The 72,089-nt window shown below is 44.2% G+C and overlaps 1 protein-coding gene across 1 annotated transcript; it reads left to right on the top strand.

The window, feature by feature from the left end:
• The first annotated feature begins 19,275 nt into the window (after positions 1–19,275).
• LOC123171203 (protein transport protein sec31) lies at positions 19,276–38,885 on the top strand. The gene is made up of 5 exons (XM_044588811.1): positions 19,276–19,623; positions 36,456–36,916; positions 37,625–37,794; positions 38,034–38,225; positions 38,564–38,885. The coding sequence occupies exons 1-5, from the start codon at positions 19,276–19,278 to the stop codon at positions 38,731–38,733; spliced, it is 1,341 nt and encodes a 446-aa protein (XP_044444746.1). The 3' UTR covers positions 38,734–38,885.
• Positions 38,886–72,089: the final 33,204 nt, after the last annotated feature.

The raw sequence follows: 72,089 nt of genomic DNA, 5'->3' as shown, positions 1-72,089 counted from the left end.
TTGGTGTACCAGCAGGCAAGCTCTTAGGTTTTTTAGTTTCTGAAAGAGGCATTGAAGCTAACCCGGAGAAAATCAAGGCTATCACTTCTTTGGCTAATCCGGCATGTATTAATGACGTCCAGTGTTTGGCGGGTCGTATTGCGGCTTTAAGCCAGTTTATAAGCCGTTTGGGCGAAAAGGCTATCCCTCTGTATAAGATGATGGAGAAGACAGACCCCTTTGTCTGGAGTGATGCTACCGATCAGGCGTTTGAGGCATTGAAAAAGCAGTTGGCTGAGCCACCAATCCTTACAACTCCTATTGATAAGGAGTCCTTACTGTTATATGTGGTTGCTAATAGCCGAGCCGTTAGTGTGGCAATTGTTGTGGAAAGGAAGGAATCAGGCAAGGAATATCCGGTTCAGCGGTCGGTTTACTATGTCAGTGAGGTACTCATTGATTCTAAGCAGAGGTACCCACATTGGCAGAAGCTGGTTTATGGGGTGTGCATCTAGTCATAAATTGAAGCAGCATTTCTTCGGTCATCCCATCAATGTGGTCAGTTCTGCTCCTTTAGGGGATATTATTCAAAACAAATAAGCCACAGGTCGGGTAGCCAAGTGGGCCATTGAGCTTGGACCCCGTGGTTTGAAGTATCTGTCTCGGACAGCTATCAAGTCCCAAGCACTTGTGGATTTCATCAATGATTGGACAGAGTTGCAGATGCCTGAGGAGAAGCCGTATAGCACATATTGGACTATTCACTTTGATGGATCCAGGCAGTTGGAAGGCTCGGGGGCTGGAGTTATTTTGACTTCCCCACGAGGTGATAAATTTTGTTATGTCTTAAGGCCGATGTTCCCTTGTACTAATAATGCAGCTGAGTATGAAGCCTTGCTCCATGGTCTTCGGATGGCTAAAGAGATGAATCTAAGCCAGGTAAGGTGTTTTGGCGACTCAGATTTGGTGGCTCAGCAAGTTTCAAGAACTTGAGATTCCAAAGATCCACTCATGGCGGCTTATCGCCGAGAAGTTGATGCTATTGCTGGTCATTTCAAAGGTTATCAAGTGGAACATGTTGATCGCAGGAAAAATGAGGCGACTGATGCTTTAAGCCGGCTAGGTTCCCAGCGTAAGCTGGTACCACCTAATGTTTTGCTTGATATTTTGCATAATCCTTCAGTTAAATTGCCTACGGAGGAAGATCTTGCTGTTCCTGACCCGGAGGCACAGTTGGTGGCAGCTCTTCATGCTATTCCTGATTGGACAGTCCCATATTTGGCTTATATGACCCGGGGTGAGTTACCTGAAGATGAAATTTTAGCTAGGCAGATAACCCGGCGGTCTATGTCAATGACTATTGTCAATGGAAAGATGCACCGATGCAGTGTCACAGGGGCCTTTCAACGTTGTGTTTCTCCTGAAGAGGGCCGTGACATTCTACGAGAGATTCATGAAGGTGATTGTGGCCATCATGTCGTCTCTAAGTCTCTCGTAGCTAAGGCTTTTCGTCATGGGTTTTATTAGCTAATGACTCATGCTGATGTAGAAGATTTGGTTAGCAAGTGAAATGGTTGTCAGAAATTCTCAAGACGAGCTCATGTGCCGGATCAAGAATTGAGGATGATTCCAATTACTTGGCCGTTTGCAGTTTGGGGGCTGGATATGGTTGGACCTTTTAAAAGATCCAAGGACAAAAAGACTCACCTCTTGGTGGCAGTTGACAAGTTTACAAAGTGGGTTGAGGCAGAGCCGGTCAGCAAATGTGACGCGGCGACAACGGTTCAATTCATCAAAAAGGTGATTTCCGTTTTGGCTACCCTCATAGCATTATAACTGATAATGGCACTAATCTGTCTAAAGGTGCTATGAAACAATTCTGTCAACGAGAGCATATTCGTCTTGATGTTTCATCAGTGGCTCACCCCCAGTCCAATGGTCAAGCTGAAAGAGCCAATCAAGAAATCCTGAGAGGCATAAAACCCCGGCTTATGGTCCCTTTGCAGAGGACGCTGGGTTGTTGGGTTGAGGAGTTACCTTCAGTGCTTTGGAGTATCAATACTACCCCCAACAGATCTACGAGTTACACGCCTTTCTTCATGGTTTACGGAGCAGAGGCGGTTCTCCCAAGTGACATCCGTCACGACTCGCCCCATGTGGCGGCTTATGTTGAAGATGATAATGAAAAAGCACGTCAGGATGCTCTTGACCTTCTGGATGAGGAGCGTGACCTTGCGGCGGCTCGTTCGGCGATTTACCAGTAAGATTTGCGTCATTATCATAGCCGCCGGGTTAAAACTCAGACCTTTCAAGAAGGTGACTTGGTGCTCCGGCTCATCCAGGATCAAGCAGACATGCACAAGTTGTCCCCACCTTGGGAAGGGACCTTTGTGGTCAGCAAAAATCTGAACAACGGGTCATACTACCTCATTGGTATTCGAGAGCACAAAGACTCATGCAAGTCTAAGGAGGGGACCCGCCGGCCGTGGAATATTGCTCATCTTCAGCCTTATTACACTTGAACTACTGGTTCTCGTGTTGTACATATTTTAATCCTTGTATATATTATGATCAAGTATAATAAAGTCGGCATCCCTGATAATTCAGGGCCTCTGTCGTTTCATTCCTGAGTATTTGAGTCTTCATTGTCAGTTCATAAGATCACTTGGGGGCTTCCTTCTCATTGAGCATGGCTGTGACTACCCTACTGATCCGGCTTATATTCCTTGATTGAAATATTAATTGGGGGCTTCCTGCTCATTGAGCATAGCTATGACTATCCTACTGATCTGGCTTATACGCCTTGGTTGAAATATTATTTGGGGGCTTCCTGTTAATGAACAGAGCTTTGTTTACCCTTTTAATAGGCTTGGACGCCAGGTGTATTCACCAAAAATCCGGGTTATCCTGCCTTTGTATGCCTGCCACTCCGATCAGGTAATCCTGGAATGACTCGCTGAACACTTCACAGTCAATCTTATCAAGACCCTGAACTTGTCAAAGTTAAAACGACAATTGGTCATGTGAGGCCCGGCTTACAGGTTTGAATAAAGGTTTAACTCCGTGGATGTGCGGCCCTTGAATAGCACTTGATATTGAGGTTTCACTACTGCAGGATGCTGCTAACGCGACACTACGATCAGAGACCCTTTCACGAAACTGTGTGCGATGCATTAATCACAAACGGGGATGTAAAAAACCCGTCAAAAAAGGTGCAAAATGTTTGCGATGGAGGACGCATCAAACACGGTTCAGATTTTAGTTGCGTGTGTGATGTAGGGCACACGGTTAACCCGTTTAAACTGTTTGCGATGAGGCAGAACAATAGAAACGGGCAGCCATATCAATATGTGTGCGATATACGGCATACAGTTTGCTCCGATGAACCGTTTGCTATTAGGAGTGCAACATAAACGGTTATCTAGATCAAGGTGTGTGTGATATAGGGCATACGGTTCACTCGGACGAACTGTTTTTGATTAGCGAACGCAACAGAAACGGTTCAACTTAACAAGATGTGTGTGATACGTGGCAAACAGCCGACTCAGATGAACTGTTTGCGATGAGAAATTACAACACAGATGGTTAATACAGTTAGTTCGTGTGCGATTCTGTGTGTACAAAAAACTTTGAAAAATGCAAACTAGTTGCTTGCGGTGGCTAGGAGTATCGCACACGATGCGTCTGCGAGTACTCGTGTGCGATGATTAGTAAGTTACACATACGTTTCCTTATGTTAACACTTGTGTCATAAATGACACGTGGCACCGGATACGGTATTCGGGTTGTGTGTGTGCTCCACTTAGTCTTCTGCGCTCCAGCGAATGCTTCCCTCGCTCCACATGGGTGAATTGTAAAATCCACGCCTATTCCCTCACAGGCTTCCCACCACCAGCTAACGGCTTGCTGCATATAACCCAGGCGGCAACGCACCGCCGCGACACTCTGCGAAGATCTAGTCCTCACCCATCTACCATTAGTTATTCCAAGCATGCCAGGCAACGACCAAAGCTTCAACGTCGACGCCTACCAGTGTTACATCTTCGGCGAGGAGAACGAGCCGGAGCAGGTCGGGGAGCAAGAGCTTCATCGGCCGATGCAGGCACCATGGCCCATCAGCAGTGATATCGGTGTCACAGTCCTTGGGAGCACAATCGACATATTGCAGAGGAGGTGTGATGAGCAGTTTGCCATCCACCGTGCAAAAGATCCAGAGCTGCTCGGTGGCATGATCGACGACCCACCCGAAGAATCGCCGTCACTAGTGCTCATCGAGAGCCTGATGCCCCGCAAGGAATGGGCAGAGGACCTCTGCGATTCAGTCAAGACAAAGGCAGCATGCGGCTTCATCATTGCCCACGGTGGCCATGTCAACCTCGATCCCGATGATGTGGTGGCCAGGCTCGAGTGCATCCTTAGCGGAGTTGACGTCCTCGATGAAGTAGAACATCGCCAACGTGATATCTTGAGGACGCAGGTGATCGACGGAATTTGCTACCAGGCAGAGACATGGAAATGGAGCGGTTTTGCGGAGTTGTCATGCACGCGATTGCACGCTGTCAAGCTCTTCTGGAAGAGGCCCAACAGCCCCAAGAGCCTCCGAACGCCAGCAGCTCCGTAGGCAGAGGCGGGTCGGGACACTCGGAGTGAACGGCCGCAAGGGTGCTATGTTGATCATGGAATACGAGAAGACCATCGTCGAAAGGCCGCCAGCTCAGCCTTTTAGCTTATATTTTATTATAATTGTGTGCATATGTAGGTCGTGAGTGTTCTGGGCCTTGCCGCATTTGGCATTTTAAATTATCCTGAATATGTAAGACAATTATTAAGAATTATTAACCATTTCCATTGTAACTTTGCCTCAACGGCAAGCAGAGCGCGCGCAGGGACGCCAGAGCGGAGCGTGCCGCGGCCGCCTCAACGACGAGCAACCACGTGGTCAACCTTCTGCCATCAATAAATTTTTACCTTGTTTCTAGTCACATTGCTGATTACAACGCAATAAGTAATTGCAAATCTGTTCACACCTATCAAACTAATATGTGTTCACACTTAGCACCGGGCTATAAAAACTACCCACTCGAAAATTACTTCACAGTTCCTCTCCTCATCACCCACAAAACTGGTTTTTTCTGTCAAGTCATTCCGCCATGACCGGTAGGAGGAGCTTAGGGTGGACATATAACCAAGAAGCAAAGACCAAGGCTGCGGAAGCACTAGAGAGGTCCCGCCGTGTAGCCGCAGCCGCAGCAGAGATGTCCCGGCGCGCCGCGGAGGCCTCGAACGAGCTCTCACGGGAACGCGAGGGTTCTCACAAGCGCATTCGCGGCGTCGGCCATCGCGACGAGCCGGCGTTCCTGAAGTCCTTCGCCAGCGACGACGACATTCTCGCTGGCGTCATTACGCAGCAGGAGCAAGTCGACGACTTGATGAAGCTGCTCAAGATCAGCGATGCCTTGGTTGACAAGGCGACCGGCCTCGTCGATCAACTCATGGATGACAATGCGAAGCTCCTCAAGTTGGTTGCCGAGAAGGAGGAGGAGGTCGCCGGCTGGAAGATGCTGCATGAGCAGAGCAGTGCCTCGAAGATGACGCTGAAAGCGGTTGTTGAGGAACTAATGGGTGGCTTGAGGAAGCTCTAGATCGAGCGCGAGCAGGAGGTGGAGGAATCCGTGGCTGCTTTCAAGCAAAGTTGTGAGGAATTGAAGAAGGCGCTGGAGGATTTCGCCGCCCGACGGTCCATCGACGAGTAGAGACAGTAGCGACCCAGATCGTTGTCTACAATTTCCTTCTTCTCTTGCCCCCGTGTCTTTCGGGCTTTGCCGCATGTGGCATTTTAAATTATCCGGAATATGTAAGACAATTATTATCTGCACCATTGTAAATTTGTCGTCGTATTATCCGTTGCCATTTTATTTATGGTCATATTATCCGTTGCCCTATGTGGCAATTTAAATTAGGGATAATTAGATTTATGCCCCTAGTTGTGTCCCACTCGTATGTTTTACCCCTAATTCCCAACAGTCATCGGTTCTGTCCAAGTCACTTTGCTCTTCTTATGCTTTTGCCCTTTGACCGTTTGACCGTCAGTTTGAAAAATTCATAACTAATTCATACTAAATCAGAAAAATGCAAATAAGATACCAAAATGTTCGAAAAAACATCACCTATATGCCAGTGTCATTTGCATTCTTGAAAAAAGTGTTGGAAAATGCACATCCAAGTTTTAGCTCTTTTGATACCACCATGAATAGTAAAATCTAAAAAATTTCAAAAAAATCAAAAAAAAATAGGAGGGTAAAGAACGACAAATGTTCTAAGTGCCTGCCAAGTTTCATCAGGGAATAACATTCGTGGGTGCCGCAGCAAAAAAAACAACCAGCACTCCAAAATAGATTATTTTTTTTGCCACGACTTCCATGAATGTCATTCCCTGATGGAACTTGGCAAGCACTTAGAACATTTGTCGTTCTTTGCCCTCCTTTTTTTTGAATTTTTTTGAATTTTTTTAGATTTTACTATTCATGGTGGTATCAAAAGAGCTAAAACTCGGATGTGCATTTTCCAACACTTTTTTCATGAATGCAAATGACACTGGCATATAGGTGATGTTTTTCTGAACATTTTGGTATCTTATTTGCATTTTTCTGATTTAGTATGAATTAGTTATGGAGTTTTCAAACTGAAGGTCAAACGGTCAAAGGGCAAAAGCATAAGAGGAGCAAAGTGACTTGGACAGAACCGGTGACTTTTGGAAATTAGGGGTAAAACAGACGAGTGGGACACAACTAGGGGCATAAATCTAATTATCCCTTTAAATTAGGGCGGAATACGAGTTGAAAACACGAACAAAGCAAATGCTGCCATGGGATCACAAGCAAACACCCTTCGTCCATGTGCTTTAATTAACCCATTAATGGAGAAGTTGTGAGCGAGGCGGGCGGCGGCTGGTGCATGGAGGTCAAAGAGCTCGCTTCCCGGTGAGCATGGGCGGCCTTGCTGCTTGCACGTGTCCCGTCGAGCCTGCGTGGCGGACTGCTCGCACGCGTCCCGTCAAACCTGCACGGCGGACTTCTCGTGCTCGTCCCGTCTAATCAAACAGCTGCACGCACACCACCGAGTATGGTTAAATTTCGACACGGTAAATATAATACAACCGTTTGCGATATTAACATGTCAGCTTTTTGTTTCAAAAAGGACTTCGTTGGCTACTAATGTGTGCGCCTCTTCTCAAACTGGATGATTTTTTACCATGACATATATGTGCCATGTCATGAAACCATGCCAAGTTTCATGTTTTTGGGTGACTTTTTTATTTACTGGGATTTAAAAACCGAGATTCTCATTGTTTCAGGACGACGACAAGTTTGTAATTTATTCTCATTCCTTAAACGAGACCTAAACATGCACCCAATGACACATGTATGATTTCCCACCCATTTTGCTTCACTGGAGCATGTGGTTGTAGTTCAAATTTGAATTGTGGACTACATTAAATGCATAGAAAACTTAGTAATTAGTAATATATATACAATGGCCAAACGAACCCTGAACAGTTTCAAATTTCAGCCCGACACTCCTGTTATTCTATGTTGCCTGTAGAAAACAAAGTTCAAGGCGAGAAGAGGCATCGATTATCGTTTTGCCCACAAGAGGGGCATGTTTCCCTACCGGAACCACGAGGGTTGCGACAGACTCCTGTTTGTAAAAGATTTGTAATATAGCTTCACCCAAATTGGACAATTATATATACCATGTAGTGACACCATGCCAAGTTTCATGATTTCCTCGTGAGTTTTGGATTTACTGACATTTAAAAACCGAGATTCACAATGTTTGTGGCCAGGCCAGGACGGCGAGACGGTTGAATTCGTTCCCATTCGTTCCATGGGACCTAAACATGCACCCCAAGGAAACATGTACGCTTTTTTCTAGCCATTTTGGTGCACTTGAGCATGTATTTGTAGTTCGGATTTGAATGATGGACATTAAATGCCTAGAAAACTCAATTAATGAATAAAAAAGGTCAAACGAACCCTGAATAATTTCAAAGTTTAGCGCGAATCTCCAGTTGTTCCATGTCGCGTGTAGAAGAAAATACGAGGCTAGAAGAGGGAGTGATTATCGTTTGTCCCACAAGGGGACACGTTTCCCTATCGGAACCATGAGGGTTCTTGCGACAGGCTCCGGTTTGTAAGAGGTTTGTAATAAAGCTTGGCCCAAATTGGCAATGTTTTTACCACGACAGATATGTGCCATGATGTGACACCATGCCACCTTTGATGACTTTCTGGTGAGTTTAGGATTTATGGGGACTTAAAAACCGAGATTCGAAATGTTTGCGGACGAGCCAGGACACCGGTACGGTTGTAATTCGTTCCCATTCCTGGCATGAGACCTAAACATGCACCCAAGGACACATGTATAATTTTTCTAGCCATTTTGGTGAAGTGGAATATGTATTTGTAGTTCAGATTTGAATTATGGACATTAAATGCCTAGGAAACTCAATTAGTGTATAGAAAGGCCAAACGAACCCATAAGTTTAAATTTCAGCACGGATATCCTGTCGTTCCATGTTGCCCGTGGAAGAAAATACAAGGCGAAAAGAGGCAGTGATTACGTTTTACCCACAAGGGGAACACGTTTCCCTATCAGAACCATGAGGCTTCTTTGAGAGAAGCTCCAATTTTTGTAAGATGTTTGTAATAAAGCTTGGCCCAAATTGGACAATGTTTTTACCATGACATATATGTGCCATGACGTGACACCATGCCACCTTTGATGACTTTCTGGTGAGTTTAGGATTTATGGGGACTTAAAAACCAAGATTCGAAATGTTTGAGTACGAGCCATGACACCAGTACGGTTGTAATTCGTTCCCATTCCTGGCACGGGACCTAAACATGCACCCAAGGACACATGTATAATTTTTCTAGCCATTTTGGTGAACTGGAGCATGTATTTGTAGTTCAGATTTGAATTATGGACATTAAATGCCTATGAAACTCAATTAGTGTATAAAAAGGCCAAACGAACCCTGAATAAGTTTAAATTTCAGCACAGATATCCTGTCGTTCCATGTTGCTCGTAGAAGAAAATACAAGGTGAAAAGAGGCAGTGATTACGTTTCGCCAACAAGGGGGACACGTTTCCCTATCAGAACCACGAGGCTTCTTTGAGAGAAGCTCCGGTTTGTAAGAGGCTTGTAATAAAACTTGCGCCACAATGGACAAAAAAAACTCCTCGACATATAAGTGTGATGTCGTGACACCATGGCAGGTTTCACGATTTTCAGCTTAGTTTTGGATTTACGGGGATTTAAAAACCGAGATTCTTCTCAGGAAATGTTTTCAAACAGCACACGGTTCACTCACGAAAGCCGATATTCAATGAAAACTTCGTGGAAACCATATTTTAAAGTTTCATAAAAATCTGAAAAAAATGTGGGATGTTAAGAAGGTGATGTTTTATTGGGACACAAAATTTCAAGTTGAAAAACATTACGAGATGTGAGCTATGAAAAAGAGAAACTCCGCCCTGAATAGTGACATTACTATTCGGCACTATTCAACACTGATTTTGTCTTTTTCATAGCTCACATCTCTTAATGTGTTTCAACTTGAAATTTTGTGTGCCAATAAAACATCATCCTCTTAGCATCCCGCATTTTTTTGAAAATTTTTTGAAACTTCAAAACATCTTTTTCTCGTGGTTTTCACCGGTTTCCACCGAATGTTGGTTTCCGTATGATATTCCCCCCCGCTTCGCGCGCGATCTGAGTCCTGCGTTCTGACTGGCCAGGACCCAAACCCCACGGATCGTATGTGTGCACCGTTGGATGCTCCCAGATCGAACGGCAACCCTGAGCCCTTTCGACAGCACATGCAGTACATGGGTAAGCACTGTGCGCATGCGTCGTGTAGCTCACGCTTCCTTCTCTGCTAGGTTTTCATTCAAAATAGGCTACCGTTTGTCGCCACTCCTCTCATCGGTTTCCCGCCTCTTCTCCCAGATATGCATGATGTAGATGTTCGTTTAATTCTTATAGTTCATCTCAACCAAAATCAATTAGTTTTATAAAAAAACTATTTTAAGATTCATGGAATTGTGCATTGTAAAGGTAATAACAAAAATTGACAATTCATTTAGAAAAAAAGGTTTGGGCAATTAAGATATGGAAGATTCTAGAGAACAAAGGAGAAGTGCTTGTGTTTTGAGGTTTGTGCATTATGCTTAAGTTCAACCATGGAGTCTTCTAGATTGTACATGTGGCAGAATCTGGTGGAATGAAGATGATATCCAACGGCCAGTAGTGCTCAGATTTGCCATCTCTGTACCGTCGGATTGGCTTCATCCAACGAGCAACTTTCATAGTTATTCGCACACTATATAGGTGTATATATGTGTATAGATATATATAGATGTGTCCCATGCTAGACAAAGTTTGAGCGCATGTGTGGGATGCCCCCCCCCCCCCCCCCGCTGCCGCCTCGAAGTTGGGAAACTGACATCATAGGTATTGAACCAGGCTTGGAATCGGGTACGGTGTTCGGTGTTTAATGTACTTGGCATGGCCCATCGAAGTTGTGTCTTTGGGATTTAAACACATCATACACCATCGTACCCATACATATTTTCGGGCCGCATGCAGTGTATATGGGGTCTTCTGATCGACCACGTCTCCCTTGTGCGGTTTTTTGTGATGACACAAATATCTGTGGGCTCCCCGAGTGTATATATCATCCCTTTGACCGATAATGAGGGGTATGTGTTGGCCATGAATGGATTCCTCCTAGTTCATGTTAGGTCCGGTCATCGTCAAATGTCGGTCAACCAAAGCTCGAGCTCATGTGTTGTCAGGATTCCCTCCCAGATGCTCGGATTGCTGGGTTCGACCTACATCAAACCCTGCGTACGTATCTCGTCCTTAACTACCTTGCCTTCATGGTTGTTGTCTGTATCGAGAGCCAGGCACCACATCTAAATTGTACATTATTCTATATTGAAAACACACATCACCCCTTCCCAACGTACATCATTTTGGGCCGCATGCAAGAGGTGCTAGTTTTGTGGTCCCTCTTGTGCGATGTTTATGATGGTTCAATCTATTGGCCCGGGCGGTTTATCGACAACAACAACTATCATTTGACCAAACGAAAGATTCATTGGTCCGTCTTATGGTAGGTCATGGCGACATGCCTGTATGACCAAAGTATCGATCATTACGTGCATCCGCCCCACTGACACGAAGTGGGAGGTGGTGGGCCAAGCATCCTAGCTAGATACGACATTATGTCATTATATATATCCTAGCTAGGTGGTTGTTAGGGTGCTTTCGGGTTTGCGAGGCAGGTGCCACCAAAGTTATGCATTGTGTATTTAAAGTTTTAAACATCCCCAATATTCGTACATATATTTGGCCACTTCCAGGTGGTTCTTGACTTCTGGCCCCTCTCATCGTTCTTCAATGACGCGCCCAACCGCGGGCCCACGGGATCAAAGTTGTGCATTGGAATTTTGAACATCACATACCACCCTTTTCACTCACATATATTTGGGCCACATGCTGGTGTGGCTGTCTTTTGACCCTCCCTAACGTTATTTTTGCTGCAAAGACTATGATGACCCTCAATGGACACGGGGTATAATATCTTAACCGTGTACGATACAAGTGCGATGTGAATCACCACGACGGCGCAAGCGCGAGCAAATTAAGGTGGATGTACTGGCTCAACTGTGTGCGATGCAAGTGCACTGAAATCACCACGACCGCGCAAGCGCGAGCAAAGGGTGGAGGTACTGGCTCAACTGTGTGCGATGCAAGTGAGCTGAAATCACCACGACCGCGCAAGCGTGAGCAAAGGGTGGAGGTACTAGCTTAACCGTGTGCGATGCAAGTGCGCTGTAAAACCACCACCTGTGGAAGCTAAAGGCGGGTAAGTTTATTTGGAAATTAGGATGAACCGTGTGCGATAGACCAGCTAGCTAGAAATATAAAAAACAAACTACCCGCCTTGAGCGTTGCAAAAATCGGCGGATCCGCGCCACTTTTCCTTATTATCATACATGCATGTCGTTATTGGATCGTGTGCAATCTTGGGCACTCCCGCCCCGCATCAATTCCTTTACCCAAATTTTAGTAGCCATCGTACTTCAACCGTCGCCCACACTCCTCCAGCACCGACCTTATAGTAAAATTGCAGTAGCCGAGGCATTTGAACCGTCGCCCTCCCTCGCCCACCACCATCTCCACCCACCATTACTAAAATTTTCAGTAGCCGCGGCGTATCCTCAAACACCACCCCCCTCCACAGTCCCCCACCCGTCCCCTCCCCCCTTCGAACACTAGCTCGCGATCGCCGCCAGCGCCGCCGCCAACCCTGCCGGTCTGCCCATTCCTCCTAGCTTAGATAATAAAGTGCAGGTTATCCAGCGATTCCCATACCGTCGCCCCACTCCCTGAGTTTTTAGATGAGGCCTGCGGTGTCCCTCCCCGCCAGATCCACCTCCCCTGCTCCAGAATGTCATAGCCTAAGCTCGACCACGTATCCCGGGGAGCCTGACGAGCGTTCGGCCAAGAAGAGGTTTATCATGGCCTCTCCGGCGGACGTTGGCGAGGTGGCCGCCATTCGCCCCGACCTGTCGATCCCGGAGCAACACGTCGCCGCGGAAGCCGGCGAAGACGTTGACTATGTTGCCATGCCGAAGGCTTCATGTTAGCGGGCTAGCATATTACTGTATCTCGGGAAAGATGGCTACGACTTCAAGCTCGTCCACACCAACGGCTTCACGCGTGCCATGTCACAGGTTAAGTGGTCCATCCCCAACCCCTCTGGTTCAACCGCCATCGATCTCTTTGATGACCCTGTCGCTGATCTCCTCCGCCAAGCGGTCAAGGATTTGTGAGCTTTATACGCCATCGAGCCCATTTTGTCACTTCTGAAGGACACGTTCTACGGCGGCAGTTTGGGATCCTCAATTGCCAAGTATGATCTCATCAACCACGACCACGACCACGAGGAGGGCACCCACGAAGGTTCTTCCAAGGTGAAACAGCCCATCTGTGACATCAGAGAGCGTACAATGGGTCTGTGCTCTTCCTACTGGAAGGATCCCGTCCATGAAATGTGAGGCAACATTCTATCAGCAAATCTTACCTTTTCTAGCTTGCCAACCCGTACCCTTTGTTGTAGTAGCATTTGCCGTGCGGTGCTTTAATTGTGCCATATTTAATTATTTCAGTTATGCAAAAATGTATTGTTCAATAGGTCTATGTGATGTTTAAGTATGAATTGTCCACTTTAGTTTCACGAATGGCTATATTTGGTTGTTTATAGTGAGTAGATGCCTTGTTTATCTGTATTTAGTTGTTAGGTTGGTTGGAGTGAGCATTTTTTCAGTTATCGAGCAGATGCCTTGTTTATCTGTATTTGGTTCTTAGTGTGGTTGCAGTGAGTATTTGTCCAGTTATCAAGCAGATGCCTTGTTTATCTGTATTTGGTTGTTAGGTTGCTTTTTTAGCATTTGTCCAGTTATCAAGCAGATGCCTTGTTTATCTGTATTTGGTTGTTAGGTTGCTTTTTTAGCATTTCTCTAGTTATCAAGTAGATGCCTTGTTTATCTTTATCTGCTTGTTAGGTTGGTTGCAGTGAGCATTTGTCCAGTTTTCAAGCATATTCCCTGTTTATCTGTATTTGCTTGTTAGGTTGGTTGTAGTGAGACTCTGCCCAGTTTTCAATGGCTATATTTGGTTGTTATACTGGTCATTTATGCCTTGTTTATTTCAGTCATTCACAATGTGTGGTTCATTATGTGCAAGTCGGAACTGTGCCGCTCGACTACATCAATACCAGTTTGAACGGCTATATTTGGTTCCAGTTATTCCTGGTGTAGTTAACACATGCCCTTTATTTCAGTTTTACACATTTATCCAGTGTGATGTTTAAGCATTACCTACGTTCTATTCATTTTCAACAATACCAGTTTGAATTGCAATATTTGATGGCTGTTAAGCCTGCTGTCGGTAACATTGCCTTCCATTTTATATCTGCTTTAACAGCATGCTGAAACCAACACATTCAAGCTATCATTTGGAGATGATGTTGTTTACCTTTGCTATATTTGTTTGATGTTAAGATTGTTGTACTTATCATGCCTTTCCACTACTTATGCAGGACAACAACGGGAGTGGCCACCATTTTCCGCCGAGGTTAGCTTCATCCCTCGGCTTGTACTCCCCCCGTCGTTCCATAATGTAGTGCATATAGATCCAGGCCTGGACACTAGTTAGCTTCTAATATTGACTTGTTGCTTGTAGGTACATATGCCCTTGGCAAGGATCCACGCATCGACCCTTTTTGCGTATGGGGCAATGAGATATTGATGAACAAGCATCAAGTGAGGAAACTGATAAGGATTATTAGCAAAAAGATACGAATGGTGGCAAGCAAATTATTTGTTTATGCTCTATCCAACACAACAGTGAGCTGTAGGATGGTAACTACAAACTCTGCAGCCTTCTCTTTTTACTGCCCATAATGAGTTGTTAGACAACAATGTCTGAATCTTTTTCGTTCCCAGTGGTTCCCGAAGCAGTTCACTCAAGATTACCTCGCAAAGTACATGATTGGTGGACACGCAATGAAGGTTAAAGTATTTCATCCAGACTACAATGAGCATCGAGAAGTCCTAATGAAGACAGTGAAGGATGGACGGGCAGCCATCACAAGGGGTTGGCCCAAAGTCATGCGCGCCTTACGCATGGAGGAAGGCACAATATGGACATTCCGCTTCACCTTCTCCAGCAACCAGAATGTCTTTCGCCTCTCTCTTTACAGTCTTTAGTACAACTGTGGTTCATCATTCTTTACTTGGTGCTTCTGTAGTTCTTCAGTATATGTACCTGTGCATTGAGTTATGGCTTCGTGGTGGAACCTATATTTGTGATAAACATGGTTGGATATGAAATAAGTGATTGCCTACTTTCAAATTCAAAACATTTGAATTTTAAATTAGGGATTAATTGGATTAATTATGGATTAATTAGGGATTACACTGCACACGGTTTGCGAAAGCGAAATGTCTGCGATATACGTGGAGATTAGAAACGTTTCTAGGATCCACTACGTGTGCGATCAATCTCCACCGCACACACGACTTTCTCTTGAAAACTGTTTGCGTTAGGCCACCTTGCGCAAACATTTATCACATAAAAAGTGTGTGTGATGGACAACCTTTGCCACACAGTTTCTTCTACGCACCGTGTGCGATGCATTCAATAACACAAACGATAAAATTATTAATATCGTGTGCAATGGCAACGCTATCACAAACGATTTAACGGGGAAAATTGTGTGTGATGTACCTGTGAACGGAAACGTTTTCCTTTGAGCGACTATCTGGGATGTACATACGAATGGAAACGTTTAGCGGGGACTGACTGTGTGGGATGTACTTGCGACCGGAAATTATTTCACCGTATAATTGTATTTTTTTTAGCTCTATTGTACGTATTTCCGTATTTGAGCGCTCGCCGGTCACACACGACCTCATTTTGCCGAACGTGTGTGCCAGGAGGGCATATCTCCGACGGTTTCTGGGTCGTGTGGGAAGGACCCACCTATCGCCCACACTCACTTGGCGACAGTTCCAAATGGCGTCGCGGAAAGGGGTTAAAAACCGTTTGTTTAGGACCGACGCGCACCAGTGTTTGGCAGGCTATGACAGCCTTGTTTTTCTGATTTATATTTGCTTTGAACATTTTTTGGGTTCATCTTTTGTACCGTATTGATATATGGTTTAAAATTGGTTTGGGCCATGTCGCCTTGATCCTTATGATTCATATTTCAACCTATCCGGAGTTTTGATAACCCAGCCTGGCTTTGGACCATAAGTCGCCAGTGTGTTTTGATTATGCGCTTAGAGTTCTGCGCTCTAAGTCTTTGGGATGTTACCCTTGCTGCATATGGCGTTGTAAGCCGACAGTATGAATAAATTGTACAGGGCGTTGTGCTCTAAGTCTTTGGGTTGTTACCCTTCCTGCATTTGGCATGATAAGCCGGCAGTATGAACAAATTGCATAGGTATGTTGTTTACTTGTTGTATGAATATGTGAGGTTTTGATAAACCTGCCCTGGTTATGGACTATACAGTCTCCAGCGGCTTTTATATGGGACATCATGACCTGCCCTGGTGTGAACCGCCAGGGCACATGTTGTTTACTTGTGTACAGGGCTTATGATAACATGATCCGCATGATTGGCAAAAATTATGAGCATAAACAGCGGATCTTCGGAGTCAGATCAGGCGGCTCATAATGTTATACGCATAAACATGCACGATGGCATGACAGATCATGGTTTCTCATCTAGCCCAAATGATTAAGTGTTTTTTAAAAGCACGGTACGGTGATGCAGATTAAAAAACCGCCCCATGGATCAAGTCTCCTGGTCTTTGTGGGTTGAGGCTTCTGGGTCATCCTGCACCAGTTCTTCTTCTTCCTCCATCGTCTGAAAGTTAGGCGATGACCAATCGATGCCAGTCAAGGCTTGAAACTCAGCTTCATCATCGATAAGTTCGGACGGGTCCATTTCAGGAGCAAAAGTATGCGTACGGATTGGAGGGATAAGATCCACAACATCGTAAGCCGGAGTCTTCATCTTTGATTTGTCTACTATGTAAGTCGCCTGATATCTTAAAAGGTTAATTTCTTCAGCGAGTTTACTTGCCAGTGGACGCATCTCTTTTACGCAAGCAGCAAAGTCTTTCTGGTCAAAAGGAGACCCGTCCTCTTTGAAACTGGGGCAGCCAGTGGCCAGCTCGGCCGGGTCTAATTCTGCCTGCCATGCCTTCGCCCGGCTCAAGGTCGTAATGGCACCAGCTCTAGCAGCTGCCCGCTTGATTTCTTCAATTCTTGCGGGCAGGAAAGAAAGCTTGTTTATCACGTCCCTGATAAGAGACGGTGCTTGCTTGGTGTGCGAGATGGTGACTATTGTACGTTGAGCACCTGTATATAATTGTTCCACCAGCGTATAAACCGCCTTGAGTTTGATCACCATATATTGGCCAAGATTGGTACTCCCAGAGCCTGTTCAACAAAATACACAGTTAACTCATTAGGTGGCTTACAAAGTTGAGCATTGGAATTGTTCACAATATTTAAGTATTACTTACCAAAAATAGCGGCAGTCATCTGTGTGATATGATGTTTTAAGCCGGTAAGTTCTGTGGTGACCTCTTGCAAAGAGGCTTCAGCGTTTTCTGCTCTCTGCACCAAAGCAGTCTTTTCTTCAGCCTAGGCGGCTCTCTCTCCATCATACCCGATTTTATGCTTTTCTGTCTCATCCAAGCTAAATTTGAACTTGGAGTCAGCTTTCCGGGGCTTAGCCTCTTGCAGTTCGAGTCGGGTATTCAAATCAGCCAATTGAGATTGAAATTGAGATGAGGCTTCCTGTAAGCAAGAGGTTGAACAATTATCAGCAGCTATGTCACAGTATAGTACAGAAAAAGTCCCAAGCCCTTTTGCAAGCAATAGTACTTGGCACTTGGGGGCTAATGGGTGTAGAAGTTCTTTTATAAAGCAGTAACAGACAAAACCGGTTCATCTTTTTTCCAAGATAACTCGGCTTGTGAAGGCTATGAGGTGAGAATTTATTCGGAAGATATAAAAATGATTTGGCTCATCTTTTTTGAAGACAAACCGGTTCATGGGGGCTATGGCTCGAAGCTATTTCTATGATATAAAGGTTGAAGTCTTTGCCATATTCACTACAATTTTTCCCATAAGACTTGTGGGCTATGACTTGAAGTTATTGCTATGATATAATGATTGAAGTCTTTGCCATAGTTACTAGAATCTTTCCTATGACTAAGACTTGGGGGCTATGGGAATATATCTTAAACACACAAAGCAGAAGTTTGTACCTCATATTTTTGGTGCATTTGTTTGACCATGTCAATCTCAAGGTCTCGAATAGTATGAACTTGGCTGAGGTAGCCGGGGAGTACTTCAGTGATGCTTAGATGAGAGTACTTGGCCATATCAAATTTGACCTTGCGCTTCTCAATCAATTCTGTTTTGGCAGAGTGTTTAGCCAGGACAGTGAGAAAACCTAACTTTCCGGGTTACTCGTCGAATTTTCTGTCTTGGCAAAGGCTCTGAGTCGGAGGAAATAATAGTTAACTCTTCATCACCCGCCTGGCTGGTCTCCACGTCGTCCTGATAGCAATCAGTGTCAATAAGATAATTGAAAAAAGACCCAAGCGAATCAAGGTCTACCTCCGACTCATCATCATCATCTAAGTTAAACAGTTCCGAGGTGGTTGATTTCTTCTTGTTCTTCTTAAGGGCTTTAGTCTTAGCCCTGGCCTTCTTGGCTGCATTCTCATCATACTTCTTGTTCCAAAAAGGCAGATCCAGCCTGTATGAGTCACAGGAAGATAAGGGACATGCAGATTATATAAACAGTGAGTAAAATGAATGGATTGGAGAACTTACATGTGGTGGCGGGTTAAGTTTGCAAAAGGGGTTCAACCCCACTTTGCTGCAGCTCTCCAAACTTTCCCCAAGAAGGGTCTTGGTCATGCCATTGATTGCTTTATCAGACAAATGTATTTGGCAATGGCGTCTTTGACATCACCGGCGTATGTGCACATTAAACCGGGCCGGCGGCTTAAAGGTATTGTAATGCCCGAAGTCTGATGCGCCAGGTGTCTTTCAGTTATTCGCCATCGTTGCCATGACATTCGCTTGCGTGTTGCACTTTGCCATGTCATCATGTGCATCTCTTTTGCATTCATGTCCGTCTCTTGCATCCGGTCTCTTTCTCCGTTGTCCGTTTCGGAATCCGACTCTCTCACATGCACCAGCCACACCTCTTAGATCTTGTTTCGTGAGCAGGAGAAAAACATTCTCGGAATGGGTCGAGATTTGTCGAGTGGCCTTGGTACATCACCGGTAGGCCGCCTGTCAAATTTCATTCCATTTAGAGGTCGTTTGATGCCCCAACGGTTAATCGGGTAACCGCAAAAGCCCCTCTCTTGTTGCAGCCCAACACCCCTCCAAAACAGCCCACTAACCCATCTAAACCCCCTCCATGCTCTCCGTTGTTGGATCAAGATCGTGTGGGTGAAAACCGTACCTCTTTTGGACACTCCTAACTCCCCTACCTATAAATATGCCTCCCCTCCTCATTTTCCAGATCAACCCTAGCTCCCCCTCTCCCCGTGCCGCCGGACACGTCCGGGCGACGCCGGACACGTCCGTCGTCGCGTCCTGGTGAATCTGAGGCTGGCATGTGTGACCCCGCTCCCATCGCTGCCGCCGGCCCGCAGCAGGCCCGCGCGGCCCGGACCGCCCGCGCCGCCACCTCCGCGCACCACCGCGTGCGCCGTCGCCTAGCGCCGTCGACGACCACCGCCCGCGCCGCTTCGCTGCCTTGCACCGCCGCCACCGCGAACTTCCACCACCGCGCCGCGCTTCGCCGCCGCCCGCTCCACCGCCACCGGCCGCAGCACCGCCGCCCGAAGCCGCCCTTCGCCGGCGCCCTGCTCCTTCCGCCACCGGAGCTCGCCCGTGCCTCCCCGCCGCCTCGCTGGAGTCGTCGCCGGTCCGGATCCACCAAGTCAGCGAGCCAAACATCCGTCCCGACCCGGATATCCTCGACCCGCACCGGTCCGTCTCGTTGACTTTCGCGAGGTGGTTTTCTCTTCAAGTCCTGGAATTCTCATATTATGTGCCTGTGTTCATCGTGCCATATCTCCACGCATGTAGTTCCGATTTGCGCATATTATATATTAAAGTGTTCGCCTCGTGATACTCTTCACGTTAGTTTCATTTTAATGCATGTTACTGTCAATCTTGATGCCATTACCCTTGTTGCAAGAGTGCTATATGATGTTAACCTGCTGAGATTGCTATGATTTGTTGTTTTGTCTTTTTCATTGCACTTTGTGTGTATGTCTTTTGTGCGTCATGTCTACATGTTTTAGGATAATATTCATGCCATATTTACAGTGGTACAATCTATGTATTTTTATGTGCCTTGTGGTGACTAGCACAAGCTTGCAAAGTGTGCTACTTGATGTTGCTGATTTCGGACACTTAGTATTTTTGCCAAGTCTTTTCCTGTTACATTATGATGCTTTGTTGTCTTGTTGCTACCAGTAGATCCATGCACATTTTGAGATAGTTCAGGAAGAGTGTTTTAAAGATGTTGTATTTCTCTATCCAATCATGCCTCTGGTTGTAACTATGGAGTAGTGTAGAATGTATTTTCCATACTCTACTTTTGCTAAATATTATTTCTGGCCGATTGTTAACATGAAGTTCAGTTTTTCCATGTGTTTTTCTAGTGATCCATGTACCCTATGGACTTGCTCTTGCCATGCTTAGCTTCATGAATATGTCTACTTATATTTGGTTACCTTGCGATGCATCAAATGCTTTGTGGTGAGTGGCATGAGCTTGCAAAGTTGCTATCGTGAATCTGTTTCTGCCATGCCATGTTTTTCTACTGTCTGAAACTGTTCATATCACTTGCCATGTTTGCATTGATACTACTATCAATTCCATGCATAATCTGGAGATGGCTCCTTGAGATGTTTTGGTTTACATGTTATAATCTATCATGCCATGCCTTTTGATGCCTCATAAATGCCATTTACCATATGGTTTAATTGCCATGAATATGCCTAAATGATGTTCCAGTTTTCTGTTAGTTTCATGATGCCATGTTGTGAGCTTGTTACTGATTGATCTATGCCTCTTTTGGATTTTCTCCAATTACATGAATTGAAGTATGCTATCAGTATGACCTCTGTTCCAAGCTTGCAAACATGCTAGGTTGTTGTTGCTGTTTTGCATTCCCAGGTTTCCTCCAAGTCTGAGAATCATCTTATATCTTGTTGCATCTTGCCTTGTTGTTTGCCATTGACCTATGGGTCATATGGAGGTGCTTAGTAATAGTGTTTTGCCATGTTTAACCTGTACTTTAATGCCATGCTTTTGCTTGTTATGTTCTTGCACTATATCATATTTGTTTCATGCCTCCAACGTGTCAACATGTTATTCCTGCTCATGTATGCCCTGTTTTTCACCAAGTCATAATCTGTGTTATTAAGTTACTTTTTGCATTGATCATCTTGGATTAATCTGGATGCCTATGAACCTGAACCTTGATGATAATTAAAGAATGTTGTCTGTAATTTGAGTGCATGTCAATTTTATTCTCATATAATTCCAGTAGAATGTTGTTTCCTTGATTGCAAAGTGCTTAGTTGCTGTTTTGGGCCGATTGTGTTCGAAACTTGTATTGAGTGTATGTGTTGAACCGTTGCTCCATTTTGAGCATGCTCTATACGAAACTTGCTTGGTTTTGAATATAGGTTCATATTACCTTGTTGCATCCATGTTTTGGGGTGTTTGTGATGTTGTTTTGCTTGCATTTGTATCAATGCCATGTTTAACTTGTTTTGTTCATATCTTCTAGCCCGTAGCTCCGAATTAAACAAAATTTATATGTAACTTGACTAGAAAGCCGTGTAGATCATCTTGGTGCATTTTAAATTGATGTTTAACAATGTCAACATTGTGTTCTAATCAGATCTGGACCAATTTCGAAATTTGCATATGAGGATTTACCGAAATTGTTATATGTTGTTTCCGGTCTCATTTAAACTTGCCTTGATGTGTTGCTCTTGTATGCATCATCTCTTGCCATGAGTAACATCATGTAGCCTTGTCATGCATCATACTTGGCTGAGCATCATGTCATGTTTATGTGTTGTGTGTTTACCATGTTGTTTGCTTCTTTCCGGTTGTGCTCCCTCTCGATAGTTCCTGTTTCGTTGCGATTGTGAGGATTCGTTCGTCTACGTGGCTTCATCTTCTTCATGGACTCGTTCTTCTTCCTAGCGGGATTTCAGGTAAGATGACCGTCACCTTGGATCTCACTACTATCTTTGCTATGCTAGTTGTCTCGATGCTATCGCTTTGTCACGCTACCTACCACTTGTTATCAAGCCTCCCAAATTGCCATGTTAGCCTCTAACCTTTTCACCCTTCCTAGCAAACCGTTGTTCGGCTATGTTACCGCTTTGCTCAGTCCCTCTTATAGCGTTGCTAGTTGCAGGTGCAGTCGCAGGTTGTTCCATGTTGGGACATGGATTTATCATGGATATCATGGGATATCACAATGTCTCTTATTTAATTAATGCATCTATATACTTGGTAAAGGGTGAAAGGCTCGGCCTTATGCCTGGTGTTTTGTTCCACTCTCGCCGCCCTAGTTTCTGTCATACCGGTGTTATGTTCCTTGATTTTGTGTTCCTTACGCGGTTGGGGTTATGGGACCCCCCTTGACAGTTCGCTTTGAATAAAACTCTTCCAGCAAGGCCAAACATTGGTTTTCCATTTGCCTAACAACAACCTAAACTTTTCCCTAGGGAGTTATAAACCCGAGGGTCATCTTTATTTAACACCCCCCGGGCCAGTGTTCCTCTGAGTGCTGGTCCAAACAGGGCGATGTCCGGTGCCCCCTGGGCAACCAGGGTCTCAGCCAACCCGATGTCTGGCCCATCCGGTGTGTGATACGTCTCCATCGTATATATAATTTTTGATTGTTCCATGCCAATATTCTACAACGTTTACATACTTTTGGCAACTTTTTATACTATTTTTGGGACTAACATATTGATCCAGTGCCAGTTCCTGTTTGTTGGATGTTTTTTGTTTCGCGGAAATCAAACAGAGTCCAACCGGGATAAAAACTGACGGAGATTTTTTTGGAATATATGTGAATTTTAGGAAGTTGAATCAATGCGAGACGATGCCCGAGGGGGCCACGAGGCAGGGGGCGCACCCCTGACCCTCGTGGACACCCCGCAAGGCAGTTGGTTCCCTTCTTTTGCCGCAAGAAAGCTAATATCCGGATAAAAATCATGTTCAAATTTCAATCCAATCAGAGTTACGGATCTCCGGGGATGTAAGAAACGGTGAAAGGACAGATCTGGGAGCGCAGAAGCAGAGAGAGACAGAGAGACGGATCCAATCTCGGAGGGGCTCTCGCCCCTCCCACGCCATGGAGACCATGGACCAGAGGGGAAACCCTTCTCCCATCTAGGGAGAAGGTCAAGGAAGAAGAATAAGGAGGGTGGCTCTCTCCCCCTCGCTTCCGGTGGCACCGGAGTGCCGCCGGGGCCATCATCGTCACCGCAATCTACACCAACAACTTCACCACCGTCATCACCAACTCTTCCCCCCTCTATGCAGCGGTGTAACCCCTCTTTTACCCGCTGTAATCTCTACTTAAACATGGTGCTCAACGCTATATATTATTTCCCAATGATGTATGGCTATCCTATGATGTTTGAGTAGATCTGTTTTGTCCTATGGGTTAATTGATGATCGTGATTGGTTTGAGTTGCATGTTTTATTATTGGTGCTGTCCTATGGTGCTCTCCGTGTCGCGCAAGCATGAGGGATCCCCGCTTTAGGGTTTGCAATATGTTCATGGTTTGCTTATTGTCTGCGCTGCGTGAGTGACTGAAACACAAAGACGGATAAGTGGATCATGATGTATGGGAATAAAGAGGACTTGATACTTTAATGCTATGGCTGGGTTTTACCTTAATGATCTTTAGTAGTTGCGGATGCTCGTTAGAGTTCCAATCATAAGTGCATATGATCCAAGAAGAGAAAGTATGTTAGCTTATGCCTCTCCCTCAAATAAAATTGCAATAATGATTACCAGTCTAGTTATCGATTGCCTAGGGACATATAACTTTCCCGTGACAAAAACCTCTATACTAAAACTAATTTAGTTGTGTCTTTATCTAAACAGCCCCTACTTGTTATTTACGCGCTCTTTTTATTCTTGCAAACCTATCCAAAAACTTCTACAAAGTAATTCTAGTTTCATACTTGTTCTAGGTAAAGCGAACGTTAAGCGTGCGTAGAGTTTTATCGGCGGTCGATAGAACTTGAGGGAATATTTGTTCTACCTTTAGCTCCTCGTTGGGTTCGACACTCTTACTTATCGAAAGAGGCTACAATTGATCCCCTATACTTGTGGGTTATCAAGACCTTTTTCTGGCGCCGTTGCCTGGGAGTTATAGCGTGGGGTGAATATTCTCATGTGTGCTTGTTTGCTTTATCACTAAGTAATTTTTATTTGCTGTTCTTAGTTGTTCTCTATCTTTAGTTATGGATATGGAACACGAAATACCAAAAAAATTAGGTTTACTTGCTACTCTTGGAGATGGGGAACCTCCTAAAACCCTCGATGCTCATTATGTGAAAGATATTATGTACTACTTTGATAATCCTGAGAAAACCCCATTCAACTTTGTAATGGGAGACACGTTGGATCAATGTGAATACTTTAGGGATTATCGCTTAACTCAAAAAGGGATACTATTATGGGATCAACTTTGTAATGGGAGACACCTTCCCTTTTCATGCAAATTTAAATATAATGAAACCTTGGCTTCTTATGCTAGAGGTATATATGATTACTATGATGTGGAACGAATAGAAGAATTTGTTGCTTTTAAGGGTGCATGTGAAATTGAATCTTTGTTTAAAGAGTTTGAAGATTTTGATGATTCAGTTCATAGACCTGAAAATTTAGCTATCCTTAAATATTGCTATGAGAATTATGAATTCAGTTCCGATATTGATGATTTTATTGAGAGAGTCTCCGCTGTCCAAGAAGAGACTAATATTTTGCAGGAGTCTATGGAAGAAGAAATTAATGACACTGTGAGCTCATTGGATGAAAAAGATGATGAGGAGAGCTAAGAACAAAAGGAGGAAGAGCGGATTAGCTACCCATGCCCACCTTCTAATGAGAGTAACTCTTCAACTCATACATTGTTTAATTTCCCTTCGTGCTTACCGAAGGATGATTCCTATGATGACTGTTATGATCCCGTTGATTCTTTTGAAATATCCCTTTTTGATGATGCTTGCTATGCTTGTGGTCAAGATGCCAATATGAATTACACTTATGGAGATGAACTTGCTATAGTTCCTTATGTTAAACATTAAATTGTTGCTATTGCACCCACACATGATAGTCCTATTATCTTTTTGAATTCTCCAAACTACACTATATCGGAGAAGTTTGCACTTATTAAGGATTATATTTATGGGTTGCCTTTTACCGTTGCACATGATGATTTTGATGAATATAATATGCATGTGCTTGCTGCTCCTACTTGCAATTATTATGAGAGAGGAACTACATCTCTGCCTCTTTATGTTTCCCACACGATAAAATTGCAAGAAACTATTTATACTATGCATTGGCCTTTACTATGTGTCGTGGTTTTGTCACGGCAGAAGTCCTAGAGAAAGGACTTAGTCGTGGAGCCATCGCTACGGGTTAGCTTAAAGGGGTTAAAGCGGACAAGGGACGCAAGAGAGTTTTATACTAGTTCGGCCCATTACGATGAAGGTAAAAGCCTACGTCTAGTTGTGATGGAATTGATGGGGTTTCGATGACCAGGGAGCGAATACGCTTTGCCTGAGTCTCGAGTTGTTGTCTGTTGTCCCTGAACCGCCACCGGGTCGTCCCCTTATATACATGGGTTGACGCCCGTCGGTTTACAGAATCCCGAGGCCGGCTCATAATCGTGTCCGGCTCGGTCTCTGCTACTTCTATCTTACAACACAAGTTTACATATCAATGTCGGTTTATGTCTACATGCCTTAAACCGGCTTTGGGCCCTGGGCCTTCATGAAGCGTCACCATCTGTCTTCATGGACTTCAGATACAGATGAACTACTTATGGGGTTAACCCGGCCTCTCCTGGCCGGTTTACGCCCAGTGGTAATATCCCCAACATTAGGCCCCAAATTGATTTGAACTGGTTCATGTCAATCCTCAATACTTAAGAAAATTTCTTCTTCAACATCTTCACATAATCTTGTAAACTGCCGTGACATCATCTTCTAGGATCATGGTAAACTGCCGTGACATCACCTATCATTAATGAGCCTCCGACAATCGAGGCGACAGCTCCTCCTCATATCCAAATTCCGAGCTCCTCGATTTTTGCTCCTGACGCTTATCTTTTTGCCTTTATAAATAGGGCCAGGGGGTCTTTCCATTTCCCCCCGTATCTCTTCACCTCGTCCTCTTCCTTGCACTGCCCGACCTTTGGAGCTGCGGCGCCACCGTCGACCTTCGCTCTGCCTCAACTCCGGCCGCTGCATCACCCTGAACGCACCAGAGAAACGCAGCGCCTCTCCGCTCTTCTATCAGCATCGGTAAGCCTTCTTTCCTTCCGCCATAGATCTATCATTAGGGTTTCCGTGTTCATCGGTGTTCGTCGGTGTTCGTCGTTGTGCAATAGCTCTTTGATTCAAACCTTGATATTTATCCTGTACGGCGATAGCCGTAGCCCTTCTTTTCCATCCATGCATCTCGTTTAAGTAGAAAATCCCATCTGAACTTTCATCAACTCCTTCGGTACCAATATTTAGGGCTGAATATATTTTCATTTTCTGACATGCGGTAGATCCAAAATTATAATGCCAACTTGTGAAACCTGTTTTTCCCTCCACTTATACATCTTTAATACCAGATTGGGCGGTTTAACTTCATATACAAACTGATGACCCAGTAGATACCATTAGTCCCCTGTTGAACCGCCAATGCTTTCATCATTATACTGTTTCCATTGTCAGACTCCGGTTTACGAATAACCAATTCCGGTTTATCAATATGCTTGTATCCTTATACGGCTGTATAGTTGTCCACTTTAAATCTTAAACCGGCAATAATCATGTTTCAGATTTACATTGCCATGGCCAAGCAAGTCTATGAATGCAATTGGGCTCCCTCTCGAGTAACCGAAGAGCAGTTAAACAACCTTGTTAAAACGGGCGCTTTAGCTAAAAAAGATGTCATCCACTGGAGGGTCCCTGGCCCGGAAAATCCTCCTACACCCAAGGACGGAGAGGTAATCGTGTTTGCTGATCATCTCTGACGAGGTTTTAGCCCTCCCGGTTCAAAAAATTTCCGGGATGTACTGGCCAGTTTTCAACTGCGCCCTCAAGACATCGGTCCCAATTCGGTGACCAACATCTGCCACTTCCAAGTCTTTTGTGAGGTTTATCTGCAAGAGGAACCTACCGTCGAACTGTTTAGGGATTTCTTTCACTTCAACCGTCGCACAGAGTTCTCAGATGGACCCAATACGGAACTGGGCGGGATGGCGGTTCAGAAAAGTAAGGAAGTCACCTTCCCTCATCCCAAACTCCACAGCCACCCCAAAGAGTGGAACCAGACTTGATTTTACTGCATGGATACATCTCCACCTAATGAAACCCCTCTGCCGGGTTACCGTCCTGAACGCCTGAGCAACACACATCCTTTTCCTCAGAGGTTGACTGCAAGAGAAAGGGCCAACTATGCTCCTCAATTATCAAAACTTAGAGCCTTCATGGCAAACGGTTTGACAGGAGTTGATCTTGCTCGTTGTTGGATAAGCTGGAGTATTCTGCCTTTAAGCCGGCGCTCTGGTTTGATGTGTGAGTATACGGGGAGTTTGAAGGATGCTCAGCGGCACATTGACATTCAACTTACAAATGCAGAAGTCACTGAGGCTGTAAAAAAGATACTGAACGAACCGGAGGTTGTCTGTGCCCAAACCGGCCTACTCCCTTTCTGCACCTTCAACAAACCACCAGCTGTAAGAATCATATAACCTTGTTATCTGAAGTTGCTTCTGTCCAAATATTCTCTGAAAGTGTGATTATTTTCTGACAGGGTGATGATCCGTTTTGGAACAAGAAACCATCACAAGACAAACCGGCGAAGCCGCAAGACAAACCGGTCAAGCCAGTTCGTCCAAAGACCAAGGTTGTTAAAAAACCTGCCAAGAGAAGGACCACAGCATCCTCCGATCTACCAGCTGATGACGATGTGGGTAATCCGGAACCAGAGGTAGAACTTGACTCTCTTGGTTCATTTTTCATACACCTCATTGACAATGATTATTATCAGGACGACGCTGAAGGCAGCCATGCTGATGACATAGAGGTAACCATTCTTTCCTCCGATTCAGATCCTCTGCCAACATCAAAAATCCGTCAAGCAAACCGGAAAGTAAAATTTTCTCACCCCCTTGCTTACTTGGACCCAAACTTTCTTTTGAAGACGCAGCAGCACGAGGCTCGCCGCACAACCCGGCACATCGGCCAGGTAGTTACCTCCGCCGGTTTACCGAACAGTCCGGTTCGGAAACGCCTATCAGAGGTCTCTTATCCCATTGATACTTCATACCCCAAAGCAGGTTGTTTCCCCCAGCCTCTTAACCCGTCTGATTCAAATTATCAGGGTACTTCTCACTCATCTTCTGGTGAGTCATCGGCCACACAGCTTCCACCCCTCAAAATAGTTCCTGGGTGAGCTATGCACGTGTCTTTATTATTGTTGTGTTATCTTTACATACTGTACTGATCCTCATGTCTATCTTGTCTCAGTGCCAAGCCGAGACCCAGCAAGAAGGCTCGGTTAAGCAAACCCGATGATGATAATGTAGCTGTTGAACCGGAAAAAACTTCAGATCCGGAAGAAACTTCAGATCCGGAAGAAACTGACGCCGACGCCGTGCTTAACGATCCGCCGCCTCAAGACCATGACTTCCTTGCCGAACAAGTGCAAGTTGACACTACAAGCCATACCGACCGGCCAACCAGCCCTGTCCGAACTGATGACAAACCAGTCAGTCCCGTTAAGGATACTGACAACCCGCCAACTCCAGTGACGGCTGCTGATGACAAAGATGATGACATTATGATTACTGGCACTGGCCACACCACTCCTGGCAATCCTGTCGCTTTGTCAAAGCATACTGCCAAGGACGAGCTCTCTGCTATCGGCAAAGGCAAATGGAATGCCGATTTATCAAGCTACGCTCATCTCAACGCTCAAGACATTCACTCTGGCTTCTCGAACTGTCTGTACACCAGCCGTGACTATGAAGCTAGTTTGGTAAACATGATGAAGGAGCGATATGAGGTAACTACTATTTTTCTCTTTTGTCCGATTGCAATTTATCAACTCCTAGTAGCCCCCAAGTGGCGGTTCATGATACCAATCTAAACCAGGACTTTTGTCATAATTCAACTTTGCATATTTAGCCTCCAGGGACCGGCCTCTTTAAGATGAACCGGTTTCTTAAAATTTGCCATAATGCTCTTTCACCGGTATAGCCCCCAAGGGCCGGTTTAACTTTATAAAGATGAACCGGGACTGTAGAAGAATTCCCATACCAACAGTTTTTGAAGAAACACACATTAGCCCACAAGTGCCAAGATTAATACTTGTATTGTGCTTGGGACTTGTAGACATTTCTGATAAAGAGAAAATATGCATTAGCCCCCAAGTATCAAGGGCACAACTTGTTATGTGCTTGGTACTTCAAATATATAATGCAACTCATTATACATCTGTCCCTTTATAGGCTGAGCTGAGCAAGAAGGAAAGCCAAACCGTTGATCTGCAAGAGAACATCAAAACCCAGCAAGCTGAAGCCTCCAAAGCGAAGGAACAATTGACCCGCGCTCTAGGCGCTATGGATAAACTTAAAGAGGGCTTCAACAAAGAGCGGGTGGATTGGGAGACTGAAAAATCCGCTTTGATAAAAAGGGCTAAAAACGCAGAAGCCACTCTTAAACCGGTGGTTGATGAACTGACCGGCGTAAAGCGGCAGATCCATGCCATGACTGTTGCTGTGTTCGGTAAACATCTTTTCCTTAATACTTTCAACATGTCTTTCTCATGTGTTGTCGGTTTACTGATGTGTATAATGGTGCAGGAACTCGCATTAGCCATCTGGGCTCTGATGTACAGAAGAAGTTGAAAGCGGCCTATACTCTGATAGAGCAGCTGTATACCGGTGCGCAGCGGATCATCTGCACCGCTTCACACAATATACCTCCTCCAACATTGATCAAGGACACCTTAGAAAGGCTATCCATGCTGCCTGCCCGGGTTGAAGAGCTAAAGAAAGCTGCGGCAAGGGCCGGAGCTCTGACCGCTCTAACCCGGGCAAAGGCGTGGGTGCCTGATCTTGATCCGGTGGACGTGGCTAAAGGCTTCCCAAGCTTAAAAGAAGATGGATCAGAATTTGGCCAGGAGGATCTCCGCGCCATAAACCGGGAAGTACGTCCACTGGCTTGTCAATTGGCTGAAGAAGCTGATCTCTCATACTATCAGGCAAGTTATGATGACAAGAACAGACGGATTGATGCACCAATTCCGGAAGCGCAAAATCTGATCCCTCCAATTCGTAAGCACACTTATGCCCCTGATATTGAATCGTCAACCCTTATAAGCGACGGAGCTGTGTTCCAAGCTTTAACTGGGATCGACTGGACAACTGTTGACTTCCAGCCGTTGGGTAGAGACGAAGAAGATGAACCGGTGCAAGATGATCCGCAGCCATCAGGTCAAGCTGATAAACAATCATAATCCGGTGGCCGGTTTAGTATTCCACTTGCTGCAATGCTTATTGAGAAACAATTATCCCTTTGGGCACTGAAACGCCTTGTAATAGGCTAGTTAAAACACTTGGTCTGTTATGCCTTTGTGCATATTTATCTGCAACTGATGCGTGTTAATCCGTCATGCTTAAGATATGATGTTCATAATCCATAGCTATTTATTCAAGTTGTTCCTGCAGATAAAAAGCTTAAAGCGCCCTAGCGGTTTACCACCGGGCGGGTCATGATACCCAAATATATATATGACCAAGGTTTATAACCAAGGTTGTAAAAGATAACCAACTATGGAAATATATGATACCTGTGACCGTTAGGCATAGTGTTGGTTGACCAACCTTGTAATGAGGGTAATAACCCTAATCCGGAGTAGAAGTAACTCCTGTTATATGATGCCGATTTACAATAAAACCATTCCGGGTTGTGATAAACACCGGTTTATTCCATACTGGTGACTTTGAGTCAAAACTAGACCGGGCTGATAGTCTCCGGATTATAACTTGATCATGTACTGACAACTTGTAGTTGACAGCCTAACCGGGTTGATAAACACCGGTTTGAAACCATCACAAATCTTATCAAAAGAAAGAGAAACTTAGCAAAAGGCAAATAAAACCGTTGTAGTCGAGGCTTTTTCATGGGCTGCCAGTCCCTAAATTCGACGGCAAAGAATTCCCAAGCAACATTGTGAGTTGTGCTCAGTGGTTGCCTATGTTTGAGCTGTTGTTTTGCAACACTCTCTTTGGCCCCGGATTGATGTGGCTTTGAGCCGATCAAGAGGTGTGACTGTGGTTCGGATACGACCAAGCCCCCAAGTGATGATCTGGCATTACGCCGATCAAGAGGTGTAGCTATGGTTCGGGTACGACCAAGCCCCCAAGTGATGCTGTGGCTTTGCGCCGATCAAGAGGTGTAGCTATGGTTCGGGTACGACCAAGCCCCCAAGTGATGATGTGGCTTTACGCCGATCAAGAGGTGTAGTTATGGTTCGTATACGACCAAGCCCCCAAGTGATGCTGTGGCTTTACGCCGATCAAGAGGTGTAGCTATGGTTCGGATACGACCAAGCCCCCAAGTGATGCTGTGGCTTTGCGCCGATCAAGAGGTGTAGCTATGGTTCGGATACGACCAAGCCCCCAACTGATGCTGTGGCTTTGCGCCGATCAAGAGGTGTAGCTATGGTTCGGATACGACCAAGCCCCCAAGTGATCTAATATGAAGCTTTGAGAAGCTAAATCAAGGGGTAAACCGGACGCCGCTTTGTAAGCTCAGTGTAACCACACATGATGTAAGAAAAACAACAGATACCCCGCTTTAGCTGAGATTCTGGTTTATTATATTGATCATAATATATACAATGTCATAATATGTACATAAGCAGAGCCTATAGCTCAAGTATAGTAAGGCCGAAGATGAGCAATATTCCACGGCCGGTTGGTCTCCTCCTCCGATTTACGTGAGTCTTTGCGCTCTCGAACATCGATTAGGTAGTACGACCCATTGTGTAGATTCTTGCTGACCACAAAGGGTCCTTCCCAAGGGGGGATAGCTTGTGCATATCCGTCTGATCCTGGATGAGCCGAAGCACCAAATCACCTTCTTGAAAGGTTCTGGTTCTAACCCAGCGGCTATGATAACGACGCAGATCTTGCTGATAAATCGCCGAACAGGCTGCCGCCATGTCACGTTCCTCATCTAACATGTCAAGAGCTTCCTGCCGTGCCTTCTCGTTGTCAGCTTCAACATATGCCGCTACACGGGGCGAGTCATGACGGATGTCACTAGGAAGAACTGCTTCCGCTCCATAAACCATGAAGAATGGTGTGTATCCTGTCGATCTATTGGGTGTGGTATTGATGCTCCACAACACATAAGGTAACTCCTCAACCCAACAACCCGGCGTCCGTTGCAAAGGAACCATAAGCCGGGGTTTGATGCCTCTCAGAATCTCTTGATTGGCCCTCTCCACTTGACCATTGGACTGGGGGTGAGCCATTGATGACACGTCAAGCCGGATGTGCTCAAGTTGACAGAACTCCTTCATGGCACCTTTTGACAGATTGGTACCATTGTCTGTTATAATGCTGTGTGAAAAGCCAAACCGGAAGATCACCTTTTTGATGAATTGAACCGCCGTGGCTGCGTCACACTTACTAACTGGCTCTTCCTCCACCCAGTTCGTGAACTTATCAACCGCCACCAAAAGGTGGGTCTTCTTGTCCTTGGACCTCTTGAAAGGCCCAACCATATCCAGCCCCCAAGTTGCAAACGGCCTGGTGATTGGAATCATCCTTAATTCTTGAGCCGGTACATGAGCGCGCCTTGAGAATTTCTGACAGCCATCACATCTTTTGACCAAGTGCTCGGCATCAGCATGAGCTGTCAACCAATAGAAACTGTGACGAAACGCCTTGGCCACCAAAGATTTTGAACCAGCGTGGTGACCACAATCTCCTTCGTGGATCTCACGCAAAATTTCACGGCCTTCCCCAGGAGACACACAACGTTGAAACGCCCCTGTCACACTGCAATGATGTAACTCTCCATTGATAATGGTCATGGACTTGGAGCGCCAGATTATCTGCCTGGCCAAAGTTTCATCCTCTAGTAACTCGCCCTGGTTCATATACGCCAGATATGGAACCGTCCAATCCGGGATAACATGAAGAGCTGCCACCAACTGAGCTTCCGGATCAGGAACGGCCAAGTCCTCTTCACCAGGGAGCTTGACGGACGGATTATGCAGAACATCCAGGAAGACATTAGGTGGAACCGGTTTACGTTGGGAACCCAGGCGGCTTAAAGCGTCCGCCGCTTCATTCTTCCGCCGGTCCACATGATCCACCTGATAACCTTTAAAGTGACCTGCAACAATATCCACCTCATGACGATATGCTGCCATGAGTGGGTCCTTGGAATCCCAAGTGCCGGACACTTGTTGAGCCACCAGATCCGAGTCACCGAAGCACTTAACTCGGCTTAGGTTCATCTCCTTAGCCATCCGAAGACCATGGAGTAAAGCCTCATATTCAGCTGCATTGTTAGTGCAAGGGAACATTAAACGGAGAACATAACAAAACTTATCACCTCGTGGGGAAGTTAATACGACTCCAGCCCCCGAGCCCTCCAATTGCCTGGACCCATCAAAATGAATAGTCCAATAAGTATGATCCAGCTTCTCTTCTGGCGCTTGTAGTTCTGTCCAATCATTGATGAAATCCACAAGTGCCTGAGATTTGATCGCCGTTCGGGGTATGTATTTCAACCCGTGAGGCCCGAGCTATATAGCCCACTGAGCAATCCGACCAGTTGCTTCCCTGTTCTGGATTATATCCCCAAAGGAGCAGAGCTGACGACCGTGATGGGATGACCTTGGAAATACTGCTTAAGCTTCCGGCTTGCCATGAAAACCCCATACACAAATTTTTGCCAATGCAGGTACCTCTGCTTGGACTCAATAAGTACCTCACTCATATAGTAAACCGGCCGCTGAACCGGGTATTCCTTTCCTGCCTCCTTGCGCTCCACCACAATAGCCACACTAATAGCCCGAGCATTAGCTGCCACATATAGACAATGGTTCTTTGTCCACTGGAGCAGCGAGAATCGGCGGATTAGCCAGCTGCCGCTTTAAATCCTCAAATGCTTCATTAGCGGCGTCACTCCAGACGAAGTTGTCCGTTTTCTTCAGCATCTGATATAAAGGGATGGCCTTCTCGCCAAGGCGACTAACAAACCGGCTCAACGCGGCAATCCGGCCTGCGAGGCATTGAACATCATTGATACACTTTGGTTTAGCCAAGGAGGTGATGGCTTTGATCTTTTCCGGATTAGCTTCAATGCCCCTGTTAGACACCAAAAAGCCCAAGAGCTTGCCTGTAGGTACACCAAAGACACACTTGGCCAGATTAAGCATCATTTTATAAACCCGCGGGTTATCAAAGGTTTCCTTCAAGTCATCAATCAATGTCTCCTTCTTCCTTGATTTTACCACAATATCATCCACATAGGCGTGAACATTGTGGCCGATCTGCTTATAAAGACAATTCTGCACACACCGTTGATAAGTCGCCTGGGCACTCTTGAGCCCAAAGGGCATGGACACATAGCAGAAGGCTCCAAAGGGAGTTATGAAAGTTGTCTTCTCCTGGTCCTTAACTGCCATTTTGATCTGATGATAACTAGAATATGCATCCAAAAAGCTTAAATGCTCGCAACCCGCCGTAGCATCAATAATTTGATCAATACGGGGAAGGGCAAAAGGATTTGCTGGACAAGCTTTGTTGAGATCTGTGTAGTCCACACAGATACGCCAAGTGCCATTCTTCTTGAGGACCAGCACCGGATTAGCCAACCACTCAGGATGGAATACTTCAACGATAAATCCAGCCGCCAAGAGCCTGGCTACTTCTTCTCCAATAGCTTTGCATCTTTCTTCATTGAACCGGCGGAGAAACTGCTTGACCGGATTATACTTGGGATCAACATTGAGAGTGTGCTCAGCGAGTTCTCTCGGTACACCTGGCATGTCAGAAGGCTTCCACGCAAAGATGTCCCGATTCTCACGGATGAACTCGATGAGCGCGCTTTCCTATTTCGGATCCAAGTTAGCGCTGATGCTAAATTGCTTGGACGAATCGCCGGGCACGAAGTCAACAAGCTTAGTCTCATCAACCGATTTGAATTTCAGGGCCGGATCATGCTCTGTAGTTGGTTTCTTTAATGAAGTCATATCTGCCAGATCAACATTGTCTTTGTAAAACTTCAACTGTTCTGTTGCACAAACCGACTCAGCATAAGCCGCATCACCTTCTTTACACTCCAAGGCAATCTTGTGGCTCCCATGCACGGTTATAGTTCCCTTGTGACCCGGCATCTTGAGCTGCAGATAAACACAACAAGGCCGTGCCATAAACTTAGCATAAGCTGGCCATCCAAACAGGGCATGATACGGGCTTTTGATTTTCACCACTTCAAAGGTCAAAGTTTCTGATCTTGAGTCATGCTCATCTCCAAAAGCCACCTCCAGAGCTATCTTACCAACAGGATATGACGATTTACCAGGCACCACACCATGGAACACCGTATTGGACGGTTTAAGATTTTTATCTGTTAACCCCATGCGACAGAAAGTTTCATGATAAAGGATATTGATACTACTCCCTCCATCCATGAGTACCTTAGTGAACTTATAACCTCCCACCTGAGGTGCCACCACCAGAGCTAGATGACCCGGATTGTCAACCCGGGGGGGATGATCTTCTCTACTCCATACAATCGGCTGCTCGAACCAGCGCAAGTCACTACTGGAAACAGAGAATTTGCCATCAGCCATTTCTTTGCCGTCTGCCAGCGGATGGCAAAGAACGTCTTTGCCATCTGCTTACAAAAAACAGACGGCAAAGAACTGACAGATGGCAAAGAACCTGGTTGCCATCAGCCAGTTCTTTGCCATCTGCCAGCCGATGGCAAAGAATTTTTGCCGTCCGCTGGCAGACGGCAAAGAGGTGGGTGGGGTCCAATGCTGTAACGGCCAATCAACCCACCTCTTTGCTGTCTGTCAGCAGATGGCAAAGAATCTTTTCCGTCTGCTGGCAGATGGCAAAGAAATGGGTGGGGCCTAGTGGATGACGGAGCTGTAACGGCCCACTAGTCCCACCTCTTTGCCATCTACCAGCCGACGGCAAATGTTTTTTGCCATCAGCTGGCTGATGGCAAAGAGGTGGGGCTTTGCCATCTATTAGCTGATGGCAAAGATGCGGGCCTTTGCCATCCGTTGGCTGATGGCAAGGAAGTGGGACTATCTCCTCCCCTCTTTTTTTTTCACAAAAAATCTCCTCCCCTCTCTCCCAGCCCGCCCCCACCCCCCTCTCTCTCTCCCAGCCCGGCCCCACCCCTCTCTCTCTCCCCACCTCTCCCAGCCCGGCCCCACCCCTCTCTCTCTCCCCACCTCTCCCAGCCACCACCGCGCCCCAGCCCCGCGTTCCCGACGCCGACCAGCACCGCCACCGGCCCGCCCCTCCCCGCCACCGCAGCCCGCCCCTCCCCGCCACCGCAGCCCGCCCCTCCACTGTTCCAGGCCGCGGCGCCGCCCCCTCCCCCAACCCTCGAGGCTCTTTCCCCTTCCCCCAACCCTAGCCGCCGCACGCAGCAGCCATGGCGGACTGCACCTTCAGCGCCGGCAGCTGCCGCTCGTCCATGCTGTGAAGCCATCCCCGCCCTGCTCGCCTTCGTCCGCCGCCGTCGCGGACCATCTCCTCCGTCCCCGACCACACATCCCCGCCCTCGTCTGCTGCCATCACCGACCGGCTCCTCCGTCCCCAACAAGTCATCCCCGTCCTGCTCGCCGTCTTCCGCCGAAGAACCCGGCGGCTGTGTCGATTCTCTGCCTCCCCGACCACCTCTTCCGATTTTGCGAAGGTGATGCCCTCTTTGCTGCCCGACCACCTCTCCCTGTACATGTTCATGCTCTGCTGCTTATATATTCAGAAAGCTGAGAATAAGATGAGGATAAGATGCAAATGTGCTCTCTAACACTGCAACCGGATCAACTTCCTGAATGTGAAAGTGACACTGGGTCCAAGATGCAAGATAGTGTGGTAGTCAAGCAGGATAAGATGTGCAGATCATAAGTGACCAATCGTGTATTGACTAAGCTATCTCTAATTACCGGAACATTTGTCAGACATATAAAAAGGTTCCTTCATCCTTTTTTGGGTGGCTTGTACTATTGCCTAATGATCTTTTCTTTTAATAGATAAAAAATGCTTATAGTCATAATATTTCGGGTGTGGGCATGTAACAAATTCAGTAAGATTGATTTATGTGTGCATTGTTATCTTCCAACAAAAAAACTCTGAACTATGCCTAGCAGAACTTAATGTTTCAATGCATTTCTTCCGTGATACCACCACATTATAACAAGTAATTATACATCGCTGCAATTCGTCAATAGTTTTGTTGAACTTCTATTTTTTTTGTTCAAAATTTAACTGTATTTCAACGTTTGTTCTTCTGCATCAGGTAATGCTTGTTGGAATTGGAGTCTTTGTTATCATTCTTGGTCAAGATTTTGCACATAGTTGGTATATGCAGTCTTCACTTTATCTACTTTATCTTCTACTCCAGAGATTTATCAGCTCAAGTGCGCAGATTAGAAGTTCAACCATGTTTTTGCCATTGTCAGGATGCTGGTCATTTTAGGCGTGGACGCACATGGCCACCTACCGCCCATCGCCGGGCACCGAGCTTGTTGTCCCGTCATGCATCTCGATGGTGTGCCTCTCAATTTAGCCTAGGTAATCTTCTCAAGATTCATGCCTCGGTTAATTATTCTTTTATTAAAAACATTAATCAGACAAACAATATATGTTTTCACTCATAGGCCAACAAAGTTTGTCTTCGTCCACCGACCATCCAAAATTATTTTAAATATTAGGGTGGTATCAGTGTCGGGCAGTACTACAAATTTGGTGTCTTGTTACCAAATTGATCTATTTTCAAGTACACTGACATACATCCTTTTGTTCACTTATAGGAGAAAATCAAATGGTTAAATATGGGTTATCAGCTCAAGTGCGCAGATTAGAAGTTCGGCCATGTTTTTTCCATTGTCGGGATGCTGGTCATTTTAGGCATGGACGCACATGGCCACATGCCGCCCATCGCCAGGAGCTGAGCTTGTCGTCCCGTCGTGCATCTCGATGGTGTGCTACTCAATTTAGCCTCGGTAATCTTCTCAAGGTTCATGCCTCGGTTAATTATTCTTTTACTTAAAACATTAATAAGGCAAACACTATTTGTTTTCACTCATAGGCCAACAAAGTTTGTCTCGTCCACCCGCCATCCAAAATTATTTTAAATATTAGGGTGTTATCAGTGTTGGGCAGTACTACAAATTCATGGTGTCTTGTTACCAAATTGATCTATTTTCAAGTACACTGACATACATCCTTTTGTTCACTTATAGGAGAAAATCAAATGGTTAAATATGGGTTATGTCCTCTTACACTGAAAGGTTAATTGTTTTGCACTATTACATCTGACAAAGGAAGTCCTGGGTTAAAGGTAATTCCATGTCTACTGGTGACGCTCGTGCTGGAAACCAGAGGTGGCATCTTGGTCTTGTCCATGCGAACACCACATCTCCGACGGTGCAGCCATGGCCCGAGGGCGCCGAGCTGATCTCCCAAGGCTCCTTGCCGACGCATGACAATGCCCACCTCCATGCTGATTGAGCTTTTCCACTTGCCCAACATGATCAATTATCTGTTATAGAATTTATGCTATCAGTTGTTTGTAGTTGTGCTCTGAATAGATGTCCCCTGCTTGTAATAGATAATCACACTTTGCTATAATACATTGAAGAGCCAGTGCTTCTATGCAGCAACCCCACACAAATTGTAAACAAGAATATGAAAGGCACGTGTACCAACCTGGAACCGCCCCAATCACCTCTCAGGTGGCGCCATAGGGTGGCACCAATGAAGGCTCGCTTGCCAAGGGCTGGTGGTTAAAGTCTCTTTTATTGGTGCGGTACTGGTGAGCGCAATGCATGGTGCAGTAGCCTGGAGAGGCGTCCAAAGCGGCTTAGGAAGGGACGCACCTGTGACCGCACCTGTGAAGCGACAATGAACATGGCTAATGCCAACACTCCATGGTGAGCTTCCCCTAATTCCTTTATGTATATATGCAAGCTTGTGTGGTGTGCTCTGCTTCCTCCTCCCTATTTTAATTAATGAATCTCTTACTGAGCAGAGCATGTGCTCTAGGTTCACACCACAAATGATATAGTTGAGAGAGTGCTCTTTTTCTGGCGGTTTTTGGTAATGACTTACTATGCTTCACATATTTGGACAAGCCTATATATTTACATTTCTTCGGTCAAATTGTGCTATGTAAATTACAGGAGAACAATGTACCTTTGCCTTTAAATGTAACATTTGGCGTTCAGCTTGTTTTTTTTGCACGGGTCAAAATGCTTAAAATTTTCCCCTAAAATTTTGTATCTAGCATTTGAGTGACATTTGCAAAAACATTTTTTGTTGCGCAGTAGCACATATGCTTCCAAGAGCCGAATTGAATTTCCGACATCTGAACCTCCTTGTCCGCTCCACAAGATATATTATTCTTTTTTTTTTCTTTGGTGATATCATAGTCCATTATAAGTTGCACTCTAGCAAATGAACAAGTTACTGAGCGTAGCTTAGATGGTTAGTTTCTCTTTGGTGGAAATAACACACTAGAGTTCAAGGCCTAGACTTGTCACTAGGGTTGCATTTTTCTGGATTAATTATAGGCATTCAGACAATGTGCGAACAGTGGGAGAAGACGTTCCCGCTGACTACGAGACTATGAAGGCGCCTGTGACGTTTCCGTCAATCTTAAAATGATGTCCCGGCTCAGTCTATCGGAGGTGCTCATAGAGATAGGGTGTGCGTGTGTCTGTTCATAACTTCATATGAGTGAGTGTATGCATATGTCGAGCGTCTGCGTCTGTACTATGAAAAAAAAATGAATATGTTTAGTAAAACGTGCATGTATGTCTTTTATTTCGTAAAGCTGTGAAGCCATCCCCGCCCTACTCGCCTTCGTCCGTCGTCGTCGATGATTACAATGCTAAAGAGGAGTGGTGTTGCAGGCTGCTATTGAGGAAGAGAGAGCAAAGAACCAGGAGCTTCTGGCGGAGGAAAGGAGGCAGGCGGCGGAGAGGGAGAGGGAGATTGAGGAGAGGACGGCTAGGCTTTTGGAGGAGGAGAGCAACCGGAACGACTTGGCTAACCGGGCCATATACGAGCTCTTCGCGGTAAGTTTCTTCTGCATATTAGCTAAATCATGCACGCAATGTTCCTTTCATTAGTAACTAATATGACTGACTCGTCAAAACCAAATGTGCAGTCCATGTGTGAGAAGAACGGTCAGACCCCTCCACCGATGCCAGTCATTGCTCCGGCGGACACGGTGAGTTTCATTTGAATGGACATTACTTATTAGTCTTCACATTTGAGTTGCATCATGCTAATGAGACATTGCAAATGATCTTTAATTTGGTGCAGCATAACTCCCGACAAGCATCGACGTCTGCCATTGGCGCGAGCAAGAACCCCGATCCTCCTCCGTCTGCCACTACCGCGAGCAAGAACCCCGATCCTTCACCTACGGGTTGACGGTAAGTTTTTCCTACTGCTTTGCTTAATTAGCTCCAAAATGACCTATTTAACCTAGGATAGCTTTAAAATGACCTATACTTAGCATTTTTTCCTCCAAAATGACTTAATATGCTGAGCTAGCTCAAAATTGACCTATTTAACCTAGGATAGCTCTAAAATGACCTATACTTAGCATTTTTTTCCTCCAAATGACTTAATATGCTTAGCTAGCTCTAGAATGACATAATATGCTTACGAAATGACATATTTTATTTCCGAAATGACTTCATATGCTTAGCTAGCTCCAAAATGACATAATAAACTTATTAGTTCCAAAATGACCTTACTTAGCATTTTTTACACCAAAATGACTTAGTATGCTTAGCTAGCTCAAAAATGACATGATAACCATACTTAGCTCCAAAATGACATATTTTACAGATATAAGTTGCATCATAATAATCTTCTTCTTCTAGTCTTCTTCTAACTTTCTTTTTTCCCATTTTGTAGATTTGCTTCAGATCACGGAAGCTTGGGTTGATGGAGTGCTTGTCTTTAGTTTTTGTTTTGACTTTGTGAAACTTGCTACCTATGATGAAACTGTGTAATATTGATAAAACTATGTATGGATGAAACTTGCTACTATAGGTAACATGTGTTGGATATGTGTTGGATATATTTGCGTTCATGACTATTGGTAATATGTGTTGAATATGTTATATTGGTCATATATATATATATATATCTATGTTTGATTTTCTGTGAAAATGAATTGATATAAGAAAAAACAAAATTAAATGAGGCAATATAGGCACTTTGCCATCGGCTGGCAGATGGCAAAGAGGCCACGTGGCAGCAACCTGTGAAGCGCTCGTCTGGCCTATTTGTTCTCTTTGCCATCCGCCAGCATATGGCAAAGAGCCTGCAGCCTTTGCCATCAGCTGGCGGATGGCAAAGAGCCTGCAGCCTTTGCCATCAGCTGGTAGATGGCAAAGAGCCTGCAGCCTTTGCCATCTGCCAGCGGATGGCAAAGCATGCCGTTAGCCTCCTAACGTGGCTAACCCCGTTCCTCAGGCTTTGCCATCGGCTAGCTGATGGCAAAGGCTACAGGCTCTTTGCCATCTGCCAGCAGACGGCAAAGAAGCCTTTACCAGAGTTTATTCAGTCGGCCGTTTGCCATCAGATGGCAAAGCCCTTTGCCATCAGCCGTCCGTGCCTTTGCCATCTGCCATGGCAGATGGCAAAGTGCCTGATTCCAGTAGTGAGTAACGGGGCACCGCTGGTTCAACGACATTCACCGCCCTTTTATGAAGCTTCTGATCGCGCTTGTCCAAGCTGGTGGTGAAGACATGATACCGTTCGCTATTCAACTGCTTCGGGTTGCTCTGGTAACCCGACTGCTGCTGCTGATTGCCCTGATGATTATAGCCACCTTGGTTACCCTGATTACTTTGATTGCTATGTCCACCCTGATTACCATGGAAACTTGAACCGGAATTTCCTCCACCATAACCCGGCCCATGAGACCCAGGGCCCGAACCGCCTCCTGGTCCATGATCATACCGGACAGAATCAGAAATTTTGAATTCTTGCATGATGTAACAATCTTTCCAGAGGTGCGTGGACGGGTCCTCCTTCGTCCCATGCTTTGGACAGGTCTGGTTCAACAGATAAGACAAACGGTCCGGATTAGGACTTTGCCTTCCACCGCGCCGGGGCGGTTTACCCTTACGCCACTGGCCCTTGTCATGTGCATTAGTATTAGCCACAAAGTCTAAACCGTGGTCCGCTTTACGCTTGCCGCCGTTTCCATGACCCGCCGGGTTGTGGTGCTGCCCCTTGGCGTTGCCACTCTTCTTTCCCTTCCCTGTCTTATCATCGTCAGACTCGGGATCCTTGGTACTATCAGAGTCAGCATACTTCACCAGTGCAGCCATGAGGGTTCCCATATCATTACAATGACGTTTGAGCCATCCCAACTTCAATTTCAGTGGTTCAAACCGGCAATTGCCTTCCAATGTTAAAACTGCAGGGTCAGCGTTGATGCGGTCTGATGAATGCAAAATCTCCGAAACCTGGCGCACCCAGTGGGTTGTTGACTCTCCTTCCTCCTGGACACAGGCAGCTAATTCCTAATCGACATGGGCTGCTTGCATGTATCCTTGAAATTCTGAATAAACCGGGCTCTCAACTCGGCCCATGACCTGATAGAATTAGCCGGTAAGCTCTTGAGCCAAGTGCGAGCCGTCCCTTCTACCATCATGGTGAAGTATTTTGCACATGCCGAATCATCCACATCCAGCATCTCCATGGCCATCTCATAGCTTTCGACCCATGTTTCAGGGGATAAATCGGCGGTGTAATTCGGCACCTTGCGCGGGCCCTTGAAATCCTTGGGCAGGCGCACATTGCGCAACGCTGGGACAAGACATGGCACTCCCAAAGAACTAGAGGTAACTCCTGGTTCCACCGATGTGGTTGGACGAACTGGAGTAGGCTGATGGGCTTCATGCTGCGCCGCTAACTCGGCCTCTCTGCGTGCCCGAGCCCGGTCCACCACCTCCTGGGCATCACCAGCACCACCCGCCGGGTTATTGCCGCGAGGCGGATCACGGTTCCGCGCATTGCTTGACACTGCCGGTTCATCCATATGCCTGCTGTAACTCCAACTTGGACGGGGAGTGGAATGAATCCGATCGCGACTATATGAATAAGCCTCCTGTTGAACCAAAGCTGTCTGAAGAAGCTCCTTAACCCGACGCGTCTCGACCGCCGCCGGAGAATCGCCTTCGATCGGGATGGCCGCCAGCCGTGAAGCGGCCGCGACAATGTTGTCCATCGGGTTAGCATAATGACCCGGTGGCGTGGGGACATGCGGTGCTACAATGTTGTTCTGACGAGGCGGATCCACCAAACGTGGCTGAACCGGCGCTCCTGCTCCAGGTGCCTTCGCCCGGTTTACCACCGGCGGATTACTGGTCCCTGCTCCTGGGGTGTTAAAGAGATTTCTAGCGTCATAAACCGGCGGCAGGCGAGATCGGTGCCTCCTCTTCAGGACTTCGTTCGACGCACTCTGATCCAGCATAATCCGGTAAGCTTGTGCATCCACAGCGGCCCGCTCCGCGGCTATCCTGGTATCCTCAGCTGCTAAGTCGGCTTTGGCCTGGGTGATTTGATCTTTCACTTTCGCGATTTCCGCATTGCGCGCATCCTGATCCGCCGGGTTAACCTCCGCCATCAGCGTTGCCAACGCGTCAAACAAATCAGATAGAACCTGAGCTGGCGGTCGCACAGGGCCTCCTACCCCGGCCACTGCTGCCGCTGGCGATCCGAAAATCATCGCCGCTGCGGTCGAAGAGTGGAGCGCCGGTTGCGTACCGGCCATGAAGATCGCAACCCGGTTTGGCAGATCAAAGGGGTCCGGAATACTGTCGCCATCGGAACAGCCCCCAATCCGGCCATCTTGTAACTGATATAACGACTCGGTCTCTCCGGTCGATGACTCGTCGCCGGAATAAACGACGGTCTCACCACCAGATTCCGATCTATCCTCAGATTCCCCTCCATGGATAACTCCCACGAAGGCACGCATCATGACGGGCTTGACCCGGGCAGATCTCGCACGCTGAGCCGTTTCGACGAGGTCGGTGCAGATGTCCGGCTCAGGGCCCGGTTCGCCGATCTTGCCAATGAAAATGTGTATTCCACCAAAGGGGACCCGGTACCCGTACTCGATTGAGCCGGCCTCGAGCCCCCAGCCTGCATCGTCGATGTAGAGCTTGCCGCGACGACTCTTGGTCATCCGGCCCACAGCGTAACCCTTGAGTCCTTCGAAGTTGCCCTCCAAGAACTTGAAACCATCGTGCGATAGCCCCACGGTGGGCGCCAACTGTCGTGGTTTTGTCACGGCAGATGTCCTAGAGAAAGGACTTAGGCGTGGAGCCATCTCTACGGGTTAGTTTAAAGGGGTTAAAGCGAACAAGGGACGCAAGAGAGTTTTATACTAGTTCGGCCCCTTACGATGAAGGTAAAAGCCTACGTCTAGTTGTAATGGAATTGATGGGGTTTCGATGACCAGGGAGCGAATACGCTTTGCCTGAGTCTCGAGTTGTTGTCTGTTGTCCCTGAACCGCCACCGGGTCGTCCCCTTATATACATGGGTTGACGCCCGTCGGTTTACAGAATCCCGAGGCCGGCTCATAATCGTGTCCGGCTCGGTCTCTGCTACTTCTATCTTACAACACAAGTTTACATATCAATGTCGGTTTATGTCTACAGGCCTTAAACCGGCTTTGGGCCCTGGGCCTTCATGAAGCGTCACCATCTGTCTTCATGGACTTCAGATACAGATGAACTACTTATGGGGTTAACCCGGCCTCTCCTGGCCGGTTTACGCCCAGTGGTAATATCCCCAACACTATGTGTGCATGAATTGTTCTTTTATGACATGCCGATGCATAGGAAGAGAGTTAGACTTCATTATTGCTTGATATATGTTGCTTTGTGCTCACTACTAAATGCTAAATCATTGTTAATTAAAATTGGCTTTGATATACCTTGGGATCCAGGTGGATCCATTACTTAAGCACTATATGCCTAGCTTAATGGCTTTAAAGAAAGCGCTGCCAGGGAGACAACCCTGAAGTTTTAGAGAGTCATTTATTTCTGTTGTGTGATTTTATAAAGTTTAAAAACAAAATAAATAAATAAATAAATAGGGGAACCTAAAACTTTTTCAAAAAAGGAAAGTGAAAGTGAGAAAGACAAGCATTGTTAAAGTGGGAGCTAGCCTTGAACTTTGTTCCTGCTCACGGAAACTTTGTGAATCTTGATTACAGAAACTTTTCAACAAAAATAATTATCCCCTTGTACAATTCCATTGTATCATAAAAATAATGTGCCAAGATTTGCCTTTAGGAAGTTTACATTGCTTGTTGGTTTGTGCGGTGCAGAACAGAAACTTTGGCTGTAGTGCGCGATTTTACATTTTTTACTGGTATGTCAAACGGTTCTGAAATTTTTTGCACTGTCTTTCTATAAAAATTGTTTATTTTTCCTAATTTTTGCAGAATGTTTGGAGTACCAGAGGTATGGTGAATGTTCAGATTACTACAGACTGTCCTGTTTAAGACAGATTCTGTTTTTGATGCATAGTTTGCTTGTTTTGATGAAACTATCGATTTCTATCAGTGGATTAAGCCATGGAAAAGTTATATTACAGTAGCTACAATGCAAAAACAAAATATGAATTGGTTTGCAACAGTACCTAGAGTAGTGATTTGCTTTATTATACTAAAGGATCTTACCGAGTTTTCTGTTGAGTTTTGTGTGGATGAAGTGTTCGAAGATCGAGGAGGTCTCGATGTGAGGAGAAGGAGGAGAGGCAAGAGCTCAAGCTTGGGGATGCCCAAGGCACCCCAAGTAAATATTTAAGGAGACTCAAGCGTCTAAGCTTGGGGATGTCCCGGAAGGCATCCCATCTTTCTTCAACAAGTATCAGTATGTTTTCGGATTCATTTCGTTCATGCGATATGCGCAAATCTTGGAGCGTCTTTTGCATTTAGTTTTCACTTTTCTTTTATGCACCATGATGGTATGAGATAGTCCATGGTTGATTTATAGAATGCTCATTGCAGTTCACTTATATCTTTTGAGTATGGCTTTATAGAATGCTTCATGTGCTTCACTTATATCATTTGAAGTTTCGATTGCCTGTTTCTCTTCACATAGAAAACCGCCATTTGTAGAATGCTCTTTTGCTTCACTTATATTTGTTAGAGCATGGGCATATCTTTTGTAGAAATAATTAAACTCTCTTGCTTCATTTATATCTATTTAGAGAGATGACAGGAATTGGTCATTCACATGGTTAGTCATAAAATCCTACATAAAACTTGTAGATCACTGAATATGATATGTTTAATTCCTTGCAATAGTTTTGCGATATAAAGATGGTGATATTAGAGTCATGCTATTGGGTAAGTTGTGGATTGTAGAAATACTTGTGTTTATCCTTGTGATTCTCGTAGCATGCATGTATGGTGAACCGTTATGTAACGAAGTTGGAGTATGAGGTATTTATTGATTGTCTTCCTTATGAGTGCCAGTCAGGGACGAGCGATGGTCTTTTCCAACCAATCTATCCCCCTAGGAGCATGCGCGTGGTACTTTGTTTCGATGACTAATAGATTTTTGCAATAAGTATGTGAGTTCTTTATGACTAATGTTGAGTCCATGGATTATACACACTCTCACCCTTCCATCATTGCTAGCCTCTTCGGTACCGTGCATTGCCCTTTCTCACCTCGAGAGTTGGTGCAAACTTCGCCGGTGTATCCAAACCCCGTGATACGATACGCTCTATCACACGTAAACCTCCTTATATCTTCCTCAAAACAGCCACCATACCTACCTATCATGGCATTTCCATAGCCATTCTGAGATATATTGCCATGCAACTTACATCATCATCATATACATGACTTGGGCATTTATTGTCATATTGCTTTGCATGATCGTAAGATAGCTAGCATGATGTTTTCATGGCTTGTCCGTTTTTTGATGTCATTGCTACGCTAGATCATTGTACATCCCGGTACACCACCGGAGGCATTCATATAGAGTCATATCTTTGTTCAAGTATCAAAGTTGTAATATTGAGTTGTAAATAAATAAAAGTGTGATGATCATCATTATTAGAGCATGGCCCCAAGAAAAAAAAGAGAGGCCAAAGAAGCCTAAATAAAAAAAGGGGGCCAAAGAAGCCCGCCAAAAAAGGGAATGTTACTATCCTTTTACCACACTTGTGCTTCAAAGTAGCACCATGTTCTTCATATAGAGAGTCTCTTGAGTTATCACTTTATATACTAGTGGGAATTTTCATTATAGAATTTGGCTTGTATATTCCGAGGATGGGCTTCCTCAAATGCGCGAGGTCTTCATGAGCAAGCAAGTTGGATGCACACCCACTTAGTTTCCAGTTTGAGCTTTGATACGCTTATAGCTCTTAGTGCATCCGTTGCATGTCAATCCCTACTCCTCACATTGACATCAATTGATGGGCATCTTCATAGCCCGTTGATTAGCCGCGCCGATGTCAGACTTCCTCCTTTTTGTCTTCTCCACACAACCTCCACCATCATATTCTATTCCACCTATAGTGCTATGTCCATGGCTCACGCTCATGTATTGCGTGAAAGTTGAAAAGGTTTGGGAACATCAAAAGTATGAAACAATTGCTTGGCTTGTCATCGGGCTTGTGCATGATTTGAATATTTTGTGTGGTGAAGATGGAGCATAGCCAGACTATATGATTTTGTAGGGATAACTTTCTTTGGCCATGTTATATTGAAAAGACATGATTACTTTATTAGTATGCTTGAAGTATTATTGTCTTAATGTCAAATGATAGACTATTGCTTTGAATCACTCGTGTCTTAATATTCATGCCATGATTAGATTACATGATCAAGATTATGTTAGGTAGCATTCCACATCAAAAATTATATTTTTTTATCATTTACCTACTCGAGGACGAGCAGGAATTAAGCTTGGGGATGCTGATACGTCTCCGTCGTATCTATAATTTTTTATTGTTCCATGCCAATATTCTACAACTTTTACATACTTTTGACAATTTTTTATACTATTTTTGGGACTAACATATTGATCCAGTGCCCAGTGCCAGTTCCTCTTTGTAGCATGTTTTTTGTTTCGCACAAAACCCATATCAAACGGAGTCCAAACGGGATAAAAACTGACGGAGATTATTTTTTGGAATATATGTGAATTTTGGGAAGTGGAATCAACACGAGACGATGCCCGAGGGGGCCACGAGGCAGGGGGCGCGCCCCTGACCCTCGTGGACACCCTGTAAGGCGGTTGGTGCCCTTCTTTCGCCGCAAGAAAGCTAATATCCGGATAAAAATTGTGTTTCAATTTCAATCCAATCGGAGTTATTGATCTCCGGGAATATAAGAAACGGTGAAAGGCCAGATCTGGGAGCGCAGAAATAGAGAGAGATAGGGAGACAGATCCAATCTCGGAGGGGCTCTCGCCCCTCCCAGGCCATGGAGACCATGGACCAGAGGGGAAACCCTTCTCCCATCTAGGGAGAATGTCAAGGAAGAAGAAGAAGGAGGGGGGCTCTCTCCCCCTCGTTTCCGGTGGCACCGGAGTGCCGCCGGGGCCATCATCGTCACCGCAATCTATACCAACAACTTCACCGCCGTCATCACCAACTCTTCCCCCTCTATGCAGCGGTGTAACCCCTCTTTTACCCGTTGTAATCTCTACTTAAACATGGTGCTCAACGCTATATATTATTTCCTAATGATGTATGGCTATCCTATGATGTTTGAGTAGATCTGTTTTGTCCTATGGGTTAATTGATGATCGTGATTGGTTTGAGTTGCATGTTTCATTATTGGTTCTGTCCTATGGTGCTCTCCGTGTGGCACAAGCGTGAGGGATCCCCGCTGTAGGGTTTGCAATATGTTCATGGTTTGCATATTGTCTGCGTTGCGTGAGTGACTGAAACACAAACACGGATAAGTGGGTCATGGTGTATGGGAATAAAGAGGACATGATACTTTAATTCTATGGTTGGGTTTTACCTTAATGATCTTTAGTAGTTGCGGATGCTTGCTAGAGTTAGAATCATAGGTGCATGTAATCCAAGAGGAGAAAGTATGTTACCTTATGCCTCTCCCTCAAATAAAATTGCAATAATGATTACCGGTCTAGTTATCGATTGCCTAGGGACAAATAACTTTCTCGTGACAAAAATCTCTTTATTAAAACTAATTTAGTTGTGTCTTTATCTAAACAGCCCCTACCTTTTATTTACGCGCTCTTTTTATTCTTGCATACCTATCCAAAAACACCTACAAAGTAATTCTAGTTTCATACTTGTTCTTGGTAAAGCGAACGTTAAGCGTGCGTAGAGTTGTATCGGTGGTCAATAGAACTTGAGGGAATATTTGTTCTACCTTTAGCTCCTCGTTGGGTTCGACACTCTTACTTATCGAAAGAGGCTACCATTGATCCCCTATACTTGTGGGTTATCAGTGTGCACTGAGTACGAGATATGTGCAACTCCTATCGGGATTTGTCAGCACATTCGGGCGGTCTTGCTGGTCTTGTTTTACCATTGTCGAAATGTCTTGTAACGGGATTCCGAGTCTGATCGGGTTGTTCCGGGAGAAGGAATATCCTTCGTTGATCGTGAGAGCTTGTGATGGGCTAAGTTGGGACAACCCTGTAGGGTTTAAACTTTCGAAAGCCGTGCCCGCGGTTATGTGGCAGATGGGAATTTGTTAATATCAGGTTGTAGAGGACTTGAAGTAAACTCCTTTAAAATACACCAACCGCGTTGTGTAACCGTGATTGTCTCTTTTCGGGGAAGTTCGAGAGGAGAACACGGTTGGGTTATGTTTGAACATAAGTAGTTCAGGATCACTTCTTGATCATTATTAGTTTGCGACCGTTTGCGTAGTTTCTCATCTTACTCTTGTATTCGTAAGTTAGCCACCATACATGCTTAGTCGCTGCTGCAACCTCACCACTTTACCTCTTCCTTACCCCTTTAAGCTTTGCTAGTCTTGATACCCATGGTAATGGGATTGTTGAGTCCTCGTGGCTCACAGATTACTACAACACCAGTTGCAGGTACAGGTAATGCGATGATCATGACGCGAGACCGATGTTTATTGTTTTGAAGTTCTTGTTCTGCTTCTTCTTCGTTCGAGGGATAGGTTCCTGGTCGGCAGCCTGGGCTAGTAGGGTGGATGTCGTTTGAGCTTTTGTTTGTGTTTCATCCGTAGCCGGATGTTCTCATGTATGATGTTGATGTAGTCTTGCGGCATTGGTATGCCTTGTATGTATCCCCAACTATTTATGTAATGGTTTGATGTAATGATATTCACCTCGCAAAGCGTGGCAATATGTGGTTCTATCCTTGGTGGGACCTTCGAGTATCTTTAGGATAGTGTCGCATATTGGGCGTGACAGGTATAATCCTCCAAGCAACCCAACAACGGACCAGATCGATGCCGGTCAACCCATTGGCCAGCAACGCTCTAACCTTTGAAAAGGTGGGCATATATCTGGCTCGTTCGGTAGTGGTAAGCCGGTCTGGAAGAGGGTGCCTTGGGCTAAGCCGGCGGTCACGATAACCCAGCAACCGATTTTCTTCAGCCGGAGATGTGTCTTGGCAGTAGAACCAAGTTTGATTCCAGTCTTTCGGATGACTTGGAAGCGTAGCAGAAGGAAAATGGTGTCTCTTCGCCGTTGAATTGAGACTCCCCCAAGCTCTAAGTTGGGCCCGTCGGTGAACTCATTCTGGCGGTTCAGGTAAAAGTACTCTCTGAAGAGGTTGCTGGGTTCTTCTTGAAGATAAACTTCGCAGAAGACTTGGAAATTGCAGATATTTGAAACGGAATTGGGTCCAATGTCTTGAGGATGGAGTTGAAAGAAATGCAGAACATCATGGAAGAATTTTGACCCGGGTGGTGAGAAGCCCCGGTTTATGTGGTCAGCAAAAACAATAACCTCATTTTCCTTTGGCTGAGGTCTGGCTTCATCTGGGTTTGGAACACGCCAGTGAATGACATTCTTTGCTGACAAGATGCCTGTTTTGACATAGTCTTCCAGCATTTCTTCTGTGACGGTTGAAGAGACCCAGTCGCATGAAGTGACGGTCTTAGTCATGATTACGTTGCACGGCCTAAAAGATATGAATTAAAGCATGGTTAAACTGGAAAGGTGTGGCCGGGTTATGTCAACATTAATTGGCAATACAGAAAGGGATTCAAAGTTAAGCCGGCAGGTACTTGGCGGGTTACAAGTTGTCCTTTGAACCGCCATAAAGGGCTAATGGATACACATCCAGAGCAGAGCAAAATTTTACTAAGTGCTGGAGAAACAGGTTTTATAAGAATTTGCTTATGATTTTGGATCTATGGCGACCCCGAAAAATAAAAGTAATTCCTGAACTTAAAGGCTATGGCAGTAGAAGAACTCGCAAGTTCAAATCAAACTTTAGTCAAAGGGGAGTAACTGCGGTTCAGAAACAATGCAAAACTAGTACCGCACAATGTTTATATTACTTTCAGATCAAAGCTACTCGTTTCAGAGGAGAAGCATGAAGAATGGCGATGAACTCCGATGAACTGGGCAAACCCTAATGGAGATCTGCTATATTGGAGAAGGAGTACTTACTGATGTTGTTGGACAGCGGAGGTGCGCTGCGGTGCTTTGGTTCATTCAGGTTGATGCAGCGGCCGGAGTTGAGGCAGTTGATGAAGGCCGACGGTGGCGGAGCTCGGGCGCGCAGTGGCGTTGTGAGGAGGAAGATGGAGACGAGGGGGTAAGGGTGAAAAAGTGAAAAGGGCCCTTGTCCCTATTTATAAGGAGATGGATAAAAGGCATGCACGGGAATCAAGGAGGCCAAAAGGTGATTATGTGGCTACACGGACGCCTTGATTTTTGGGAGGTCCATTAAAGATGAAGATATACTGAGATGTTCTGTGATTCGTGCAAAGTTAATGCGAGATGACGTCATGGCGGGTTAACACAATTCTGTGAGCTGACGTCATGGCGGGTTATAGCAAGTTCATAAAAGTTAGGGATGGAAGATTCTACTAAGTCAAGTACTGAAGATTGATGTGAACAGGTTCAAATCAACCTGGGGCCTAATGTTGGGGTTATAACTACTGGGTATGACCCTCCCAGGAGGCGCCGGGTCATACCAATGGCGACTTAAAGATGAAGATGGCGGATCATGAAGCAAGCCTATTGAGGCCCAAGACCCAGAGGCGACTTGAGGCCCAAAGGGATGAACCGCCATATGTTTAACTTGTACTGTAAGACAAGCTTAGTTGGAAACCGAGCCGGTCACGTTTGTGTGAGCCGGCCGGGACTCTATAAGCCGCCGGGCATCAACCTGTGTGTATAAAGGGGTGACCTGGTGGCGGGTTAACTGAAGAAACAACGGATCGAGAACTAGGTCAAGTGTATTCGCTCCCTGGTAATCAAAACCCAAGCAATACAACCTAAAGCTGGAGTAAGCCTTTACCTCGTTGAGAGGGGCCGAACCAGCACTACAAAAATACACTTCCGTGATGATACGTGTTTGTCACAGCAGGTCACGTTTTCTGTCATGTATGTACATCCATGATGATTTTATGACAGAATCAAGATAGTCATACATGTGCTGTCGTAGAAGTGTTCCATGACATTACCAAAATTATCATCACGGAAGTGTCCACTTCCATGACGATAAATGCCGCGTCATGGAAGTGCTTTCGTCAAGGGTGACTGACACGTGGCATCCACCGTAACGGGTCGCCGTTAAGCTAATGGGTCCGGTTTTGGATCCGATAACCCGCTAACAGCCCGGACCAATGAGGATTTTCCACGTGTGTAAAATTCTCATTGGCCAGAGGAAACACGTGTTGGCTCACCGTTGGGACAGATGTCATCCAATCATTGGACAGGAGGCGCCTATGATACGTCGACACGTGGCATGGCCCAACAGAGGCCCATTCCGGTGAAAAGGCCGGCCCATTTGACTTGGTCAAAACGTAACGGGCCGACCCACGGAAAGCCTGTTAACGGCGTGTTCATATATAGCCCATTTACGGCCCGCTAACTCATGACCCGTTATGGCCTATCGGAATTAAGCCCAGTAGCTTCATCTTGTCCGTCCAATATGATTCCAGCCCGTTGTAACTTCCGGCCCATGTATGGCCTATGATGTCTTTCGTCCCATACGAGGCCATTTGTAACTCTTGGCCCATTAACGGCCCGTGGTGAATCTGGCCCGCAATGAATAGTGTACCGCTTTATACCCATTAACGGCCCATTATTCCATTGGGCCATTGCCAACCCGTGTTATCTTTCGGCCTTCTCAAGGCCCATTTATTCTTGGGCTCATTTCCAGCATTCGGTTACTTACGGCCCGCTACTGGCCTTTTCTGCTTGTGGGCCAAATTCAGCCCGTGGTTACAATTGGCCCGTTTGCGTCCCGTTAATCCGTTGGGCCGTTTTCATAGCGTCATCAAATACGGCCGATTAACGACGGCCCGTTATTGTCGGCCCATGAACGGACGATTCCAAATCTAGCCCGTTTACGGCCCCATGTTTGGTCGACCGATCATACGGCCCGTAGAAGGCCCATTGATGCTACGGCCCGTAGAAGGCCCAGTTTTTCTATGCCCCGTAGGAGGCCCATGGTAACTACAGTAAATATGTAGCCCATGGTTATTGTGGCCTTGTTTTAAAAAATAGGTTATTGCGGCCACTAGCAAACTGCGGAAAAAGAACTACACTGACTACAAGCAAACAAATAAACAAAACAACAAGGAAATAAATAAGCAAGCAACTTACGCTAGGCTATCACGGCTATTACACATATTACATCTACTGGGCATCAAAGTTCGCCACCAGTGCAAATATAGGGAACAAAGCAGCATATCATATATACTGGTTGTCAAAGTTGGCGACCAGTGCAAATAAACGCCGCAGCAAAACAAGTTCAGAACTGAAACCACTTCAGAAGAGCTCAAGAAATAATATCCTAGGTACCCATAATGCTGGCAAGATGCTTAGCAAGCTTATTAACTTTCTCTTGTTTGGCGCTTAAATCCTCCAGCACTTGCTGTTGCACCAGAAAGTATGCATCTGAATTATGCAGGGACTTCCTTAGTCCTTCGGCTTCCTGTCGCATAACATCTGATCGATGTCTTTCAACATGAAGTTGAGACTCAAGAAGCCGAACTAATTCAGGCAGCGAGTTCGAAGAGCTGGTGCTAGTAGTAGTAGCCAGTAACTCGAACTCTACATCAAGACGGGACTTTGGGATTGTCTCAGTGTCTCCAATATAGTTTTTATCAGCTTTCTTGGAGACCAACAGGGAAGTCTCACTATCTTGAACCTTATCTGCATTACTTCCTTCACCATTGCATAACGGGGTACACTTCTCCAATATTTTATCCGCGTTCTAAAAGAGAAACAAACAAACACATCACAGGTTTGCCATGTTGTATAGGAAACTCATTTTGGTAAACCAGTTCAGTAGTAAGGTGGACAGGATAACAACATGAAACAAACATATATCTATGTAGTATGGTCACTGTATGGTCTATATCATTCTAGTTTATGTTGCCAAATCAAGATAGATACAGTTCAAATCATATCTATTTAAGACAAAGCAGCATAGACAGAATATAAGTGTGGGAAACTACACAGCAATAACAACACTTGTAATGTGCATGAGAACATAACTGTTTATTCAATTGAAACTGAAATCAACATAGAGCAACTTACAACAGCAAACACGTTAAAGAAACAGGTTTAAAACATACCTGTTGTGCCATTGGAGTTTCAATTGCATCCTTCAAATTTGAAATTAGTTGGTATGAGTAAATAAAGTGATGCAAGAGAAAAGTAGTATGAACCATAGCTACGGAACCTGACCTGAGAACAATCCTTCTTCTGCTTTATGCGTTGACTTGGGGTTCGGAGTGGTGGTCCTCGTGCTTTGGGCACTGCACTTGCCTTACTAACTACTCGTGTTTGGGTGCTCTGTGGTGGAGACGGTGCTGTGTCAACTGGAACTGGGTTACTATCTGCTGGGGTTGGGGTTAGAAGGGGTGTAGCTGGTTCTCTGTCCAACTGGGTAGGGGTACAATCTGCGTGAGTCTGGGTTATGTGTGGTGGGGCTGGTTCTTGGGCAAGTACAGCCGTGGTTCTATCTGCATCGATAGGTAGCACGATCTTTTATGAAGACTGTTTTTTACTCCCACAGATACTGCCATCACCCCTCCAATTGAAATGGCTGATAAAAGAAAAGTAATTGAATGTACAGACATTGTAAGATAGACAGGTGCAATGGATAGTAGGGAAGAAAACATGGCATGAAATAATTCACATTTATGTTGTCTAACCAAACAAAATAGCAGGACATAATTTCACATATATGATGGCTAATTAAAAAAGATAGCATGACACAATTTCCCATGTATGATGGCTAACTAAACAGGATAGAATGACATACTTCAAAATATGATGACTATGTAAACAGGATGACATGAAATAACTATACGATGTGTCTATTAAAGTGGTTGGCATGCCATAAGTCACAAACATGCCGTCGATGGAAACATGATGGCATGATATATTTCACGGATAGAATGACATAATTCAAAATATGGTGACTATGTAAACAGGATGAGATGATATAACTATATTATGTCTTTGAAAATGGGTTGGCATTCCATAATTCAGATACATGCTGTCTATGTAAACATCATGGCATGATATAATTCAAATATATGATTTATATACTAAGCAAGTGAGCAGAGGGCAATCGCATATATGACGTGTCAACTAAGGAGATGGCATTCAATATTGTGTATATGATGTAAAAACTAAGCATTGCAATACAACATATGCATGATAGGAGTAATATAACCCTGCCAAGTTTGAGCATACACCTCAGGGGGATAATAGGACTGGTCATCTACCTCTGAATCCTCCTCTGAAGAGCTATCTGTAAACAACAAGATATCTTCTTCAACAGGTAGCATTGTCTGCTCTGAAGACCTTGTTTTCACTCCAGATTTCTCCATCACAAATTCAAATGGCTGATGCACAGGAAGAGCAGTTGAATATACAAACATTGTCGACAAATGCAACGAGAAATACAAAAAAGGATGGCATGATATAATTCACATATAGGACGCTTGGCTAAACAACATGGCATTGCATAATTCACATATATAATGCCTTGCAACAAGATAGCATTGCATAATTCACATATATAATGTCTTGCAACAAGATGGCATTGCATAATTAACATATATGGTAATTAGACACTAAACAGGTGGCATTCACACAAAGCATGTCTAAACTAAGCAAATGGCATAGCAATGCAAGATACCATACGCACAATATGAGCAACATAACCCTGCCAAGTTACAGCATGCACCTCGGGGGTGGAGGGGAGAATAGGACTGGTTGATGTCTACTACACAACCTTCTTCTTGTAGATGTTGTTGGGCCTCCAAGGGTAGAGGGTTGTAGGACAATAGCAAATTTCCCTCAAGTGGATGACCTAAGGTTTATCAATCCGTGGGAGGGAAGATGGTCTCTCTCAAACAACCCTGTAACCAAATAACAAAGAGTCTCTTGTGTCCCCAACACACCCAATACAATTGTAAATTGTATAGGTGCACTAGTTCAGCGAAGAGATGGTGATACAAGTACAATATGGATGGTAGATATGGGTATTTGTAATCTGAAAATATAAAAACAGCAAGGTAGCAAGTGGTAAAAGTGAGCGTAAACGGTATTGCAATGCTTCGAAACAAGGCCTAGGGCTCATACTTTCACTAGTGCAAGTTCTCTCAACAATAATAACATAATTAGATCATATAACAATTCCTCAACATGCAACAAAGAGTCACTCCAAAGTCACTAATAGCGGAGAACAAATGAAGAGATTATTGTAGGGTACGAAACCACCTCAAAGTTATCCTTTCTGATCGATCTATTCAAGAGTCCGTAGTAAAATAACACGAAGCTATTCTTTCCGTTCGATCTATCCTAGAGTTCGTACTAGAATAACACCTTAAGATACAAATCAACCAAAACCCTAATGTCACCTAGATACTCCAATGTCACCACAAGTATCCGCGGGTATGATTATACGATATGCATCACACAATCTCATATTCATCTATTCAACCAACACAAAGAACTTCAAAGAGTGGCCCAAAGTTTCTACTGAAGAGTCAAGACGAAAACGTGTGCCAACCCCTATCCATAAGTTCACAAGGTCACTGAACCCGCAAGTTGATCACCAAAACATACGTCAAGTAGATCACGTGAATATCCCATTGTCACTACAGATAAGCACATGCAAGACATACATCAAGTGTTCTCAAATCCTTAAAGACTCAATCTGATAAGATAACTTCAAAGGGAAAACTCAATCCATTACAAGAGAGGAGAGGGGGAGAAAGATCATAAGATCCAACTATAATAGCAAAGCTCACGATACATCTAGATCGTGCCAAATCAAGAACACGAGAGAGAGAGAGAGATCAAACACATAGCTACTGGTACATACCCTCAGCCCCGAGGGTGAATTACTCCCTCCTCGTCATGGAGAGCGCCGGGATGATGAAGATGGCCACCGGTGAGGGATTCCCCCTCCGGCAGGGTGCCGGAACAGGGTCCCGATTGGTTTTTGGTGGCTACAGAGGCTCGCAGCGGCAAAACTCCCGATCTAGGTTATTTTCTGGAGGTTTGGGGATTTATAGGATAGGTTGGCGTCGAGAACAAGTCAGGGGGCCCCACGGAGAGTCCACGAGGCACAGGGGCGCGCCCTCCACCCTCGTGGGGCCCACGGGACTCCCCTCCGGTAACTCTTCGTTCCAGTATTTTTTTATATTTTCCAGAAAAAATCTCCGTTGATTTTCAGCGCATTCCGAGAACTTTTATTTCTGCACAAAAACAACACCACGGTAGTTCTGCTGAAAGCTTCAGTCCGGGTTAGTTCTACCCAAATCATACCAAAGTCATGTAAAAATATTATAAACATGGCATGAATACATAAAAAATTATAGATACGTTGGAGACGTATCAACATCCCCAAGCTAAATTCCCGCACGTCCTTGAGTAGGTAAATGATAAAATCAGAATTTTTGATGTAGAATGCTACCTAACATATTTATCAATGTAGTCTTCTTTATTGTGGCAAGAATATTCAGATCCATAAGATTCAAAACAAAAGTTTAATATTGACATGAAAACAATAATACTTCAAGCATACTAACAAAGCAATCATGTCTTCTCAAAATAACATGGCCAAAGCAAGCTATCCCTACAAAATCATATAGTCTGGCTATGCTCTATCTTCATCACACAAAATATTTAAATCATGCACAACCCCGATGACAAGCCAAGCAATTGTTTCATACTTTTGATGTTCTCAAACTTTTTCAATCTTTACACAATACATGAGCGTGAGCCATGGACATAGCACTATAGGTGGAATAGAATGGTGGTTGTGGAGAAGACAAAAAGGGAGAAGATAGTCTCACATCAGCTAGGCATATCAATGGGCTATGGAGATGCCCATCAATAGATATCAATGTGAGTGAGTAGGTATTGCCATATAATGGATGCACTAGAGCTATAAGTGTATGAAAGCTCAAAAAGAAACTAAGTGGGTGTGCATCCAACTCGCTTGCTCATGGAGACCTAGGGCATTTTGAGGAAGCCCATCATTGGAATATACAAGCCAAGTTCTATAATGAAAGATTCCCACTAGTGTATGAAAGTGACAACATAGGAGACACTCTATCATGAACATCATGGTGCTACTTTGAAGCACAAGTGTGGTAAAAGGATAGTAGCATTACCCCTTCTCTCTTTTTCTCTCAATTTTTTGTTTTTTGGGCCTTCTTTTTTATGGCCTCTTTTTTCTCCTTTTTTTCGTCCGGAGTCTCATCCCGACTTGTGGGGGAATCATAGTCTCCATCATCCTTTCCTCACTGGGACAATGCTCTAATAATGATGATCATCACACTTTTATTTACTTACAACTCAAGAATTACAACTCGATACTTAGAACAAAATATGACTCTATGTGAATGCCTTCGGCGGTGTACCGGGATGTGCAATGAATCAAGAGTGACATGTATGAAAGAATTATGAATAGTGGCTTTTCCAAAAATACGATGTCAACTACATGATCATGCAAAGAAATATGACAATGATGGAGCGTGTCATAATAAATGGAACGGTGGAAAGTTGCATGGCAATATATCTCGGAATGGCTATGGAAATGCCATAATAGGTAGGTATGGTGGCTGTTTTGAGGAAGGTATTGATAACCCACAAGTATAGGGGATCGTTTGTAGCCTTTTTCAATAAATAAGAGTGTCGAACCCAACGAGGAGCTAAAGGTAGAACAAATATTCCCTCAAGTTCTATCGACCACCGATACAACTCTACGCACACTTGACGTTCGCTTTACCGAAAACAAGTATGAAACTAGAAGTACATTGTACGTGTTGTTGGATAGGTTTGCAAGATAATAAACAGCGCGTAAATAAAAACTAGTGGCTGTTTAGATAAAGAAATAACTAAGTTAGTCTTAGTAGAGAGCTTTTTGTCACAAGAAAGTTATTTGTCCCTAGGCAATCGATAACTAGACCGGTAATCATGATTGCAATTTTATTTGAGGGAGAGGCATAAGCTTACTTTCTCTTCTGGGATCATATGCACTTATGATTGGAACTCTAGCAAGCATCCGCAACTACTAAAGATCATTAAGGTAAAACCCAACCATAGCATTAACGTATCAAGTCCTCTTTACTCCCATACGCAAACAACCTACTTACTCAGGTCTGTGCTTCTGTCACTCACGCCACCCACCATAAGCAAATCATGAACATATTGCAAACCCTACAGCGGGGATCCCTCATGCTTGCGCAACACGGAGAGTACCATAGGACAACACCAATAATAAAACATGCAACTCAAACCAGTCACGATCATCAATGAACCCATAGGACAAAACGGATCTACTCAAACATCATAGGATAGCCATACATCACTGGGAAATAATATATAGCGTTGAGCACCATGTTTAAGTAGAGATTACATCGGGTAAAAGAGGGGTTACACTGCTGCATAGAGGGGGAGAGAGTTGGTGATGACAGAGGTGAAGTTGTTGGTGTAGATTGCGGTGATGATGATGGCCCCGGTGGCGTTCCGGCGCCACCGGGAGAGAGGGGGAGAGAGCCCCCCTTCTTCTTCTTCTTCTTCTTCTTCTTCTTCTTCCTTGACCTTCCCCCTAGATGGGAGACAGGTTTCCCCTCTGGTCCATGGCCTCCATGGAGACAGAGGGGCGGGAGCCCCTCCGAGATTGGATCTCTCTCTCTCTCTCTGTTTCCTTCTGTTTCTGCGCTCCCTGATTCTGCCCTTTCACCGTTTCTTAAATTCTCGGAGATCCGTAACTCCGACTGGGCTGATATTTGGACACGATTTCTATCCGGATATTGTCTTTCTTGCGGCGAAATAAGGGCACCAACTGCCTTACGGAGTGGCCACGAGGGCCCAGGGCGCGCCCCTCCCCCTCGTGGGCCCCTCGGGCATCGTCTCGCGTTGATTCCACTTCCCAAAATTCACATATATTCCAAAAAAAATCTCCGTAAGTTTTTATCCCGTTTGGACTCTGTTTGATATGGATTTTCTGTGAAACAAAAGACATGCAACAAACAGGAACTGGCACTGGGCACTGGATCAATATGTTAGTCCCAAAATAGTATAGAAATTTTCCAAAAGTGTGTAAAAGTTGTAGAATATTGGCATGGAACAATCAAAAATTATAGATACGACGGAGACGTATCAACATCCCCAAGCTTAATTCCTGCTCATCCTCGAGTAGGTAAATGATAAAAAAGATATTTTTTTATGTGTAATGCTACCTAGCATAATCTTGATCATGTAATCTAATCATGGCATGAATATTAAGACACGAGTGATTCAAAGCAGTAGTCTATCATTTGACATTAAGACAATAATACTTCAAGCATACTAATAAAGCACATGTCTTTTCAAAATAACATGGCCAAAGTAAGTTATCCCTACAAAATCATATAGTCTGGCTATGCTCCATCTTCACCACACAAAATATTCAAATCATGCACAACCCCGATGACAAGCCAAGCAATTGTTTCATACTTTTGACGTTCTCAAACCTTTTCAACTTCCATGCAATACATGAGTGTGAGCCATGGACATAACACTATAGGTGAAATAGAATATGATGGTGGCGGTTGTGTGGAGAAGACAAAAAGGAGAAAGTCTCACATCGACGCGGCTAATCAACGGGCTATGGAGATGCCCATCAATTGATGTCTATGTGAGTGAGTAGGTATTTCCATGCAATGGATGCACTAGAGCTATAAGCGTATGAAAGCTCAAATTGAAACTAAGTGGGTGTGCATCCAACTTGCTTGCTCATGAAGACCTAGGGCATTTGAGGAAGCCCGTCGTTGGAATATACAAGCCAAGTTCTATAATGAAAAATTCCCACTAGTATATGAAAGTGATAACTCAAGAGACTCTCTATATGAAGAACATGGTGCTACTCTGAAGCACAAGTGTGGTAAAAGGATAGTAACATTGCCCCTTCTCTTTTTCTCTCATTTTTTCTTTTTTTTCTTTTTTTCTTTTTTTTGTAGGCTTCTTTGGCCACTTTTATTTTTTTAACCTCACATGGGAAAATGTTCTAATAATGATGATCATCACACTTTTATTTACTTACAACTCGATATCTAGAACAAAGTATGACTCTATATGAATGCCTCCGGCGGTGTGCCGGGATGTGCAATGATCTAGCGTAGCAATGACATAAAAAAACGGACAAGCCATGAAAACACCATGCTAGCTATCTTACAATCATGCAAAGCAATATGATAATAAATGCTCAAGTCATGTATATGATGATGATGGAAGTTGCATGGCAATATATCTCGGAATGGCTATGGAAATGCCATGATAGGTAGGTATGGTGGCTGTTTTGAGGAAGGTATAAGGAGGCTTATGTGTGACAGAGCGTATCATATCACGGGGTTTGGATGCACCAGAGAAGTTTGCACCAACTCTTGAGGTGAGAAAGGGCAATGCATGGTATCGAAGAGGCTAGCAACGATGGAAGGGTGCGAGTGCGTATAATCCATGGACTCAACATTAGTTATAAAGAACTCGCATACTTATTGCAAAAGTCTAGAAGCTATCAAAACAAAGCATTAGACGCATGCTCCTAGGGGGATAGATTGGTAGGAAAAGACCATCGCTCGTCCCCGACCGCCACTCATAAGGAAGACAATCAATAAATAAATCATGCTCCGACTTCGTTACATAACGATTCACAATATGTGCATGCTACGGGAATCACAGACTTCAACACAAGTATTTCTACAATCCACAATTACCCACTAGCATGACTCTAATATCACCATCTTTATATCTCAAAACTATTGCAAGGAATGAAACATATCATATTCAGTTATCTACAAGTTTTATGTAGGATTTGATGACTAACCATGTGAATGACCAATTCCTGCTAACTCTCTAAATAGATATAAGTGAAGCAAGAGAGTTTAATTCTTTCTACAAAATATATGCCCACGCTCTAACAAATATAAGTGAAGCAAAAGAGCATTCTATAAATGGTGGTTTCCTATGTCTAGGGAAACAGGCAGTCAAAACTTCAAATGATATAAGTGAAGCACATGAAGCATTCTATAAAGCCATACATCAAAACATATAAGTGAAGTGCAATGAGCATTCTATAAATCAACCATGGACTATCTCATACCAGCATGGTGCATCAAAGAAAAGTGAAAACTAAATGCAAAAGTCGCTCCAGGATTTGCACATATCAAATGAACGAAACGAAACCGAAAACATACCGATACTTGTTGAAGAAAGATGGGATGCCTTCCGGGGCATCCCCAAGCTTAGACGCTTGAGTCTCCTTGAAAATTTACTTGGGGTGCCTTGGGAATCCCCAAGCTTGAGCTCTTGCCTCTCCTCCTTCTCCTCACATCGATACCTCGTCGATCTTTGATCACTTCATCCACACAAAACTCAACAGAAATTCGGTAAGATCCGTTAGTATAATAAAGCAAATCACTACTCTAAGTACTGTTGCAAACCAATTCATATTTTGTTTTTGCATTGTATCTACTGTAATATAACTTTTCCATGGCTTAATCCACTGATAGAAATCGATAGTTTCATCAAAACAAGCAAAACAATGCATCAAAAACAGAATCTGTCTTAAACAGGACAGTCCGTAGTAATCTGAACATTCACCATACCTCTGGTACTCCAAAAATTCTGAAAAAATAGGAAAAATAAACAATTTGTATAGAAAGACAGTGCAAAAAGTTTCAGAACCATTTGACGTTCCAGTAAAAAAATGTAAAATCGCGCACTACAACCAAAGTTTCTGTTTTGTACCGCACAAACCAACAAACAATGTAAACATCCTAAAGGCAAATCTTGGCACATTATTTTTATAATACAATGAAATTTTACAAGGGTATCATTATTTTTGTTTAAAAGTTTCTGTAATTAAGATTCACAAAGTTTTCGTGAGCATGAACAAAGTTCAAGGATGTCCCCCACTTTCACAATGCTCGTCTATCTCACTTTCACTTTTATTTTTGTGAAGTTTTAAGTTCCCCTCTATATTTTTTCGTTTTAAAACTTTATAAAAGCACTCAACAGAAATAAATAACTCCCTAAAACTCCCGGGTTGTCTCCCTGTCAGCGCTTTCTTTAAAGCCGTTAAGCTAGGCATAAAGTGCTCAAGTAACGAATCCACCCGGATCCCAAGGTATATCAAAGCCAATTTTAATTAACAATGATTTGGCATTTAGTAGTGAGAACAAAGCAACATATATCAAGGAATGACGAAGTCTAACTCTCTTTCTATGCATCAGCATGTCATACAAGAACAATTCATGCACATCAAGTAAAGGCCAATACATAGCATAAGCAGTTTCTTGCAATTCTATTGTGTTGGAAACATAAAGAGGCAGAGATGTAGTTCCTCTCTCATAATAATTGCAAGTAGGAGCAGCAAGCACATGCATATTATATTCATCAAAATCATCATGTGCAACGGTAAAAGGCAACCCATCAATATAATCCTTAACAAGATCAAACTTCTCCGATATAGTGTAGTTGGGAGAATTCAGAATGATAATAGGACTATCATGTGTGGGTGCAATAGCAACAATTTCATTCTTAATATAAGGAACTATAGCAAGTTCATTTCCACAAGCAGAATTCATATTGCATCATGGCCACAAGCATAACAAGCATCAAGTTCATCAAAAAGGGATATTTCAAATGAATCAACGGGATCATAGCAATTATCATGGCATTCATCCTTCGGTAAGAACGAAGGGGCATTAAATAATATATGAGTTGAAGAGTCACTCTCATTAGAAGGTGGGCACGGGTAGCTAATCCGATCTCCCTCCTTTTGTTCTTCGCTCTCCTCATCATCTTTTTCATCCAATGAGCTCACAGTTTCATCAATTTCTTCTTCCATAGACTCCTGCAAAATATTAATCTCTTCTCGGACAGCGGAGAATTTCTCAATAAATTCATCAATATCATAATTGTATTTATAATTCTCATAGCAATATTTAAGGATAGCTAAATTTTCAGGTCTATAAACTGAATCATCAAAATCTTCAACCTCTTTAAACAAAGATTCAATTTCACATGCACCCTTAAAAGCAACAAATTCTTCTATTCGTCCCACATCATAGTAATCATATATACCTCTAGCATAAGAAGCCAAGGTTTTATTATCATTAAATCTACATGAAAAGGGAAGGTGTGGAGCCTTCATCCTAGAGCAACAAGTATAATCATATCTCAAGCATAGTTGCCGAGCATACCAATGCAACATATGAATTTGATCCCATAATAGTTTCCCTTTTTGAGTAAAGCGATAATTCCTAAAGTATTCACGTTGATCCAACGTGTCTCCCATTATATAATTGAATGGGGTTTTCTCAGGATTATTAAAGTAGTGCATAATATCTTTCACATAATGAGCATCGAGGCTTTTAGGAGGTTCCCCATCTCCATGAATAGCAAGTACACCTAAATTATTTAGTGTTCCAAATCCATAACTAAAGATAGAGAACAACTTAGAACAGAAAATAAAAACTACTTAGTGATAAAGCAAACAAGCACACACGAAAATTTTCACCCCACGCTATTGCTCCCCGGCAACGGCGCCAGAAAAAGGTCTTGATGACCCACAAGTATAGGGGATCATTTGTAGACTTTTTCGATAAATAAGAGTGTCGAACCCAATGAGGAGCTAAAGGTAGAACAAATATTCCCTCAAGTTCTATCGACCACCGATACAACTCTACACACACTTGACGTTCGCTTTACTGGAAACAAGTATGAAACTAGAAGTACTTTGTAGGTGTTGTTGGATAGGTTTGCAAGATAAGAAAGAGCGCGTAAATAAAAACTAGGGGCTGTTTAGATAAAGAAATAACTAAATAAAAACTAGCTTTTTGTCACAAGAAAGTTATCTGTCCCTAGGCAATCGATAACTAGACCGATAATCATTATTGTGATTTTATTTGAGGGAGAGGCATAAGCTAACATACTTTCTCTTCTTGGATAATATGCACTTATGATTGGAACTCTAGCAAGCATCCGCAACTACTAAAGATCATTAAGGTAAAACCCAACCATAGCATTAAAGTATCAAGTCCTCTTTACTCCCATACGCAAACAACCTACTTACTCAGGTCTATGCTTCTGTCACTCACACCACCCACCATAAACAAATCATGAACATATTGCAAACCCTACAGCGGGGATCCCTCACGCTTGCGGGACACGGAGAGCACCATAGGACAACACCAATAATAAAACATGCAACTCAAACCAATCAAGATCATCAATGAACCCATAGGACAAAACGGATCTACTCAAACATCGTAGGATAGCCATACATCATTGGGAAATATATATAGAGTTGAGCACCATGTTTAAGTAGAGATTACAGCGGGTAAAAGAGAGTTTACACCATGGCATAGAGGGGGAGAGAGTTGGTGATGACGGCAGTGAAGTTGTTGGTGTAGATTGCGGTGACGATGATGGCCCCGGCGGCGTTCCAGCGCCACCAGGAGAGACGGGGAGAGAGCCCCCCTTCTTCTTCTTCTTCCTTGAATTTCCCCCCAGACGAGAGAAGGGTTTCCCCTCTGGTCCATGGCCTCCATGGCGGCGGAGGGGCGGGAGCCCCTCCGAGATTAGATCTCTCTCTCCGTTTCCTTCTATTTCTGCGCTCCCTGATTCCGCCCTTTCACCATTTCTAAATTCCCAGAGATTCGTAACTCCGATTGGGCTGAAATTTGGACACGATTTTTATCCGAATATTGGCTTTCTTGCGGCGAAAGAAGGGCACCAACCGCCTTATGGAGTGGCCATGAGGACCCAGGGCGCGCCCTACCCCCTGGGGCATGCCCCTCACCCTCGTGGGCCCCTCAGGCATCGTCCCGCGTTGATTCCACTTCCCAAAATTCACATATATTCCAAGAAAATCTCCGTAAGTTTTTATCCCGTTTGGACTCCGTTTGATATGTGTCGTGGAATTGTCACGACAGATGTCCTAGTGTGAGGACTTAGTCGTGGAGCCATCGCGACGGGTTAGCTTAAAGGGGTTAATCGGGACAAATGACACGAGGAGTTTATACTGGTTCGGCCCCTTACGGTGAAGGTAAAGGCCTAATCCAGTTTGGGTGATATTGCTAGGGTTTTGATGACCAGGGAGCGAATACGCTAAGCCTGGCTCTCGATCTGATGTTTCTTGTCCCCAAACCGCCGCTGGGTCATCCCTTTATATACACAGGTTGACGCCGGCGGTTCACAGAATCCCGGCCGGCTCATAAACATGCCCGGCTCGGTTTCTACTCTTTCCTACCTTACAACACAAGTCATATATCATATGGCGGTTTACATCTACAGGCCCTAATCCGCCTTTGGGCTTTGGGCCTTCCTATCAAATCTCCTCCGTAAAGCACAATATTCCTTGTCTTCGGCTTCAATTGGAGTAAATCACTATGAGCATAACCCGGCCCCTCCTGGGCGGTTTATACTCAATAGTTATATCCCCAACAATATGGATTTTCTGCGAAACAAAAAACATGCAACAAACAAGAACTGGTACTGGGCACTGGATCAATATGTTAGTCCCAAAAATAGTATAAAAAGTTGCCAAAAGTATGTAAAATTTGTAGAATATTGGCATGGAACAATCAAAAATTATATATACGAGGGAGACGTATCAGGTATATGGTGGGTGTATGGTACCGGAGAAAGTTGCGTGGCACGAGAGAGGCTAGCAATGGTGGAAGGGTGAGAGTGCGTATAATCCATGGACTCAACATTAGTCATAAAGAACTCACATACTTATTGCAAAAATCTATTAGTTATCGAAACGAAGTACTACGTGCATGCTCCTAGGGGATAGATTGGTAGGAAAAGACCACCGCTCGTCCCCGACCGCCACTCATAAGGAAGACAATCAAAAAATAAATCATGCTCCAACTTCATCACATAACGGTTCACCATACGTGCATGCTACAGCAATCACAAACTTTAACACAAGTATCTCTCAAATTCACAACTACTCAACTAGCATGACTCTAATATCACCATCTTCATATCTCAAAACAATCATAAGGAATCAAACTTCTCATAGTATTCAATGCACTTTACATGAAAGTTTTTATTATATCCCTCTTGGATACCCATCATATTAGGACTAGTTTTATAACCCAAGCAAATTACCATGCTGTTTAAGACTCTCAAAATAATATAGCTGAAGCATGCGAGTTCGTCTATTTCTTCAAAATAAAACCACCGTCGTGCTCTAAAAAGATATAAGTGAAGCACTAGAGCAAATGACAAACTACTCCAAAAGATATAAGTGAAGATCAATGAGTAGTCAAATAATTATGTAACTATGTGAAGACTCTCTAACATTTAAGAATTTCAGATCTTGGGATTTTATTCAAACAGCAAGCAAAAAAATGACGCTCCAAGCAAAACACATATCATGTGGTGAATAAAAATATAGCTCCAAGTAAAGTTACCGACGAACGAAGACAAAAGAGGGGATGCCATCCGGGGCATCCCCAAGCTTAGGCTCTTGGTTGTTCTTAAATATTACCTTGGGGTCCCTTGGGCATCCCCAAGCTTAGGCTCTTTCCACTCCTTATTCCATAGTCCATCGAATCTTTACCCAAAACTTGAAAACTTCACAACACAAAACTTAACAAAAAACTCGTAAGCTCCGTTAGTATAAGAAAATAAATCATCACTTAGGTACCGTTGTGAACTCATTCTAAATTCATATTGGTGTATTATCTACTGTATTACAACTTCTCTATGGTTCATACCCTCCGATACTACTCATAGATTCATCAAAATAAGCAAACACCACATAGAAAACAGAATCTGTCAAAAAACAGAACAGTCTGTAGTAAGCTGTATCATTCGAATACTTCTGTAACTCAAAAAATTCTGAAATAAATTGGTGGACCTGAGGAATTTGTCTATTAATCTTCTGCAAAAATAATCAACTTAAAGCACTCTTCTGTAAAAAAATGCAGCTAATCTCGTGAGCGCAAAGTTTCTGTTTTTTACAGCAAGATCGCCTTAACTTTCACCCAAGTCTTCCCAAAGGTTCTACTTGGCACAAACACTAATTAAAACATAAAACCACATCTAACCAGATTCTAGATATATTATTTATTACTAAGCAGGAGCAAAAGGCAAAGAACAAAAATAAAATTGGGTTGCCTCCTAACAAGCGCTTACGTTTAACGCCCCTAGCTAGGCATGATGATTTCAATGATGCTCACATAAAAGATAAGAATTGAAGCATAAAGAGAGAATCATGAAGAATATGACTAGCACATTTAAGTCTAACCCACTTCCTATGCATAGGGATTTTGTGATCAAACAATTTATGGGAACAATAATCAACTAGCATAGGAAAGCAAAACAAGCATAACTTCAAGATTTTAAGCACATAGAGAGGAAACTTGATATTATTGCAATTCCTACAAGCATATATTCCTCCCTCATAATAATTTTCAGTAGCATCATGAATGAATTCAACAATATAACCACCACATAAAGCATTCTTTTCATGATCTACAAGCATAGAATTTTTATTACTCTCCACATAAGCAAATTTCTTCTCATGAATAGTAGTGGGAGCAAACTCAACAAAATAACTATCATGTGAGGCATAATCCAATTGAAAATTGAAATCAAGATGACAAGTTTCATGGTTATCATTAATCTTTATAGCATACATGTCATCACAATAATCATCATAGATAGCAACTTTGTTCTCATAATCAATTGGAACCTCTTCCGATATAGTGGATTCATCTCGAAATCCACTTTCAATATAATCATCATAAATAGGAGGCCTGCTTTCATCATAATAAATTTTCTCATCAAAACTTGGGGGACAAAAAATATCATCTTCATCAAACATAGCTTCCCCAAGATTGTGGCTTTGCATATCATTAGCATCATGGATATTCAAGGAATTCATACGAACAACATTGCAATCATGCTCATCATTCAAATATTTAGTGCCAAACATTCTACTGCATTCTTCTTCTAGCACTTGAGCACAATTTTCCTTTCCATCATTTTCCTGAAACACATTAAAAAGATGAAGCATATGAGGCACCCTCAATTCCATTTTTTTTGTAGTTTTCTTTTATAGCCTAAACTAGTGATAAAACAAGAAACTAAAATATTTGATTGCAAGATCAAAAGATATACGTTCAAGCACTCACCTCCCCGGCAACGGCGTCGGAAAAGAGCTTGATGTCTACTACACAACCTTCCTCTTGTAGACGTTGTTGGGCCTCCAAGTGCAGAGGTTTGTAGAACAGTAGCAAATTTCCCTCAAGTGGATGATCTAAGTTTTATCAATCCGTGGGAGGCGTAGGATGAAGATGGTCTCTCTCAAACAACCCTGCAACCAAATAACAAAGAGTCTCTTGTGTCCCCAACACACCCAATACAATGGTAAATTGTATAGGTGCACTAGCTCGGCGAAGAGATGGTGATACAAGTGCAATATGGATGGTAGATATGGGTAATTGTAATCTGAAAATATAAAAACAGCAAGGTAGCAAGTGGTAAAAGTGAGCGTAAACGGTATTGCAATGCTTTGAAACAAGGCCTAGGGTTCATACTTTCACTAGTGCAAGTTCTCTCAACAATAATAACATAATTAGATCATATAATAATCCCTCAACATGCAACAAAGAGTCACTCCAAAGTCACTAATTGCGGAGAACAAACAAAGAGATTATTGTAGGGTACGAAACCACCTCAAACTTATCCTTTCTGATCGATATATTCCAGAGTTCGTAGTAAAATAACATGAAGCAATTCTTTACATTCAATCTATCCTAGAGTTCATACTAGAATAACACCTTAAGATACAAATAACCAAAAACCCTAATGTCACCTAGATACTCCAATGTCACCACAAGTATCCGCGGGTATGATTATATGATATGCATCACACAATCTCAGATTCATCTATTCAACCAACACAAAGAACTTCAAAGAGTGCCCCAAAGTTTCTACCGGAGAGTCAAGACGAAAACGTGTGCCAATCCCTATGCATAAGTTCACAAGGTCACTGAACCCGCAAGTTGATCACCAAAACATACATCAAGTAGATCACGTGAATATCCCATTGCCACCACAGATAAGCACATGCAAGACATACATCAAGTGTTCTCAAATGATTAAAGACTCAATCCGATAAGATAACTTCAAAGGGAAAACTCAATCCATTACAAGAGAGTAGAGGGGGAGAAACATCATAAGATCCAACTATAATAGCAAAGCCCGCGATACATCAAGATCGTGCCAAATCAAGAACGCGTGCGAGAGAGAGAGAACTCAAACACATAGCTACTGGTACATACTCTCAGCCCCGAGGGTGAACTACTCCCTCCTCGTCATGGAGAGCGCCGGGATGATGAAGATGGCCACCGGTGTGGGATTCCCCCTCCAGCAGGGTGCCGGAACAGGGTCCCGATTGGTTTTTGGTGGCTACAAAGGCTTGCGGCGGCGGAACTCCCGATCTAGGTTATTTTCTGGCGGTTTGGGGATTTATAGGAGATGTTGGCGTCCAGAACAAGTCAGGGGCCCCACGGAGAGTCCACGAGGCACAGGGGCGCGCTCCAGGGGGTGGACGTGCCCTCCACCCTCGTGGGGCCCACGGGGCTCCCCTCCGGTAACTCTTCTTTCCAGTATTTTTTATATTTTCCAGAAAAAATCTCCGTTGATTTTCAGCACATTCCGAGAACTTTTATTTCTGCACAAAAACAACACCACGGTAGTTCTGCTGAAAACAGCGTCAGTCCGGGTTAGTCCTAACCAAATCATACCCAAGTCATGTAAAAATATTATAAACATGGCATGAATACATCAAAAATTATAGATACATCGGAGACGTATCACTGGTCACCTGTCTCTGAATCCTCCTCTGAGGAGCGATCCGTAACCAACAAGACATGCGCTTCATCAGATAGCATTGCCTGCTCTGAAGACCTTGTTTCCACTCCAGGTTTTTCCATGACCATGTGGAATGGCTGATGCACAGGAAGAGTAATTGAATGTACTAAAATTGTTGACAAATTTAACACATAATAAAAAAATGATGGCATGATATAATTCACATATAAGATGACTAGCTAACTAGGGTGGCATTGCAAAATTCACATATATGATGCCTGGCTAAACAAGATGGCATTGCA

The sequence above is a fragment of the Triticum aestivum genome, chromosome 7D, assembly GCF_018294505.1.
Source record: "Triticum aestivum cultivar Chinese Spring chromosome 7D, IWGSC CS RefSeq v2.1, whole genome shotgun sequence".
Classification (NCBI taxonomy): domain Eukaryota; kingdom Viridiplantae; phylum Streptophyta; class Magnoliopsida; order Poales; family Poaceae; genus Triticum; species Triticum aestivum.
This window is presented reverse-complemented; position numbering and strand designations above follow the sequence as displayed.

Coding starts and splice junctions, on each gene's coding strand:
- LOC123171203 (XM_044588811.1), top strand. CDS start 19,276: ATGTGTGACCCCGCTCCCATCGCTGCCGCCGGCCCGCAGCAGGCCCGC. Junction 36,917..37,624: donor CCTCTTCCGATTTTGCGAAG/GTGATGCCCTCT, acceptor CTTCTACTCCAG/AGATTTATCAGCTCAAGTGC. Junction 37,795..38,033: donor TGCCTCTCAATTTAGCCTAG/GTAATCTTCTCA, acceptor GTTCACTTATAG/GAGAAAATCAAATGGTTAAA.